Raw genomic sequence first — 62547 nt, 5'->3', positions numbered from 1 at the left:
GTGGGTCCAGCTTGCTCCATGTGCCTGCCCCTCCTCCCAGCCGCTATGTGGCCGCTTCTTTAACCCCTAGTTGTGGGACTGCTACTCAGCTAGACTTTGGGTGGCTCTGAGTGATGGCTGCTCTGTGGTTTAGCTGTCATTTGATGTGGCTGTGGGAGGAGGCGAGCCCCGTTTACCTGTGCCATCACCTCACTGGGTATTTGAGTGGGTTTATAGCCGCTGGAGTCCACCTGTCCGGCATTAGAATGGATATCAGCTGTGGGTTTACGATGACCTACTCTACAGCCAAGAATATGAACAGTGTGCAGGTCCACACACTGCACGGGCCTTGCACACGTGACACAGAGGGATGGCTTCCTCGGGTGGAGCTCCTGCCTCAGGATGGAGGGTGTAGTGACGGGGTAGGGGGCTCTCTTCCCTGGAGCTCCTCGCTGTCACCCATGTGCCCTCGGCTTCCAGCACAGTCACCTGTCAGTCACCCATCAGTGGCTTCTGTTCCCAAAAGCGACCTTGGCTGGGACTGTCACTGTCCCTCCAGATTTCAGGGGGGCTGCCCTGTGACCTTGGTTCTGTGATGGGCCCAAGAAAAGTTGCCGATTTTTCAGTTATTCAGCTTGTTGTAAGGAAGGGAGTGACGATCTCTGAGCTCTCACAGGTCAGAGCTGAAACCACACTTTATGGTTTAATTTCTTCGTCTAATTCCCACCACAGAAGTGCAAGCTCTGGGCAGGCAGTGTTCTGCGTCTCTGCCGATGGCCCCTGGGCCATGTTTGCTGAACAAGGGAGGGAGGGACAAGTGAACTGGCACTAAACAGACCGACCTTCTGTGCCCTCCCACTGTCTCCTTTGTTGTGTGGGCATACAGAGTGACCCCGTGCCGGGTCCAGAGTGAAGGCACCTGGCACCTACCACCTGGCAGCAAGCTGGATGAATGATGTGGGAATCAGCAAGGACACTAAACCATCGGAACAGCCGCAAATCTGTGCTTTATGATAAAATGCACATTCTCTCTGATTAACGTGGAGGTTCATTGCAATCCCAGTCATAATTCCAACTATCTTACCCCCAAACTTATATGGATAACAAAGGTCTGTGAATTTGGGGTTGTGAGACGTTAGGGCCCATTAAAAAGCAGACATAGCAACAGAATAACAAGAGACAGGTGGGGGCTCAACAGAAGAGAGAACCCAGAGAAGGCTGGTTGGATGCATGTGCTTGCATGTGTGCTCGTGTCTGTCCGTGTGCACACACACGTGCACGTACACGAGACGTGATCCAGGGGCCACAAGTCAGTGGAGAAGGGCACATCGTTAGCAGGTGAATCGGGAGCTCACTGGGCAGAGGGCAGCCCCTCGTGGGCAGAGGGTGGGCCGAGATGGCCGAGGGCCTGGGCACACCCTACTCGTGGCCCTGCACCCCCAAGAACCAAATGTGAACCCCGCTGCTGGAGTGAAGAGGCGGTTCCCTGGGCCTGGTGCAGAGCCAAGGGGGGTGGGTGGGCAGGGGCAGTGGTGCCGACAGGGAGACAGCAGATGGCAAGCCTAGTCTCAGGCCCAGGTGCCTGGCCACCCTGCCTCCATCAGGCTGACCCCTTTGGTCACTCGGGAACTCAGTATCCACTGCCCTCAGCCCTCTCTCCTCTATCTGGGGGCTGTTCTGGGGGCTCAGGGCCATGGGGACACTGAGTGAGTACCAGCTGGGGCCTGTGCAGGAGGTTGGGGGACAGTCCTGAGCAGGGTACTGGGCAGAGAGACAGCTGTCTCCCTGCGACCTCAGTGCCCACCCAGGCTGGGCCCCCTTCACCCCCGCCTCCCTGCCTTCAGGCCCAGAAGAGGCTCAGAGGAGGCAGGAAGGGGGTAGGTCCCAATCCGCCCAGGCGCCCGCTGCTCTCGGCCAGGGCCCAGGGGGTTTGCAGAATTATGTTCCAGAAAAAACAACATCAGGGAGAAGAGCTGAGACAGGGCCAGCTGCAAGGCTCCTCAGGGCTTTCCGCCCTGGCGGCCAGCGCTCCTGTGTGAAAAGAACCATCTGGAGTGCTGGGCGGGCGCCCGGCGCCTGGAGGAGGACCTTGGACCCTGTGACCAGCACTGCTCCCGGCTGCCCCGCAGCCTCTCCCCTTGGCACCCGGCCTTCAGGCCAGCCTGGGTCACAGGCACAGAGCCTGGTCCCCTCACCTAGTGGCCCTGGCAGGAATGCATTGGCCCAGTCAGTGTCCCTCACCCTCAGACCTGGTGCACTGAGGCCCAAACAGTTGTCCATCTCTGTTGCCGGAGTCTGATCTGATCCCTCACCTGGACAGCCTGGCCACCTGCTGCCCCCTACAGCCCTCCGCAGACCAGACAGTGTCCCTACCCGCATTGCTAGAAGGCCTGGACCTGCACCAGGAGGAGCAAAAGGCCAGGGCGGCACCTCACAGCCCCACCCACAGCAGCTGCACCCCAGGCAGCCAGTGCGTCTCCTGTTTATGAGCAGGATGCATAAATCACCCTCTTCTCTCCTACAAGGGCAGCAGACTCAGGGTTTTTTTTGTTGTTTTGGTTAATCTTCACCCGAGGATATTTTTTCCATTGATTTTCAGAGAGAGTGGAAGGGGGGGGGAGAGAAACACCGATGTGAAAGAGACACATCCATTGGTTACCTCCTGCACACGCCCCGATGGGAGCCAGGGACTGAACCTGCAACCCAGCTACATGCCCTTGACTGGGGATTGAACCTGAGACCCTCTGGTGCGTGGGCTGACACTCTAACCACTGAGCCACATGGGCCAGGGCTTGGTTCTCTTTTTTAAAATGTGTCTTTATTGATTTTAGAGAGAGGAAGGGGGAGGGGGAGGGGGAAGGAGAGGGGGAGAGAAGAGGGGAGGGGGAGGGGACAGGAGGGGGAGGGGAGGGGGAGGGGGAGGGGGGAGACAGAAACATCCATGATGAGAGTCATTGATCCGCTGCCTGCTGCCGGCCCCCGACAGAATCGAGCCCGCAACCTAGGATGTGCCCTGACCAGGAATTGAACCCGGATCGCCTGGATCCTAGGTCGATGCTCAACCACTGGGCCACGCCGGCTGGGCTCATTTCCTTTTTTAAACTCACCACTGCTCTTGGTGGTATCTGCACCTGGGAGTGTATGCAGGACTGCTGTGGCCGCAAATCACTCCTTACCTACCCGTCCCTGCTCATGTCTCCCCACCCTGGCTTTTACAAAGAGTGGTCCAGCCTGGGCTAGTCCTGGGGCCAACCTGGGGACAAAGTTCCACACTGTGAGCTGTAGGGGTTTACACCCAGCACCTATGAGAGTGCTGCGACCCAAAGCACCCAGACCCTGAGCCATCAGGCTTCGGGATTTACGTCACGTCGGTGCAGCGGCCTCCTCTGGGCCAGCTTATTCGCTCTCTCCCAGTACTAGTGACACTGCACACTGCCATGTCCCCGTATCCCAGGAGTTACCTGTTTAAACTCTATTTTCTATTTGGCACATTGTGGCTGTTTTTTCTCTTACTGAATTTCTAAAAAAATGTTTTTATTGATTTCAGAGAGAGAGTAAGGGAGAGGGAGAGAAACACTGATGAGGGTGGAACATCATCGATGGGCTGCCTCCTGCACACCCACTACTGGGGATTGAGGAGCCCGCCGCAACCCCGGTGTGCACCCTGACCGGGAATTGAACTGTGACCTCCTGGTTTCTGGGTCGGCGCTTAACCACTGAGATACGCGGGCCGGGCTCTTGCTGGCGTTTAATGTCTGCATGTGGAAGACATTGTATCTGGAACATGAGTTGTAAATACCACATCTTCCTACTGTTTACTTCATTGTTTATACCATACTTACCACCCCCCTCTGCCCCTGGTCGGCCAGGGTAACCCCCCAACCCACACACACAGCTCCCACCCCCACATGGACGGGGAAGGCCCCCCCTGCTGTGTCTCTGGGGATCCCTGCTCCAGGAAGCAGCTCTTCCCAGTTCCTCCCCCTCGCCTGCCCCCTGACCTGTACATCTGGTGTGAGCTGGGCCTTTGTCCCCTGGGTGCTGCAGCTTGGTGGGGGCCAGAACAGAGCTGGCCCTGCCCCCGCTGCCCAGGCACAGGGCAGAGGCCGGGGGCTAGAAGGGCAGGGAGAGCAAAGGTGGTCCTCCGGATGGGGGCCAGGCTGACACTCGGGGGAAAGGCCTGGGCAGGCCGAGGTGAGGCCAGGGGAAGAGGCCACCTCCATCTTGTGGGTGGGAATCAGGGGACCTCCAGCATCGGTCCCCCTCGGAGCAGTGGGGGACACAGCCTCCCATGGCCTCGCTGTCTGCCTAGGGCATAGTCCCCTGCGGGCCTGGTAACCAGGACGGGGAAACCCATGGGGCAGCCCAGCTCAGGGCTGGAGGCCAGCTTGCCAAAGAAATGGTGAGTGTTTGAGCAAATGGAAGATCCTGCAAACTGTTGGGGGGAAAAACCAGTCCTGGGGCGCAGCCAGGCGCGGCGGAGAACATGACGAGGAGCAGAGGCTCTCGGCTCCCTGGGTCACAGGAGAAGAGAGTACAGGGTGACGTGGGCTCAGGTCGCCTTGGCGGGACCAGTCGGGCCAGCCCCTGCACCATCACCCTCCCGCCTCACCTGTTCCCCTCACATGCCCCCTCCTCACTTGTCTCCTCACCTGCCTCCCCCTTACTGTCCACCAGTGGCCGCAGATACTTGCTCTCACCACCCCCATCCAGTGGACGGGGTGCTTAAACCACAGCCTCTTGGAGGGGGGCACCCCGGCTCTTCTGAGGCCCCCAGGACAAGCCCTGCTCTCCCTCAGGGAGCCTCTGCAACACTCTCCCAGAGGTGGGTCAGTGCTGAGCCTGAGGGAGCCTCCTCCCACTAGGGGGTGCCCTGAGTGCCTGCTGGGCCTATCGCTGTGTTTGGGCATCCGGTGCCTCTCCCCCAGCAGGCGGCCCGTGCCCACGTCCCACAGCCAGCTGCCCTCCACTGAGCAGACCAGCCCTCCAGTGCATCTGCTGTGGGTCCCTGCCCCTACGGCCCTGTCACCCTGCCCATTTCTTTCCACAGTGGCCATTGTCCTCCCAGCTCTCATCAGCTGGTCTCTGCTCCCAGGATGTAGTCCCTATGGGGGGTAGGGACTTGGTCACCACTGTGGTCACTCTTGTGGCAACAGTGAATGGACGAATGGAGGTGCCCAGCAGTCAGGGAGGGAGTGGCGATGTGACCCAATGGTCTGGTGGCATTGGCTGCTACTGCCCTGCCCTGGCAGAGCCATGGTAGCTCCTGTGGGCCCTGTGTTCAGCTCAGGGGAGCTGGGGCCTGGTTGGGGTAGGTGCACCAGGGGGGTCTGCAGCCCAGGGGATGGGGCAGGAAGAATCCTGCGGGAGGAGCCCTCACACCCACAATGAGAGCCACATGCCGGGCCGGATGTTCCCCAGGCCCAAGCTGGTCAGTAGGGCCTGGCTGGGGGCTCCCACTCCCCACTCTTGCTCTCAGCCCCTTCTCAGTGGGGGTGGGGGGGCTGAGGGACACAGAGGTCAGTGCAGGTCTCCATGTCCACCTGGTGTCTCCGGGAGAGCTCAAGGTTGGGGGACAGGGAAGAGGTCGCTTCTTGCTGCCCTACCCCTGGGGCCTCAAGAACCCCGATCCCTGTTGGCCACTGAGCCCAGAGCCTACCCACCCAGTTAAAGTCTGCCCAGCTGCCGAGGGGGGCTGCCCAGGCACGGCCACTGGGTGGGAGCCTCGCGTGGGGCCTGGGGGGTGGCAGGCAGCCCAGGCATTTATGGGTGGGGCATCTGGGTGAGCGAGGACAGGCGTGCGGGGAGGGGCCTGTTGCATCTTGCCTGATCAGCACCAGATGGGGTCTGGCCCCCTGGGGCCACCCACCCTCTCTGAGGCTGTTGTCCCTGAAGGGGCCGCTGGTAAACACATTGGGAGGCTTGGCCTGGTGAGATGAGCCCAGCAGGCTCCCATGGGGCCCTGGGCATGGTGGGTGCTGGGCGGAGGCTCTGCCCCATGGAGGGACATTCAGGCCCCCATTCATGGCCCTACATTCTCATGCCCATTGAGCTCCAGCACCCCCACCCCATGCCAGGCACTGCACCCTCTTGGTAAAGCCCACAGCTCCACAGACGCAAACCAGTTCCATGGAGACACAGACATGAGAAGCAGGGTCACAGGTGCTCGACTCCGTGTCATTGCTAAGAAGGGGCCTTGGCTTGGAGGACCTCCCAGGGTGATGCCAGCGTGGCCTTCTGTGCCCCAGGCCTCACTCTGGACTCCACGTGTGCCCCAAGCCAGGCAGGACGGGGCACAGGGCGGGGCTGGGCGGGCTGCTGCCTCAGCCAGTGCTGGGCCAGGTCTTAGCTGGAAGGAGCCAGAAAGAACCCAGGGCATACCCTCCCCTGCCTGTAACCTTCTGAAGCTCCAGGAAGGACCAGAAACAGCTGGAAGCCACAGGTGAACTCAGGAGGTAGCTGCACACAGTGTGTGTTCACAGGGATGAGATGAGGAAGAAAAGGGGTGTCCAAAGCGGCTGGATGCACACACGTGTGCCAGGTGTGGGGGAGCCCTGAACACTGCTGGGGATGGCTCACCCCAGGAAGGGCACGTTCCATCTCTCGAAGACATCATCTTGTCCTGGCTCATCTAAGTGTCCCTGACAACAAGCGCCAAAGAATCTATCCCTCGGTAAGTCTATTAGAAGGTTGATATTGAAAAACAAACAGTAAGAGCAGCTAAGAAAATACTGGAGCAGAAAAGCAGCAAGGGGACCACGGGGACCAGACGTTCACGGACATTCTCAGGACACAGCTCAGCACTGCGGGGTGCTGGTGTGAATGGACAGGTCACTGTCCCAGACAGAGCAAAGTAGAGCTACGTGCACAAGAAGCCAGCGTCAGGGAGAGGGGAGAGGGGCCCCTGCAATGGGTGGAGGCAGGTGAAAGCTACACGGCGCTAGGCCAGCCTCTCGGGTCGCCCCCCCAGACAGCACGTGTCCTCAAGCTGGGTGGAGGTCACAGGACCATTTCTGGTCAAGGATCGAAGTAGAACAACAGACATATGACAAGATGCTCCATCACCCGTCACCAGGGAGATGATACTCAAACGAGCCAGCGCTTCACCCCCCACCCCCGGGAGGGCCAGAACTGAGAGCCAGCTGATGACAGGAGACAGCGAGGGTGTGGATGGGTGGACCCCTCTCGCTCGCTGCCCTGGGGTGCAATGCGCAGACTTCAGAATGGTACACACGGGGTTCCCATACCACCCAGCAGCTCCACTCCTGTGCACACACCCCGAGAATCAAGAACATGTCCACACAAACACACAGGTTCACAGCAGCGTCACCCACCTCATCTGAGAGGCGGGCACAGCCCAGACGTCTTCAGTGGACTCCCAATGTGCTCTATCCACACGACAGAACACCATTCAGCCCCAGGAAGGAATTAAGTGCCAACCTGTGAATGGGCAGGATGAACCCTGAGAACATGACGTGAAGTAAAATGGACCAGATACAGAGCCCGTACATTGCGTGGTTCCTGTGGGACGTCCCTCTGCCCTTCCCCAGGAGGGCGCCGCCTCTGTCCCTGAAGCATCTGGCCATGCACACTGCCTGGATGGCCGGGCACAGGCCTGGCCCCTGGAGGACCCCACGCTGCCCAGAGGGGTGGGCTCTGGGAGCTTGGCCAGGCTCATGCAGGGGGCGCTCTGGCCCCAAGCTGTGGGCAGGAGGAGAGGTCAGTGGGGCAGAGAGCAAGTCCCCATCCCACAGAGCGTGTTCTAGCCCAGGATGTCCAGTGGGGGAGCCAGGGAAACCCACTCATCCCAGCTTGAGTTGGTACTGCCCCTTACCCTGGGTCCCCCCTGCAATTCGTCCACAGCCCAAGTGGGGTAGGACTGAGGGAGCAGGGACTTGGCCCAGCCAGATGTGCAAGGGTGAGGGCACCTGGGAAAGCTGCACCCACATGGCCCCCTGGGCAGACCTCACAGAGCTGGGGGCACAGGACTTAAGCACCAAGGGCTCAGCCCTGGGCTTGTGTAGAAGGAAATAAAGACAAGGGAGGTAGGCAGGGACCAGGCCCTGAGCGGACGGGAAGTCCCCATGGGGTGGGTCAGGCCACGCAGAGGGTCTAAACCATCCAGAATGTTCTGGCCTGTAGACCATGACGGGGGGGACCCACAGGGAGCTGGAATGCTCTTGGCCAGTGTTCTAAACGGGGGCCCATCCACCTGGATTTGAGTGCCCAAGACTACTCAGCAGGGGCGCAGGCCCCTTGCCCTGGGGGCTGAGGGTTCTCAATCCTGTCACCCCACCCCTCCCTCTCCCCCAGCCAGTGATGTGCGCAGGAGAGGGTGTGGTGCGTGCAGCCTCCACCGGCTCCCTCCTGTCTCTCCTCCACAGGTCTGCCCTCTGCAGCTGGTCCGGGGCAGGGGTGACGACCAGAGGAGGGGCGTCCACACCTGGCCTGCAATTGAGCAGCCTCGGCTTCCTGCTGGAAAACAAGGGTCAGCCAGACCCCAGCCGGGCAGCGCAGCCCTGATGGGGAACAGCTGTGAACGGCGGGCTGCCAGCGGAAACCACCTTCCCCAAGAGTGAGCTCACGGTGACACATTCTCGGCAGACTGAGTATGTCATGGGGCTGGACGCCTCTTGGGTGCCCAGACAGCGCCCGCCCAGGACCTCCTCTCCAGGCGCACCCCCGCCCCATGGTGGCCGTGGCCCTCATCCTGGGCAGGGTCCCCAACTCCTTGCCCAGCCCTCCCAGCACCCCTGCCTCTGCCCCAGGCCCCCAGCCAGTTCCTGAAGGACCTCCTCTCTCCATTCCTCTAAGTGTTATCTTTTTTTTTTAATATGTTTTTATTGATTTATTTTTTCTATTTTTTATTTTTTTGGATAATCTTCATCTGAGGATATTTTTTCCATTGATTTTCAGAGAGTGGAAGGGGGAGAGAGAGAACATCATGGGGGAGAGACATTGGTTGCGTCCTGACTGGGGGTGGGGAGCAAACAGTAGCCCAGGAACATGCCTTGACCAGGAATCGAACCTGAGACCCTTCAGTGTGCAGGCCGATCCTCTAACCACTGAGCATACCAGCCAGGGGGATTTTTAGAGACAGAGAGATAGAAACATCAATGATGAGAGTCATCAACCAGCTGCCTCCTGCATGCCCCTGACTGGGGATCGAGCCCGAAACCTGGGCATGTGCCCTGACCGGGAATCGGACTCTATCTCCTGGATCCTAGGTCAACACTCAACCACTGAGCCACACCGACCAGGCTAAGTGTTATCTTTATGTCTGAGTCAAACCACCATCTCCCCGGTTTCTCACTCAGGGGCCTCTCCCACATCCCAGAGTCTAGTTCCATCTGGACTCTATTCTGGGTTCTGGACAATTTACCATCCATGCCAAGAGCGCACAGGCTGGACTTGCAGACAGTACCACTAACGCAGGTGATACTCAGAGTCGTCAGGCACCAGCTGCTGCCACAGGCACTTCTCACACGGTCACTCGTTCATCTGCACAACCACCCACCCCCATTGGACAGATGTGGAAACTGAGGCACAGGGAAGCTCAGTCAAAGCCAAGGTCACCCAGCTGGTCACTGGCAGTTGGGATTTGGACAGACCCCTTCCCCTCCTCTTTTAAAATTTTATTTTAAAAAAATGTATTGATTTTAGAGAGCAAGAAAGAGAAACAATGATTTGTTGTCCAGCCTACAGATGAATTCACTGGTTGATTCTTGTACGTGCCCTGACCAGGATCAAACCTGCAACCTTGGTGTATGGGGACGACACTAACTGACTGGGCCACCCGCCGGGGCTCCCCTCTTCTTCCTGTGCACGTGTCAGGCACTGTTCCCCACAGCAGCTGACGGTTGCTGCATCCAGTTGGAAAAGCTGGGATTCTCACCAGCAGTGCAGGCACTGTGACGACCCCCGGAGCGGGAGGAGCCTCCCCGGGGCAGGACTTCCTGTTTGCGGCTCCTCTTGTCCATTCTGCACCTTCCTTGTCCCGGATTTTACGGGTTTTGTCACCAAGAAGACACAGTGGGTCCTTTCTGAGACTTAGGGCCAGGTCGCAGCAGGGGAGCAGCAGGGCCGGGCGCTCGGGCAGGCCACATGTCCCAGGTAGCAGTCACATCCTGGGTAACACTCATATGCCAGGCAGCTCTGGGCCAGGGCCTTCGGCTGGGCCTGAGGAAGGCCTCACTCAGCCGGCTTTGAGGCTGCCCTTCACTCCACAAAAGCCAGTCAATACACCCCGAGTTGAGACACATGACCGCAGGGGAAATGGAGAGGTAGCCAGAGGGTGTCCACAGCGCGCATCTGCAGCCTCTCTGGGACCCTACCCCACAGAGCCTGGTTCTTGGTTCTTGAACCAGCTCTAATTCCACAGGGACGGCCTAGGGGGCAGGGGGTGCCCCTATCAGGGCACAGCGCAGGACACACAGAGGGGACACCGAAACCGGGGTGTGCACAGGCCTCCCCAGCACACATTTCCGACAGTGTTGGGATCAGGTGGGTAGAGGGTGCAGGGGCTCCAGGCACAGCCAGCCCCCTTCCAACAGGTGTTCAGGGGCTGCGTGTCCCCCTCACCTCCTCCTCCCTGGCCAGGCTGGGCTGAGGGTTCTATACAGGCCCTTCCCTGGCTCCCATTCCCTGACCCTGCGTGTCCACGCCCTCCTGAGGCTTCACTTTCTCCCTCTGCAGTGTGGGGTGGGACGGGCCCACCAGATGGCCTTAGGCTCTGGCGTCCCCCACATGCCTCAGTGGAGAGATAATCCCTTCCCGCATGACCCACAGGCAGCCAAGAGGCTTTGCTGCGAGGGCCGCCCCATCCAAGCTCTGAGTCAGCCCGGCAGCCTTGGCAGCCCTCACCAGCCAGCAGGGCTGATGGTGGATCCTGGGAAGGGACCTGGAATTGGGGGACTTAGGCTTGAACCTTCAGATTCTCTTCTGCCCAGTGAACTTCCTTTCTCCGGTCCCAGCACTACCGTGTTCTCATGAGCACTATGGCAGGCCCTGGGTCTCCACAGGAAAAGCACCTTTCGAAGGACACATGGCAGCTGAAAGGCTAGCTCTGGTGGGAGTGAGCAGAGGGGCACACGGAAGACGGCAGTCAGGCTCCCAGACAGAGCCAGGGTGAACCAACAGCCCCCATCCCAGCTACTCCCCAGCAGGGCTGTCTGCCCTGAGCCCAGCAAGGCCAGCACCCCCAGGAGAACCAGGGAAAGGCCTTCCTTGTCCCCCAGGACCCATGTCTGAGCCTGGAAAGTCTGAGCATGTGCTGGCGGCCTCACAGCCTTGTGGCCGGACGGCATGGCTCCAGCCTCACTGTGGCCTACTTCACGCCAGCACAGTGGAAATGTGGGTCAGCATTTGCTCACCCGGCCCGAGGCCAGAGCCAGTGGAAGGAAGCACGTCCCGCCCAGTTGGGGCTGCCTGGGGGCCCAGCCCCACCCCAGGGGCAATCCTGCCTCCACTTCCTCAAGGTTCAGCCAGAGGGAGGGGCCCTGGCACAGGAGCTCACAAGATCTGCAAGGCACCCACCAGGGGGCCTTCATTCACCCCTCCCTGCTGTGACTCCATCGGACACTGGGTCGGGCTGGCTCTTCACCTAAGGCCAGTACCCCACTGTCCCAGGTCCACTTCGCCCCCATATGCCACACCCAGCTGGGCTGACCTGGAAGGCCCCTCACCCACAGCACCCGAGCTGCCTGGGCACCCAGATGCTCCAGAGCTCCAGGGCTCCATGCTCAAAGTGCCATGTGCCCAAGTCAGGAGAGTGCCCTGGAGTCGCACCTGCTGCAGATCCTGGTGAGCAGAGCCAGGGGGAGGGGAGCCCGGTCGCTCTTGTAAAGTGCCCGCTCCCTTCCTTCTAGGAATTCCCAAAGGATGTCCTAAAGCAAAGAACGTAGGTCTTGTTCAGAAAGGTTTAAGGAAAAGATCAGCTCTGCCCCCACCACCTAAAGGTTCTGAGAGGGAGCCCAGCACTGTCTCATCTGGGTAGTAAAGCCAGCAGGGCAGGGCTGTGGGGCCCACCTCAGGGTCCTGGGGACTGTGTTGGGACTAAAGGGGTGGGAGTGCAGGGCGGCCACCCTCTGGTGACCAGGTGAACTCGGTGTCTTCTGGACAGAACCAGGGGCTGGCCTAGGGGGACAGGGGATAGGGCTCGCTCAGGCAACTCACAAACACCTTGCCCCCCACCAATTCTACTGCCAAGACACTTGAAAAAAATTTTTTTATTGATTTCAGAGAGAGGAAGGGAGAGAGAGAAACATCAGTGGTGGCAGAGTCATTGACTGGCTGCCTCCTGCACACCCCCAACTGGGGATCAAGCCCATAACCTGGGCATATGCCCTGACCGGGAATCAAACCGCAATCTCCTGGATCCTAGGCCAATGCTTATCCTCTGAGCCACGCTGGCCGGGCAAGACACTTTTTAATTAAAAAAAGGCTGTTTCTGAAATAATTTTATATGTACAGAAAAGTTGCAAAAATGGTCGCGTTGTCCTGTACCCTCCACCCAGCTTCCACAAACGCCAATGCTTTATCCCCACACAACGCCCGCACCTGATGCTCCCAGTTGCACACCTGGCCCAAACTTCAGCAGTCTTCCCACTTGTGTCCAGGAGCCCCCAACTGCATTGCGGCCACGTCTCCTTAGACCTGCAGTCGGTGGTTTGAAGCATGCTGGTCAGCTCCGCATGTGGGTCTATCTGCCAATCCTCGTGCCTGGAGTAAGGCTGGTTAGGGCAGGAATCCCAAGGGAGGAAGGGACGTCCCTCCTCCTCAGGGGTCAGGTGAGGGGCCATGCCCCCTGCCGATGACACGTTAATCACTATATGGAGGCCTGATGAGGAGTCCTTGAGGCTGGCCACCTGGGCCTGGAGCTGGCTGAGGCAACACACTCCACCCCATCAGGTGGGCACAGACCCTGCAGATACAGATCTGATATGTGGGTGGATGGATGGCTCTGGCCACCATGTGTAATGAGCGAGGCCCAGCTCCCTGGGCCCTCCACAGGGTGACACTGCCTGGCTCCCCTCTCCTGGTTCCGCCCCACTCTGGAAGTCCTGGCCTTGAGGGGGAGGGCTTGGCAATCAGAACCACCATTGGCTGGGCCCCCGCGGCTCTGGCAGTGACAAGGAGTGAGGGTTGTGTCTCAGCCCTAGGGGCTATCTGAGAGTGTAGCCCACCCAGGGAAGCAGTACTGGACAGGAGATACCCCTGGGTCCAGCAGGGCCTTGCAGGGCTGCCCTCCACTCCTGTCACTCAAGACAGCATGTTCCACCTATGCGAATGCCTCCCACTTAGGAGGCTCATGAGGCTGAGGCTGCCCACCCTCCAGCTTACCCACCACCCTCCGCCCCAACATGCCCTCTGCCTTTGACTCTAGACCGTGAAGCCACACCTAGAAGGGAACCCGGTACCCAGCAAGGGCTTGGCTAGGGCCATCCAGGGAAGGAGTAGCCTTCTCCTATGGGCCTCCACGGGAGGCCATGTGCTCTGGGGGCCAGAGAAGCCAGGGGATTTCAGCTCCTGACTCACCAGCTGTGTGACCTCAGGAGGCTACTTGGCTTCTCTGGGCCTCGGCTCCTCCCCATCTGATAGTACAGGGTCTGACAGAAAGTCTCTGAGGGCCGTGTGCGCTCTGTTACAACTTCTCATGCCTGCTGTGATACCGTGGAAGTGGCCAAGGGCTAACGTACATGAATGTCGTGGCTGCGTTCCCACACTGCGCTACTGACCTCATGCGCCCAGGAGAGCCCCAGGGAGGGTGAAGGAGGTGATACCATGAGTGCTGGCAGAGGAGAGGGCTCATGGGTCCTGCTGTGATCACAGCCACTGTGACCCACACCCTCCACGTGGGCCTCCGCTCTCTCTTTACCTCACACTCACAAACCCACGAGCCCTCTGGGGTGCAAGGTGCAACAGGCCAGGGAAAAACTATGCACCTGCTGACAAAGAGCGTGTGGCTTCGAGAGAGAAAGTGTTACTGAGGCCTGGAGTTCTCATCTGTAACCCGGGGCATAGGACAGCACAGTCGCATCGTGGGTCACCGAGGGAGAAGGGCTCTGCCCCAGGCATCCCAGCCCAGCCCAGGAGTCCCTGTGAGCATGGAAGACGTAGTGCATAGTCACCGACGTACCCTGTGCAAGGGGGACACCAGGAAAGACCAGCGAACGGGCCATGAGTCAGGCAGAGGCTGCACGATGGATGCCAAGACAAGACTACGTGGAGAGGAAGCGGATGGTGAGGGGCCTGTGTAGGCACCACGCTCATCTGTGCATTGAGTGAGTGACCAGGATGTAAGCCGTGAACATCGATGTGCCAGACAACTGAAGAGATGCTGAGCGCATGGTCGAGTGAGAGGTAAACCAGGACAGACCAACAGACGGAGGCACGCTCATGCGTCTCCTCACAGCCCGGCTCCTGGCCACCAAGACACTAACGGACGTGGTGCAGAGACCAATCTTCACATCCTCAGAGAGAAAACAGCATTTGCTACAAAGGCCACAGTGTTACATACTTGCCCGAGAAAAGTACATTAATGAAAATGATCTTATTATAATCCACTAAAATTTAAAACAAATAAAAAAATGTCACACACACACCCTCCGTAGTAACATTTGGAAACTAGGAAACACATTCCTAGGTAACCCTTGGATAAAACAGGACGTGGAATCTGAGCCTGTGAGCTATCAGGGAAGCCACAAAAGTACACACGTCTCGGCAGAGCCAGGGGCTCAACTGGCATAGCGAGGGACTGTGCGCCCATCTCAGGAAATGAGAGTGAGGACAGTAAAACACATTTTAAAAAGTAGAAAGGAAATAATGAAGATAAAACCAGAAATTAAGTGGAAAACAAATACGTAAAAGGGAGAAATGATTATGTTTTGCTAAAAAGCAAATGAAACACACCCCTTCCCGCTGAAGGCTGATTGAGGAATGAGGGTCTCTACTTAGAACGTGGGACTTAGAGCCCCACTTGTGCTTAGGAACCACCGACACAGGAGCTGTGAGGAGGGGAAGCACCGGGAGGATGCTTCAATGCCACCAGCTGCAAATCTGGGCAGCTGTTTAAAAATCTGGGGCAAACAGGTAATTTTCTAGTGAATGTAAATTACCAAAATGACTTAGAATAGGGGAAGGCGTGAATAGCAGAATACAGGAGCTGGGAAGGTGATTAAAGGAAGCTCTGGGGACAGATGCTCACCACCAAGGATGAGCTAATCTTAACATGGGAGAGAAGTTATTCCAGTGTTATTTTAACTTTTCCAAGACAAATAAAAAAAGATGAAAGACTCTGCAATTCATCTCATGAAACCAGTATAAACACCTGGTGTGGTACAAAGAAAACTATAGACAAGTATCAGTTATAAATAAAGATGAGAAAGAATTTCAATAAGAGATGAGCAAAGAGAACCCAGGAGGAAACCTGCAGGCCTGCCCATCAGGACTGGGCAGGTCCATCCATCAGGACGGGGCAGGTCTGCACAGACTCAGGCAGCTCAGCGATGGGCTGACGTAACTTCATTAGCAATTAGCACAGAAAATTCAGAGAACCAAACCAGTAAGTACTGGCAAGAAACGGGGCACAACCCAGCAACCATTATTAATAACCCTAATTAAAATAGAGGAAGAAACCAAAGACTCTGCACACAACAGAGGCCATGCTCATTCTACACAGAAACACAAAACCACTCCAAGACCTGCAGGTGCAGGGTGGTGCTGGCCGTTGCCATGGTTACTCAGCATTCTCTTGGCACGCCTAGCAAATGCAGTAAGATAAGAAAATCAAATAAATGTCATAAACATTAAGAAAAATAGACAAAGTTATTTGTGCTAATGACATGATTGTAAACCTAGAGATTCCCTTTACCCTGGTCTAAAAAATTAAAAGACCAATAAAAAAAATTTGACACAAGATGAACATATAAAAGTGAGTAACCTTCACTCCTCTAGCAATGAGGGCCCCAAAGTAAAAGCAGTGAAGACACCTGCCCACAGCAGGGACTGCAGTGACGGTGGGTGCGGGGACCAGTGGCCCCGATGGCAGGTGAGGACTGACCAAAGGCACCCACTGTTCCTGCACCTTACGGCCCTCTGCTCCCACAGCTCAGGGACAGAGCCCTCCACCTCCAGGGGTTCGGACACCCTGTCTAGCCCGCAGGAGCGGCCCGTGCCCGGGTTGTGTTCTCTTGGGGAGAAGTGTTCACACTGGGTGAGTGCGGCATTGAGTAAATACAGGCAGCTGTGCAGTGGGGTCCTCCCAGAAACCACCAGACAGTCCAGAGACAACTTCCTTTGAAAGAGTTCCAGCCCAGTCCTGTTCCATCCTGGGACTGACGGGCTATTGATTGGTTTTTACCATGAATGTGGCCTGTTAATTTTCAAGGCTACACAGAACTGAGCAGTGGGACGAGCCTGGGGTGAATTCAGACACCTCACAGCTGCCAAGGATGTGGAGGAATCGGAACCCTGTATGCCAGTGGTGGGAATGTAAAATGGTACAATCACTAAGGTTCCTCAGAAAATTAAAAGTACGGCTACACTAGGACCCAGCAATCCCATTTCTGGGTATTTAACCCAGAACTGAAAGGAGGGCCTTGAAGAGATATTTGCACACCCATGTCACAGCAGCATCACTCACAACAGACAAAATGCAGAAGGACCCAAGTGTCGGTGGACGGATGAGCAGATGAGCGAAGCGATCCATGCACACGATGGAATATTACTCAGCCTCAGAAAGGATGGACAAACACTGCTTTGATTCCACTTTCACAAGGCCTCTACAGAGGTCACAGCCAAAAGAAGTGGAGCGGGGGTGCGGGGGAAGAGAAGGGGGCTGCGTTTAATGGGACAGTTCCAGTTTTACAAGATGGAGCGAGTTCTGGGGATGGTGGTGGTGATGGCCCCACACCAGCAAGTGTATCTGATACCACTGAGCGGGACGCTGAAGATGGAAAAGACAAATACCTCATAACTGTTGTTCTTCAGTCCTTAGCAAGACTCAGCCACTTTTCTTGATAAAACCCAAAAATGGCTGCCAGCCTCTGGCTACCCTCCATAAACAGCTGGTCCTGGGTCAGGTCATTTGTTGAAGGTGTTTTGTTCTAACCTTGGTGAGCTGCTCAGGAAGTTGTTTGGGTTTTTTTTAATATGTGTTTATTAATTTCAGAGAGGAAGGGAGAGGGAGATAGAAACATCACTGATGATGAGAGTCATTGATCAGCTGCCTCCCGCACGCCCCTGACTGGGGATGGAGCCCACAACCCGGGTATGTGCCCTGACCGGGAATCGAACCCTGATCTCCTGGATCCTAGGTCGATGCTCAACCGCTGAGCCACGCCGGCCGGGCTGCTCAGGGACTTCATCCAAGTTCACATCCCTTAGCCTGGGGTACAACTGGTTTCTTTTATGTTGTTTTGCTTAAAGTCACAGAACCTATCCAGGACACAGAGGACTCACTATGCTGAAAAAGTTTGTTCTGCCCATTTTTGCCTGTTTTCTCTTTTACCAAGGGCAGCATTTTCAAAAATTCCCACTTTGCCATGTTTGCCAAAGTCCTGGCTTCTAAACTGGGATGAAGACACCGGGTAAATGCAGCCCAGCACAGGCAGACCTGTGTCCCTGGGAGGCAGACACACCTGTGCTCACAGCCAGAATGGCACACCACCCAGACCTGGGTCCGCAGTGTGGCCCGGCCTCCTCGGAGCAGAGCTGGAGGTCATGGCCACGCTTGGCCAGAGTCCTGGGTTCCCTGTCCCCCTGCATGGCTGGTGGGGGGCATGGTTACAAAGCAATCCTGCAGGCAAGGCCGCCATGGGGATTAGCTCTGCAGCAAGGAGAGGGTGTGGGGAGCCCTTGCTCAACACCTCCCTGAACCTGAACTGCAGAGGCTGCAAAACTGAGCCCAGGACCTGGGATTCCAGATGGGTCAAGGGTGTGCAGAGAAATCTGAGTCAGGAGTGGGGCTGAGCTGGAGGAAGGTGGGCAGATTCTGGGGCAGATGGGGCCAGCAGCCACTGGCGGCTTTGGAAGCTCAGCCCACTCTGTCCAGCCCTAACAACTCTGTAAGCGGCTTACACCTGAGGCAAGTCTCTCTGCTTACACTAGTGGGGCTCCTGGCAGTGACCAGGTACTCCCCTGGCCGCTGCACAGGAGGTGCTCCCTGAGACCCTGGAGGGAGGACACAGTGGGAGACTCCTGGGAGGACCCCAGCCCAGGCCGGTGCAGGAAGAGATGCTGAGCAGAGGGACCCAGGGGCTGGGGTGGAGGCTGGAGGCTCAGCCTGCAGGACTGGGGCCGCCCTGGGAAAGCTGTGTGCGGCCTGTGGTGTCTGACAGGAGCGGCCCTTGGTAAATGTCTGCTGAGTGGGTGAGTGAGCAGACAAATGTGTGCCTGTGCGGCTGGCAGCGTCCCCCCAGAAAGCCAGACACAGGCCTGAGTCTATGTGCTGAGTCTGTGTCCCCCACCCTCACCCCGCCCAAGTCAGGCCTGTGCCACGCCCAGGGAGGGGCCTGAATGAGCCTTGTCACTCCAGACCTAGAGGGCCCCTGGGCCAGAAGCCACATGGAGGGGTGACCAAGGTCATCCTGGTCCAGCTGGAGGTGGAGCGCCCCTGGAGCACTGTGGGTTCTGGGCTCCAGGGCAGGGCCACAACCGGGGACAGAGGTGACACAGAGTACCCAGCGCTCCCTGTGCCAGGCCTGTCCTTAGCAACTCACACACTCGGGCTCCTGGAAACCCCACAGCCTCCAAGGCCAGTTTGAGCTGCACAAACCCCTCCTCCCCAGTCTGGAAGGACTTCACCGCTGCCCAAAGCCCACCATTAGCAACACCCTTGGGTTAGACACCTTTAAAAATGGCAAACACCCTTGAGGTGGGCCCACAGTGCTCATCCTGTACCTACTCTAATCTGAGCCACAGCAGGCACTGAGGTCGGGGGTCAGGGCATAAGGGATGCCCACAGCAGCCATTAGAGTCACGGGGGAGGAGGGCAGGCAGGGAGCATGGGGTGCAGACAGGAGTGTGGGGGTGCAGTCCTGGCCTGCAGCCACACCCCTGGGCCTCATTCCCCTAAAACCAACACAGGGGGGACTGAGCACAGTGACTTAGTGGAAGGGACCCTGGAATCAGTGTCGACCAGTTAACCATTCATTAAATAACAGAATCCCATCTAAAAAAAGTATTCTCCCTAACCCCCAGCCCCTCCTCCCGAAGCCTTGGGGAGCAGGGCTGTTGTCTACTAAGGTCAGTTCTATGTCCCCACTGCTGACGCCCAGAAGGTGCTCAACACTTTATCCTCAGCAGGAGATAGGATGTAGCAACCTAGTTTGCAGAAGAGGACTCTGAGGGTCAGAGTGGTCTGCAGCAGAGTCCAGGACTCACGGAGTAAGCCTACTCCCTACCAGCTGGGCTCCCCACCTGAGGCCTAGACCAAGGGGCCACAGGTCACCTCTCTTGGTCTCTCCTATGTCCCTCTCTGAGCATGGCAAGTAACAGCCCCTACCCCGTCCCACTGTGTCCCAAGATCCCCTCAGGCATGGTCATGAGGAGGAACACCCCACCACCAAAGGAAGTGCCTCCTGGCCACCTTCCTCCCAGGCCCCCACCTCCATCCTGGACCAGGATGGGCCCTGTCTCCTGGCCTTTGGTCCCCACTGGCAGCACATCCCAGGTGGGGCTCCACAGAGTTGCAGAGCCCTCCCGTGGGGGGTGGGGGGCTGGGGAAGCAGCCTCCTGATGACGCTAGGCTACTTTTCAGTCATCCTGGGCCTACTGCAGAGTGGAGCGGGCCCTGAGGCCATCAGTGGCTGCTGAACAGCAGGTGAGAACTGGACTGTGCCCAAGCGAACCGTGGGAGAGCAGACGTGACACCCCAAGCATGTCCTCTCCTCCTGTCCTCAGACCCCAGATCACCGCTTCTCCAAGGGGAACAAGGCATCGGGTGTGGGGCTTTCCCAGAGCTGGTGGTACATCCAAGGGTCCACTGAGGCCACGAGAGCACTGCCCCCCTCCAGCAAGGGCCCCACCAATGGCAACCACGACACACCTGTAGGACAGGCACAGGGGCCAGACAGGAAAGAAGCAGGGAGGCAGAGCCCAGCCACTTTCTCACGAAGGCTTTCTTTTTGAAAGATAGAGTTGTTTTTATAAAACACTATGCTATTTCTGTGAATGTGTGAGAGGTACGCTTTTGTTATTTCTAAGTGAGCTAAGAGTTCTGAGAGGCTCTGCATCACCCAAACACAGCAGCTCTCTGGTGTGAGGGTCCCGAGTCCACGTCAGCCACTGAGCCAGGCTGTCTTCAGGGAGGACCTGAAGTCCCAGCACGGTGCTCACAGCTACTTCTTTGCTGTATTTATCCGAGATGCAGGAGACATCACTTGTGCATCTATTCTTGATGATGCCTTTCTCCCCTCTTTTGGATATGTGGAGCATTAGCAGAAGTCAGAATGCTTTCTGCTCAAGCACAACCCCTCCTGGGTTCTGAGGGGCAGGACCATCCTGTCCTCTCTCTCAGCTCCCAGGCCTCGTAACTCGGGGTCCAGAAGCACCCTCCCGACAGGAGCAGTGACAACCTTCAGAATCTGTCAGCCACGCCCTGCGTGCCAGGCACCCTTCACACTCTGCCCCTCGCAGGAAAGTGGTCTGGGTGGGTGCCTTCTGCCCCAGGGGAGCTGCAGGGCAGCCTTTCGGGAGGGCTCTGAGTGGCATTTCTCATCCCTGAGCACTGGTCTCCATGGTTCTGACTCCCTGGAGGGACCACATCCACCCAGCTCTGTGTAGCCCTGTGATGTGAGCAGGCGGCTGTGTTCAGGGCAGCCGGAGTCCAAGGCCCCACTTCCCAGCAGCTCCAGCATGCGCACCACCAGGCTGTGGTGGTGGCTGCAACACGCTGGCTTTGGCACCACCTCCAGGGAGACACTAGGAAGGCCTGATGGGAAAGCAGAGAGCAGCAGGGAGAGGAGAGGGAGGGGAGGGAGGGAGGGAGGAAGGGAGGGGAGGGAGGAGAAGACAAAGAAAGGGGTGCGGCAACTGGCAGGCACCCGACCAGAGCAGAGTGACCTCAGCGCTGGAGAAGCCTCCCTCAGCCTCAGAGCCAGGAGACCAGGGCAGCTGCAGGGCACCGAGCCTCTTCCTCTCACCCGTGTCCTATCGCCCGCTCCCTGACGGCCTCAGTGGGGGACCTGGGGCCTTGCTGGCCAGCGGTGCCAACCTCAGCATAAATTGGAGCTCTGGGCTCTTGCTGGGACTATCCCAGGCCACAGCCCAGCTGTCTGCCTTCCTGCTGCTCCCGCTGGGTGAGTACTGCGTGTGCGCCTCTGCCCCCAACTCCCAAGTCACCCGGGCCTCCTGGTGCTCCCCCATCCCCCACCCAGAAAACTGCAGCACCCCAGAAGGAGGCACGAGTTGGCCATGCAGTCCTGGGCACAGTGAGTCCAAAAGTTGACCCTTCAGGTTCTGGGCTCCCTCGGACCGCAGAGCCTGAGGTGTGTAACTGGGGGTGCCACACCCAGCACCAGGGCTCTAAACTTGCGGGGCACCCTGGGTTCCTAGACACACACCGCCCATCCAGCTGTAACTCAACCAGCTTTACTTTCCAGAATGGGGGTCAGGCCAAACCTGAGACGGATGCAGCACATGCCAAGGCCTTGACTTTCCCTGGTCTTTTCTGGTGACCTCTTAGGCACTGGACAAAATGGGTTCTTGTTCAGGAGCTGGGAAGGGATGTTTAGGGCTGTCACCTAGGTCCTGTTGAGGCAGGCACGTTGCAGGGTGTTTGGGGACCTGTGGCATCAGCATGTGGTGCTCTCCCTCCTCTCCCAGGTGATGGAAACTCTGACCCCAGCCGCCCAGGGCAGGGCCCTCTGGGCTCTTCTCCTGGCTGCGCTTGGCTCCGTGGCCAGCCAGCCCCTGGGGGGAGACTCCGTGTGTACGGCCCGGCCCCTGGCCAAGTACAGCATCACCTTCATGGGCAAGTGGAGCCAGACAGCCTTTCCCAAGCAGTATCCACTGTTCCGGCCGCCCGCGCAGTGGTCTTCCCTGCTGGGTAAGTGCGGCCCCGTCCCTGCACTTGGCATGTCCACCAGGAGGGGAAAGCCACCTGGCAGCTGCAACACATCTCACAGTGTGGAGGGCACTCTAATCCAATTCACTGCAGTGCAATAAGTATTTGCTGGGTGCCTACTGCCTGCTGGCCAGTGAAGGCCTGGGCTCTGGGGATGGGGGGAGCAGGATGGACAGAGTCATGGGGAGGGCCACTGGATGCCAGTCACAGCAGCAAGGTGCTGGGGCAGCCTGAGGCCGCAGGACGTCCATATGCAATGGATGGGAAGAGGGGTAAGCTCATGAGGGGCGGCTGCTCACAGGGTGACGGGCCCACAGGGGCAGCACACAGCTCCGACTACAGCATGTGGCGGGAGAACCAGTATGCCAGCAATGGGTTGAGGGATTTCGTGGAGCGGGGCGAGGCCTGGGCACTGATGAAGGAGATCGAGGCGGCCGGAGAGAAGATGCAGAGCGTGCACGAGGTGTTCTCAGCACCCGCCGTGCCCAGTGGCACCGGGCAGACCTCCGCAGAGTTCGAGGTCCACGCCAGGCACTCATTGGTGAGTGGCAGACGGTGGGAGGAAGGGCAGAGGCTCAGGCTGTGGTGGCCACCCTGCTGAGCACCTGGCCCCCCAGGTGTCCTTTGTGGTCCGAATTGTCCCCAGCCCGGACTGGTTTGTGGGCGTCGACAGTCTGGACCTGTGTGACGGGAGCCGCTGGCGGGAGCGTGTCGCAGTGGACCTTTACCCGCATGACGCAGGGACAGACAGCGGCTTCACCTTCTCCTCCCCCAACTTCGCCACCATCCCACAGGACACAGTGACCGAGGTGAGGGACAACCGGAGGCTGTGCCAGCACTGGCCACTCGGGGGCGGCTCCTGTTGCCCAGCTTTGCCCTATTTGGATGGCATGCCTGTCCGGAGGGTCCCATTGAGCAGGGTATGGCCCTGCCCAGGAGGGAGCTGGCTATGCTATAGGATGGGGGGTGTGAGGTGGGTGCCTGGAGGAGGGAGGCCTTCCTGGTCTCTTCCCCAGGCCGTGGGCCAGGCACCCCAATGAGCCGCGAAGGCCCAGGTGGGGTGTTCCCACACTGCCCTGCTGCACTCCACTGGCTCCGGCCTGGCCGAGCACACAGCAGGTGCAGGTGGGCTCCTGGGCTCTGGGCCCGTGCAGACACCCCTCCTCCCGCCCTCCCCAGATAACATCCTCCTCCCCCAGCCACCCGGCAAACTCCTTCTACTACCCACGGCTGAAGGCCCTGCCCCCCATCGCCAGGGTGACCCTGGTGCGGCTCCGGCAGAGCCCCAGGGCCTTTGTGCCCCCCGCCATGGACCTGGCAGGCAGGGGCAATGAGATCGTGGACAGCCTCTCAGGTAAGCCCAGGTTCCACCCCCACTGCAGCATTCCTTGCCCTCAACAGCTGGGTTCCTGGGCCAAGGGCTCAGGCCCATGGGGGTTGCCACGTCCACACTGGCACATGGGGGGCAGAGACCACTCAGGCTAGTGTGTCACATGGGGATGCACTCGGCCTTCACTGCAACAGGCAGCTGCTGGTCCCCAGACCCTGCACTCGGCTCTCACCTCCCACCCTTAGAACAGTCCTGAAAGTGAGTGTCCTGAGAGGGACCATCTGTGAAGTGGCAGTAATGACACCTGACATCCGCCACACTTCCAGAGGCCAAGCCAATTGCCAAATGTCATCCCACAAGAGGAGATGGTCCAGGGCCCTGGTCATGTCATCCACCCCACAGTGCTTCCCTGCAGCAGCCCCAACTTGCACCTGAGGTCACCTAATTCTAAGCCAGGCTCTTGGGGGTGATGTGCCCACCACAAGGCTGGGCTAGGATGCCAGCGACACCAGGGTGTCAGGAAGGGAGTCAAACCAGGGAGAGGCCACAGGTGCTCAGACAGGCCAGGCACCATGCTCACAGGGCCACGAGAAGCCGTGTCTCTGGGCGACTTCAAAACTAGTTCGGTACAAGACCTCTGGGGTCTGGGGGTTCCCAGTGTGTGGTACAAGACAATGGGGTTATGGGGGTTCAGAGGATTCTGTGAGGGCAACTAGAGTTCTGGGAGATTTGGTGGCTGGTTGATTCAAATTCTACACTGAAGACTAGACTCTTGCCCAACACTGGTAAGTGAAAGATTTCACTCGTTTGCAGCCTGGAAGGAGGTATAGAGGAGGCCCCGTCATTAGTGTGCCACGTGGGCTATCATGGCAGACAGGAAGGACTTCACTAGTGGACCTCTGTGCCCTCCACGGCACAGGGGACAGTGGGGGTTAGCGGAGGCCTGTGTCAGTGTGGGGCTGTGCTCCTGCGTGGTCAGCCCTGGAGCAGGTCAGTGCTGGATTCCCAGCAGGAGGTAGAGGCCACAGCGTGTGTCTCACAACAGGAGTGTCCCCCTCTCCAGGGAATGTGGACATGGCTAAGAGTCCCTAGGGTTCTCGCCACCACGATGCCAGAGCCGGTCCCCACAGTCCCAGACTGTGGAGATGAGCACGGCATCCGCTCTGCGTATAGAAACAAATTGTTCCCGTCGTTTCTTAGGAGGGAGTTTGGCGGCCTTTTCTTGTGCCTGACTGAACCGTGCTGAGAACAGCAAGTGTTTCCTCTCCACTTTGGTCTAGAGCTGATCTTGTAGGAGGGACATGCGCTGGGGGTGCCCTTCTGCCCCCAGCTCCTCCTCCATGGGGCTCATGGGTCTCTTCTGTGCTTGGTTCAGTTCCAGAAACGCCACTAGACTGTGAGGTCTCCCTCTGGTCATCCTGGGGGCTGTGTGAAGGTTCGTGCGGGAAGCTGGGAGCCAAGATCAGGACTCGCTACGTCCGGGTGCAGCCTGCCAACCACGGGGCGCCCTGTCCAGAGCTTGAAGAGGAGGCGGAGTGCATCCCTGACAACTGTGTGTGAGCCCTGAGCCTGCAGCCCCTCGACTGACCGTGGCTGGTGGGCCCAGTCGTTGGGTTGGGGCCACACAGTGAGCGGCCAAGCCGGCAGCCCTGTCACCTCTGAGCAGCACTGCCGACTGACCCCTCTGCATGGGCATGCCTGCGGGCCGGAGGGGACATCAGGAACAGGAGTATCCTTTCTGCAAGTTCTCCCTTGTAGCCCCACATCCTAAGGTCCGCTCTCATGGAGACTCAAGTCTGCTCTAAACCACGTTCAGTGTGTTTACCACCATGCGCCATGGTCCTCCGAGCAGAGGATGCACACACAGTGCCTGGTTGGGTGCCCTGCCGGACAGCCACCCGCCCCGGGCCCAGGAGCCCCAAGCCCCACACGCTGGCTGTGAAATACCTCGGTCCTGGTGCCCAGGTGGCCTCTGGCACAGGAGCCTTGAACCCATGCCTGCTCCTCAGAGCAAGGCTGCCTTGGGCGCTCGCTGCTCCTGGCATCCAAGCAGGCAACGCCCCGGGAGATAAAAAAGGGAGGCAGGCTGGGACACCTCACCTGGCATTGTCACGTTACTGATCTGTGCACTTGAATAAAGACTATGTTTTCTGACATTGGTGGCCCTCGTCTCGCGTTTCCTGGACAGAGTGAACAGACAAGGCCCCCCCCAGAGTACAGTCTCCTGTAGACTTCACAGAAGAGCACACATCAAGCATCAGAATAGTGTAAAATGGTGTTTGGACCCACTGCTCACATGCAGTCCCCTCACCAGGCTGCTGAGCACCAAGGCCTGGCATCAGAGATGGCAGGGGTAGGGCATTGAGAAGTCATTGGGAGGGAGTCCTGGCAGAGATGGTGGACTGAACACTCACATCTACCCCACTTCTGCCCATACTCCACTGAAACTACAGGAAGGATGTTTAGATGCATAACCCAGATGACTGCCATGGGCGGTTTGGGCTGCCCAGGCGCTCTGAGGGGACATCCTTCCCCCCACACAGCCAGACCCTGAAGTCTGGGTGGCAACACCATCTGAGACACTGCCCTCTCCACAAGAGGTAGGGGAGAACTCTCACGCCCTCCTCCCACTTTCCAAAATAAGCAAACAAGAAGACTGAACTGAGAATGGAGCAAAGAGGAGCTGGGGTTGGGCCAAACTATGTGAGCAGCTGGGAAAGGAAGGCTCCCTGGGGGCTGCTGCCGAGCATGGGCCAGCAGCAGAGTCCAGAAGGCAGCCTGCGCTCCCATGCTGAACGGGCCCTCAGGGATAGTGATGTCCCCCGATTCAGGGAAGAGCAGGTGTAGTTCTCTCTGGAGGAAGCTTTCCCTATCCCAGTGTGGGTCTCAGGTCTCCCACCCGAAAAAATCAAGCAATGAGTGCAACCTGAAAGTCACCAGTTAAACAAAAAACAAGCCACTATAATCGACTGAAAGTCAGCAGGAAAAACAAACCAATAGATTCAGAGACCCAAGGTAATGAACTTGTCAGAAACAGAACACAGAACAGGTACGACAAAAATGACCAAGCAACAAGGGGTGATCAGGAACAAACAGATACATTTGGAAACAAAAGTTTGTGTGGACTGCCAGGCCTCAGTCAGTAGGTTACTAGCTGATCCAGGCACAGCTGGAGGAACAGTTAGTGAACTGGAAGATGTCACCAAGGACGTTACCTAGAATGCGGCACAGAGACAGAGAGGCGGAAAACTTCAAGAAGATAAAATGAGAAGTGTTAAAATGTTATAAATTCGACACTCTGAAGATGTACTAGGGACAATGGAGAAAGCTAAAGTAGAAAGGTATGTTCAGAACCAGAAAGCATAATCTGTCCCAAATGGGAGAGATAACAGCCACCCATGCCCATGCCCATGACATGAAACTGCTGAGCACCAACATGAGAGAGGACCTTCAAAGGGGGCAGAGGAAGAGGGCAGATCACCCAGAAAGGAGCATCTGTTGGAATGACAGCCATTTTCAACAGCAGCAAGGAGTCGGAAGGCAGTCAAATGATACCTTTAACATGCTGAGAGAAACTGTCAGCCCAGAGTTGTGAACACAACACCATCTTTCAGCGATGAAACCTTTTACACATTTTCAGATGAACAAACAATGCATTTAATACCAATACGACTTCCTGGGCGGTGTTGCTCAGTGGTTGAGTGTCAACCCATGAACCAAGAGGTAACTGGATCAATTCCCAGTCAGGGCACATGCCTGGGTTGCAGGCTCGATCCCCAGTGGGGGGCATGCAGGAGGCGGCCGATCAATGTTTCTATCTCTCTCTCCCTCTCCCTTCCTCTCTAAAATCAGTAAAAACATATTTTAAAAAAAACACCAAGACGACGGCACTGGAGGAACTTCTAGATGTGTCAGCACATAAGTACCTCCTCTCTGTCGTCTGGAAAAGCTTAAAGGCAGAGACACCCCAGCGGAAACAAACACCCTTTCCACAGTGTTCTTACATGGAGGGAGCCCAGCAGCAAGGGGCAGATGGTGGGGCAGGAAGCACGTGTCCCCCTGGACAACTACCAGAATCTGTCTGATGCAAGGCCTGTGGAGCTCTGGAGTCTGGAAGGCCTGCAACTTCCAGGGGAAGACTTGGACAGTAAAATTGTGGTTGATTTTGCTCAACTTCAGTCCTTAGCACAGTAGCAGCTACCCATCCCTCACTCGTCAGGGGTCAGGTGGCTGTGCAGCCTACATGCAGCCTGCAGGAACCGAGGTGGGCAAACAGGACCCTGTCTTCCAAATGTCAGGGATCTGTGAGTTGGTTGGTGATTGGTGCTTCTGATCAGAGATGCAGACAAAGGGGTCGCAAGACCCGCCCACTCCAGCTGAAGTGACTTCCAGGGGATTTAAAGAGCTGGCACCCTTTTCTCTACCCTCCCCCAGTTTTTCACCTTTCCCTCCTTTCAGAGCTAAACATGTAGGACAAGGCACTTAAACAACTGTGCATATGGGAACTAGAAAGTGACTGCATGCCCAGGGAGCGTCTCAGCAGAGGCCTGAGAAGACCATAGGCTTATACCTCAGGTGGTCCTCAACACAGACGATCTACAACAATCAAACAATAGCGACGAAGAACAGCATACCCGGGAAGGGGGGTAATGTGATCTCCAGCGCTACCACACTGTTAGGCCCAAATGTCCGGTGTCCAACAAAGGCTACAAAGAAATGGGAAAGTATGGCCATTCGAAGGAAAAGTCAACGAGACTCCCTGGGAAAGGTCTAATGGCAGGTACAGTAGACACACACTGTTTTTTTTAAAGATACTGAAGGAATCTGTGCCACATCCAGTTCTGGCCCCATGATGCACTTGTGTGGTCTCTCAGTCATGTGGAACGTCGTCACTGGGTGGAGCTTGGTGACTTGCACATGGACCTCCCAGTACTGTTTCTGCAACTTTTTGTGGGACTATAAATATGTAAGATTAAAAACTTCGCCCCGGCCGGTGTGCCCAGTGGTTGGAGCGCAGGCCCACGGACCAAAGGGTCACGGGTTTGATTCCTGGTCAAGGGCACGTACCTGGGTTTCAGGTTTGTTCCCTGGCCCCAGGTGGGGTGCATGCGAGAGGCAACCCAATGATGTGTCTCTCACACTGATGCTTCTCCCCACTCCCCCCACTCCTCCCTCCCTTCCCCTCTCTCTAAAAAATCAATGGAAAAAACATCCTCAGGTAAGAATTTAAAAAAAAAAAAGAAGAAAAGCTAAAAAAAAATGCACCGGATACCAGAACTGAAACAACCTAATGGACCACGCTGGGTGCTTCTGATTTTTTTTTTTTTTTTTTTTTAATGAGGAAACAGGCTCAGAGAGTCTCATTCAGGGCAAGGCCTCAGTTAAGCTCAGGCTGTCACCCCTCCGAGTCCAGCATGTCCCATCTCAGCAAGCTGCTTGCTCCTCTGGTCAGACTTCCACACCATGTCCCTCCTCTGGACTCCCCTCCTCGTTCCTCAACCCCCAGGACAGTCTTCATGTCCCCCATCTCCTGCCAAGCGGCAGGGACCATCAGAAATGGCCACATGGGTTTGGTCACCGGGCAGCTGCTGGGCTCGCACGCTGCGGTTTCCTCCAGGCCCGCACTGTCTTTCATTCTTTAGAACACTTCTAAACCCTTAAAACAACAGATCAGAAGGCACTCTGATGTCATCCTGCCTGGAACGGCCCCAGGGTTCAGATGTCTTGTTCCCTGGGACTTGCCGCAATCGCCTGCCCAAGGGGTAGCCACCACATGTCACTTCTCACAAAAATCAATTTACAAATGTGTCCAAGGAAACACAAACACTCCATGAGCAGCAGCACTTGCAACGGATCCATTTCAAAGCAAGTCCTGCCGGGAGCAGCTAAAGCAACAGAAATGAGAGTGCTGACAATTCTTTCAAGTTTCTGGTTCTCACTCTCGACTGCTTTCTATTTCCACGTAGGGGAGCAAGAGGAGAAGTGCCTCATAGAAGACATCCCCAGTGACACACTGATCACAGGTAGGTGCCAGGGGCTCTGTCAGATGCTGAACTCAGGACACCACACGGTGGTCTCACGCTAGCCACTGGTGGATACACTGCTGGGCCGTGAGAGTCACGCTGTGTGGTATCCTCGTGAGATAGTTTATCAAGCAATGCAAACCCAACATGAAATAGTTTGAGAGTGAATTGTGTAATTCATAAACAGGAAACCCAGACGCGACACCACAGAACGCAAGCTTGGTGTTTTTTTCTGGTTGTCAGGTTTCCTTCAGTAAGAGGTTCTGATGCTATTAATTCTGCTCAGTGTGGCTGAATCTCCGAAGACACGTGAGGGTTCGAAACAGGTCCAGCAAAACAGACAAAACAGCAGATGTTAATGTGTCTTCTGAACGTCCATGTCCCTCAGGGCGGGGTGGTGAGGGGCTGTGCCTATGCTAGCCTGACACTGCCACCCACGCCGGCTGCCCGTGAAGCCTGCCACTTCCACAGTGACTTCTGCACACTCCCACTCTCCACCCAGCATGCCCCACACAGGCTTCACTGGCCTGCTGAGAAAGAACAAGTGGCAGGGCCTCCGAAATGCATAGAAAACCCAGTATGTTCAACATTCAAGTCAGAATCAACATCAATTGCCCTGATTTTCATGCAAAAAAAGAAAAAAAAGGAGCAGGATGCAAACCTAGCCGTTCTCTTCAGTGCCGATCATTACCCATGTGTCCAGCTCCATCTTATGTCAACTGTGGCAAATTCTCCTACTTTCTTGGCCTTCACATTGGCACGTTCTATTGCAAAGACTAACACCCATCCTGCAAAAGTCAGATAACGCACCTAGCCTGGAGGCACAGGGAGAGACTGTGAGGCAGACTTTGAGGATGAGTCAATGGCAAGGAGGGCACACAGGGAAGCCCTGGACGTGTCAGAGCCTTGCTGCTGTCATGGTCACGGAGGGAAGAGGCTGTTTGGGACTGCGGAGTGTGAACGAGACCACCCAGGTTCCGGTCCCAGTCCTGCCACCTAACAGCTGTGTGAGCTTGGGCAAGCAACTTAACCTCTCTGCTTCATTTGTAAAACAGATAAAATAACAATGACACCTATTCCTTATGGGCGTGATGATGACTGAATTAATATTTGTGAAAATTGTGGGACCAGCCACACACTTCCCTGACCCCAACTTCATCTCAGGGATGCTCCAACCCCTGCGTGAAGGGCTCTGCAGCAGATGACCATTTTCCTAGTAGCCTGTGACTTTTTCAGCCTATAACTGAAGGGGTGGCGGAGGAGTAAGAGAAATAGGAGTAGCCTACCCACCCCCCTCCGCCTGCTGCCTTGAGGCCCACCGGCTGGATGGACTTTGTCCAGGACACACTCGTTGGCAGCGAGTCTGAGAATCACCTGAACCACTAGAGGTTCTGAGGCAGGAGGCTGATCCAGCCATACGGTGTCCTGCAGCTGCAGGAGCACAGGTCTCAGTCTGGCCAGCCCCTCCTCCCACATCAGGAGCCTCTCAGTCCTTGTCCCCCAAGGACATTGGGTCTACCCCCTTCCTTGTCCTGCTCAGGTCCTCCCCTTCCTCCAACTGCCCCTTCCTCCCTGCCTCCTCAAGTCTCCATCTCTGCTGTCCCCACGCTGCGGTCTCTGGAGCCACCCCCCCCATGCAAATGCTTAGGTTCAGAGTTCAGCTACTAAAGTCAACTGTACCTACAGGGACAATGTGGAAACATGTCAGGCCAATGCTTAAATTTTTCTTTAACAGATGACGTACGTGGTCCTAAAGTCCCAGAATGTATAACATGCTAAGAAAGAAGGGTGGACAGGAAAATAGAAAACTAAGCAAGACAGGAGGCTTAAACCCAACTATTTTCATATTGCACCAAGCGAAACGAACACAGCTCTAATGGAAAAACAAAAACCGACTGGGCTTAAAGACAAAACGATATGCTGCTTCCAAATAAAACTCTTTTAATATAAGGACAGGTCAAGAGTAAAAGAATGGAAATGGGAAGGGAACGGAGGTGAGTGTCAAGTGGACGTCCAGAAAATCAGCATCATAAGAGTTAAAGGGACACACGAGTCCCCGACGCCGGAATCTGAGCACGTAGCCCATCAACTAAGTCTCTACTCTTATCGTTATTTTAACCATACTCCTGTCTCTAATCATCAGCCGTTCCTTAAAGGGGCCAATAACATAACAGCATGCCGCAAGATACGGGTCTTAAACATTTCCTTAAAATCCCTCTTATGAAAAGGTTTCGCTTCATGTTTACTGTGTATTGTGTTCACTGTATGCTGCAAACCCGTGTATCTGAAGTGAGGACCTTGGCCTGGTTCACCTACTGGCAGTGTGAACGCCATCCTGACTGCTGCGGGCCAGGAACTCGGCCACCTGTGCCACCTGTGCCAGATAACAGCTCCACGTTCCCCGTCTCACTAAACCATCGCAAAACCTCCGCCGCCTGTGAAATCCCCAAATTCCACCTGATCATGAACGCAGGTATTGTAAACTCATCTGGTTAGGAGTGCTGATTTGGAACATGCTCATATTTAATTTTTAGATCTCTGCTAAGATGGAACACACTTTACGTTTTTCTGGGTATCTTGGGGACCTGAGACCATGTCTGATTTCCCTCATTCAGGAAAAGCACACTCCAGCTACTCGTTTCTCTCTTCACAGCTCTGAGGTACCATGGCGTCCAATGAAATACACCTATGTAGAAAGTTCCAGAGAGACCTCGGAGCCAAGCATCAAATCTACCTGAAAATGTGATCTTCCCCATTGAGACTAAAAACAGACTGCAAGGAATTCAAGGGCTGGGCCTCTGCCTCCCCCAATGGAGACACTCGGAGCACCACAGGGGAACAGAGGCCCGATTTTGGAGTCAACCAGGCATGTTTTGCAGCTGCCTTTGTTGCCCAAGAGCTGGTGGCTCTGAGCTGTTTCCTTATCTGTAAACTGAAGCTACACCTGGCACACAGGTGACCAGCTGCAGGTGTTCGTCAATGCTGGTTCCCACCCTCTTGGACTCTCTTTCCAACCTTGTCACTTGGCCTAAGCTACCAGAGAAGCAGTGTGGCTTCAGCTCTGGCTCATGCCCCTCCCCCAGTGGAAGGACATCTCCTGAGAAGCAAAGAAGAGGCCGGCATTCCCGTTCTGGGGGCTGAGAGGGAGTCAAGGAAACAGGACCCATGCACCTGAGAACCGCGCCAGCTCAGGAACTTGCTTAGAAGCTTCAGGGTCAAGCATATTCTGCACTTTTATAGTGTTTCTCTTAGCTGTTAGTAATGCTCCCTAACAGAAATCCCAGATGGTCTTGAATGAAAAACAGGAGACACTGGTTTGGGGAAGTGTCTGTACTTCTGACCATCATCCTTGGTGAAATGTGACAAGTACCTGAGAATGAATGTAAAGAGCCAACAGCACGGAGGGCTGTGGATGTGGCTGGGACAAAACAAAGGACAAAGATGAACAGATACCTCACTAGAGGAGTCCCAAGCAGCCGGGAAACAGACAGAAAGGAGCTCAGTTTTGTTTGTCCTCAGGGGACACAGAGCAAAGCCCAGCAAGATGCACACGCCAGTGAATGCAGATGAAAGACAGAGAATAGCAAGTGTGCAGGGACATGGGTGCCCTCGCAGGCTCAGGCCCTGGACTTCCACTGCATGGCACCTACAGGAGCTGAACATAGGCACACCAGTGACCCCGGCAAACAGCAAATTCCCAACGGAAATGCAAAAATGTGCTCAAATGCACAAGAATCTTCGTGGTGGCACTATTTGTAATGGCAGAAAACCAGACCCAGCACAATGCCCATCAACAGACAAACATAAAACAAAACAGTTACCTACGCAGAGTGAAACAGTGGGCAGCAGACAGGCCCCACAAACACAGGCTGACTAGACGGTGACACAAGCTTATATAAGGTTCAGATAGAAATCACCTGTCTTTAGAAGTCGAGCAGTGGTTGCCTTTGGGGGCTGGGGAGTGAGTGGCAGGGTATTTGGGATGCAGACCATGTTTTGACCAGGATGATCCAGGTGTGATAACTGGTGAGCTATACACTGATGGTGCGTGTGTGATGTGTGCGTATGCACTGCCTCTCACCACGCAGCACCTCCCTGCCCTCCCCTACATGGCATCTCAGAAAGGTTCACAGGCTGTAGGAAAACATAGGATCCCTGGGGAACCCGGAGCATTCTAAAAGGGGTAACTTTGCATTCATAGCTACTCGAAAGCAATTGCTTCCCACGTCCAGGTTGCACCAGGGTCAACCAGACTGGGCCTTTGACCCCCACACTGCAGGGCCCCCCCCCTTCATTTCTTTCACTCATTTGTCAAACACCAGACGCCCAATTCGTGTCTGCAGAGCTCTGCACTCAGCTCTCGAGCTTTCTTCAGCTCTGGACAGACCTCCATTTAGGTTCTAGAGGAATGTTTAAGGACATAGGAGGATGGTCACAAAAAACTGGGTGGAAAAACCAAGTTACAGACTGTGAGTGGGTGCAGTATGAGCTCATTTTTTATAAACTATATGTTATGTACTTAGAGGAAAAAGGTCTGAAAGGATCGTGCTGAATACGGAAAACTCCTAGAGGGGATTTTTACTCCCTAAAATTCCTACAATGAATGCATTTTTTTTTCTAATACCAACTCAAGTGGCCATGGCTCCAGCCTCAAGAATCAGGGTCAGGAGGGGAAGGGACAAGCACATCAGGGTCACAGGACGGGGCCGATGCCTGAACAGCACGCACACCATATACAGGGAGACCAGAAGAGGCATGTCCAAGCAGCTGGGAAAGGCGTCTGTGTGCTTGGGGTAACTGGTCTGCATGCGCACAGCTCTCAGCCAGTGTCCACTGAATGGACACCCCAGAGGAAGGGCGCCTGGGCAGCAAGGCTGGCCCACTAGCTGCGTACAGTCCCCAGCTGTGGGGTGAGCGTATTTTGTGGTGAGGGCGCAAGGCCCTCAATTCGGGAACCAAGCTAAGTTTTCATCCTGCTCAGCCTTTTGTTGTCCAGATGGTTTCAGAGAAGTCATCCAGCCCCTGGGGCCTCAGGCTCCTGCTCTGTGGCAGTGGGGACTGTTGTACCAGCTTTACGGGGAACATAGAAAACACTGCACATTGAGAGCCCATAATAATGTCTGGAATCACCTGTCAAGGGCTTGCATGGTGCTTACAGTATGCCAAGTTCTGTGTTAAGCAGCTTACAAATATTAAGCCACTCTTTTTAAAAAAAGTATTGATTTTAGAGAGAGGGAGAGAGAGAAACAGAGAAGAGAGAAACAGATTTGTTGTTCCACTTACTGATGCATCACTAGTTGATTCTTGTATGTTCCCTGATCAGTGATCGAACCCACAACCTCGACACACAGGGATGTGGCCCTAAACTACTCAGCTACCAGGCCAGGGCTTAACTCACCCTTCAGACCCTAAGACATACACCTTTACTATCCTGGTTTTACCAATGGGGAAACTGAGGCATGCAGTTCAATGTCTTGCCCGAGTGTCCATTTCTAGCCAGAAGCCCCTGCCGCTGTCTCACCATGTGGTGAGAGGCTCAAGGAGGCAATCTGTCCCTGCTGTACTTTCACTGAGCCACCTGGGCTGCTCTGTTCCATCCACCCCACAAGGCTGGCTCTCCCAGCAGTGCCCCAGCAGTGCTTCTCTTCTACCATCTGGTGGTAGCCGAGGGGCATGACACCTCTCCTCATGCTCCCCTCCCACGGAAGAGGGGTGGCTCCAGGCTGGGGGTGGTGGTGAAAGCAAACAGAGACTACCTCTCTGCGGTCTGATTCCTCAGGCAGTGTGCCAAGCACACTGGGGTTTTAACAATGGGCCATTGACACACATTCAAAACCCTGTATTGAACGTGTACTGGGGGGCATTTCCACTCACCCCACAAATCCTTATGGAGCTTCTACCACAGAGCCAAATGTGCCTTCAGCTTATTGCCAGGCCCCAGCGGCCCACAGGAGGACACAGCATGTCACTTGTCCTCCAGAACCTTGCAGAGTGTTGACATGGGATAGGGACCAGACAGGGCTGGCAGCCTGGTGTGGGCAAGGGTGCAAGAGTGACAGGGGCCAAGTCCCAGAGGAGTGGAGGGTAGCCCTTGGTAGAGCAGGGACATCCCAACCACTCCAACCAGAGGCAGGCAGAAAGGGAGTGAGTCGCAAGGGGTTAGCACACTCAGTGGTAGAAACGTGCTGTCTCTGTAGGAGGCCAGGTGACAATCTCAGGGGGTGGGCTGCTGGGGGGCACAGAGTAAAGCTTGGGAAGTCTCCAGCCCGTCCCCAGGACGCCCAGCTGCTTCCGCACAGGTGCCATGCAGGGTGAGCTGTGAGCGCTCCTGTCCTTGGGGGATGTTCTACAAAGGGCAGGTGGGTCCTGCTGGTCTCTATTTCCCTGCTGCCCTGTCTGGTTCCTGCCCACGACGGGCGTGTTGGAATCCCCACTGTACTTGTCCATTCCTCCTCTCCATTGTTTTGCTTCATGTGGTTCAAGTCTGCTTGACTCATTTAGGATGGTAACGTCTTCTGAGTGGACTGACACTGAATCATCATGTAATTATGATCATCATCTTTGCCATGGGTCATTTCCTTGCTCCTTTATCTGTAAAGCCTCTCAAGCTTTCTTTGACTCAGGTCAGAATGGTGGATCTTTTCATAATTTTACTTTTAACCTGCCTGTAGCATTATATCCAAAGTGACTTTCGTGTAGACTGCATAGTTTTGGGTCATTAAAAACATTCATTCTGCTCAGCCAGCGTGGCTCAGAGGTTGAGCATCAACCTAGGATCCAGGAGATTGCAATTAGATTCCTGGTCAGGACACAGGCCCGGGTTGCGGGCTCCTCAATCCCCAGTAGAGGGCGTGCAGGAGGCAGCTGATCAATGACTCTCATCATGGATGTTTCTGTCGCCCCCTCTCCCTTCCTCTCTCTGAGATCAATAAAGACATATTTAAAACAAACAAACAAAACAAATGAAATCCATTCTAGCAGGGGTGGCAGGGGGTGGAGGTGGAAAAGGGCATAGAGGGGATAAATGGAGATAGAAAAAATAAGTAAAATAAAATAAACATTCATTCTACCATCTTTGTCCAATCTCTGTTTAGACCAGTCACATGCAATGTCATTGCTGATGTGCCAGGATGTAGGTCTGGTTTGTGTTCCCATTTTCCATTCCCCACCTTCCCTGGGTCACTTGAATGTTTTGCAATATTGCATTTTGCATCATCTGCAGTATTTTCCACTCTCTCTCTGTATAGTGGTTACTGGTGGTTGCTCTTGGGATTACAACACACATGCCTGACTTACCACAGTCTAGGAGGATTGATATTTCACCATCTCAAGCAGAATGTACAACCTTCCCACCCTATAAGTCCCTTTGCCCTCCTGCCCTTTACAATTTAGTTGTCTTAACTTTATGTCTATATACTCTGAAAGCCACATCAGACGTTTTCTATATATATATGTTGTTTTATACATATATTTATATATATATATACATATATATATATATAAATATATATATACACACACATACACATATATACTCTTATCCCAGGATACCTTTTCCATTATTTTCCGAGAGGGAGAGAGGGAAACACTGATGTGAAAGAAACACATCGACTGGTTGTCTCCCGCACCCACCCTGACCAGGGCTGGGGACTGAGCCTGCAACTGAGATATGTGCCCATGGCTGGAATCGAACCCGGGACCCTTCAGTCTGGGAGTCAACACTCTAACCACTGAGCAACACCAGCCAGGGAAGATGTTATATTTCTTTGTTTCACCTGTCAAACAACCTTTAAAAAAGAGAATACTCTATTACTGTTTTCCAAGATACGCACTGTTTCCAATGTTCTCTCTTCACTCTGATATTCCACGTTTCCTTATAATTTTCTTCCTGTTTGATGAATGTTTTTTAACCATTATTTTAAAGCAGGTATCCTAGTAAAATTCTTAGTTTCCCTTGATCTAAAAATATTTTGCCTTTATTCTGAAAGATATGCTTGGTGGATATAAAATTCTGTTTGACAATTCTTTCAACACTTGAAAAATGTGCCACTTCCTTCTGGCCTCTGTGTTTCTGATGAGAAATCTGCTGTCATTCAAAGGGTTGTTCTACCAGCAATGCACTGTTTTGCTCTACTCTCCACATATATTTTTTCTTTAATTTTGAGAGGTTTTATCATGATGCATCTGGTGATGGATTTGGGGCAGTATTTCCCCCCACAGGTGGATTCTCAAAGCTCCTGTCACACTGATTCTGGCTAGTTACAGCATAGGCTGCTCAGAAGTGTGTGCAGGATTCAGGTCCTTTCCTCCGGCTCCTTCCTGTGATCCTCCCTCAGCTCTCTGGTTGATAAGAGATGATGCCTCTTTATTGTCCTCTCAGTGCAGGGCAGGCATCTCGACAGGCTCCACAGATCTCCACATCTGAAGCTTCCAGTGGGGAGTGGTGTAATTTCTTTCATCTGGAGCAGGGCAGGTAGACTTGGAGGGGCTTCACCCTATAGGATCACCTATTCCAGATCCTTGGACTAGAGAGAAACGTTTCCTGAGAGGGCTTTCTCACTTTCTCCTCTCTCTCTGTCACATTTGGTCTGCGGTTGCACATTGTTCTAGCTCCCAGGTGAGGATGCATAGGCATGGGGAAAACAAATGGAGTGCATTGCTGAGTTGTGCTGTGAGCTGTGAGGTCCTTCGCCAGTGAGCTTGTTTCTCCACCTTCCAGTCTTCCGACAGCTGCCCAGGGCTTTCAGTTGTAACTAGCAGGAGGAATAGGGTGGATGGATTTGCTCCATCTTTCCCAGAATCATCAATGGTACTCTTAAAAAGACCTTCTTGGGGTGGACCATTCTAAAAAGTATAGAGTGTACATTATACATCGTTACCAAACTCCGGAAGGGAAGAGGCCAGGCCTATTCGAAAGACACTTGAGGCTGCAGTCACTCAGAGCGCAGGCTGCAGCTGTTCATCCCAGGAAATATCCTCTCGGTGTCCCCTGGAGCGCCCCACTTTCCGAGGCTGCCCCCTACCTACAGCTGGCATGGGTGTGAGCCCCCATCTCAGGTCCCTGTCAGGGCTGTCCTCCTGCCTCCCAGGGAGCCAGTGTGTGCTGGAAGACGTTCCGGGCTTTGAAGTAGATGCCTTCGGTGGTCCCTCTGCCTCTGCCTTCATCCCTTATTCCTAGGTGACTCTGGCTGTGACTTTCTCTCTCTCAGACTCAGTTCCCAACTTGTAAAGTGGGGTTAATAATACAGAACCCAGCACGTTTTACAGCTGCCACCACAGGCACCTGGCCCACGCCACCTGTCATGACCAGGGCCTCCCGGCTCCCACTTCTTGACCCTCTTCATTCCTTTCTCCATACCAAAAAAGTTCAAAACGAAACCACAGCATTTCACTCCTCCAACCCACTGTTTCCCCAAATCCTCATGACAGACCTGTAGGCCCTCCCTGGCCTGACCCCTGCTACTTCTTCAGCCTCATCTGCCACGCTCCTCTGCTAACTTCCTTCCAGCCACTCTGCTCTTCTGCAAACACCGAGTGTGCTCCAGCCCCATGACCTCTGCACATGCTCCTAGAACATGCTACTGCCAAGGAAGGTGCCGTCACACTTCTCAAACGACTGGGTGAATGAACGGATGGATAAAAATACATTCCTAAGAGCATGTCACAAGAATAAACGAGATTATGAATGTTAAATGCTTTACAAAGTACCTGGTGTATATAAGGTACCGTTAGATATTTTTCAATAAATGTTAGGTGTTTTTTCATTCTTATCGTACGTCTGAAGGCTACAAGAAGAAAGTTGAGCCATATGATGCCTATCAAGTCCTACAGGGAGAAGGTTGGGGGCCCCTCCAGCAATCTAGCCTTTAGCAGGAGCCTCTGGAGATGGTGGAAGAATCTGACATGAAGACGCCTGAGCTTCAGGAAGGAATTACGCCAGGAGTGTTCAGGATAGGTCACGGGCGGGAGACACTGAAGGCAGAACTACTGAGGAGGCATGGGAAGGGGTCTGCACCTCACCCACGCTGTTATATTCTGGGTGGAAAGCTTTCGTAGGTTATCTGCTTCCACGGTCCCCATGGCTGTGAGGCTCCAGAGGACTATGAACTGTCCCCTCTTTACTGCACAGGAAACTCAGGTTCAGAGTGATGAAGTAACTGTAGACAAGAAAGAGAGACAGGACCAGGAGCTCGAATCCTCCGATATATTCCACTTTCCCAACACTGCTATGTGACCTGCTCACCCAGGTGTAAACTGTCCAAAAGCAGGGTGCTGTGCTTTGAGTGCATTGAAAAACACAAGCTCATGTATCAGTAATCATATGTTTCTTACATTTGTTTTATAACATGTCTTACCTTATACTTTTGAAACAGGGAATTTCAAGATACAGCAATGGGACATGGTCAGACAGGACTTCCTTGAATCTGCTCCTGGTTTGGGGCTGTTTGTGACTGTCACTACTTACAACGAGGAGGTAAAACATTCTTTTACATTTCGTTACTAAAATTTTTCATTTGCTAAAATTCACGTTCCTTGTACCCCCACAAACTTTCTAAATTTCTGTGTAGGCACTCATTGGCCAGCACTTAAAATTTTTAAGGCACAAACCCCTGAACAGAGGCACTGCACAAAGACACAGAAGGTGCCTGCCTCCAGTGAGCCTCATCTAGCTGATGCCTGGACACAGAAAGTTTAAAAACAATATAAACTGAGGTTTACTGGGCTTGCTGGGCAGAGGGGACCTACAGGGCCAAGGCGTCCCAGTGCTTCCACAGGGGCCAGGCTTCTAGGAGGAAGGAGAAATATTTCCATTCATTCTGCAAATATCCAATACACCCTACCATGGGCCTAATATATGCCCCACCCTCTTCTTGGCCTAGGAGAGACAAAACTCTCACCCACAGGCCTCATTTTCAGAAAGGCCCTCTCCATTCAGAAGATGACATGAAATGGCTCCAGTTCCAGCATTTCTTACAAGCTAAGATCCCTGTTTAAGGTCCTTATCAGCACCCCCAAAGGGACTCTGGGGGTGTGGGGTCCTTTAAGTCGCCCCCGATCATGTGCCCCATTCCTATGCATGTGACTGACAGCCTAGGAGAACAGCATGCTGGCAGGATGAGCAGGGCAGGCCATGCCAACGACGCACGTGTCCCCCACACACATGCATTCTGTGCCCCATTTTCCATTATTCCATGTCTGATGTTCCTGTTCCATTTTGTAGAAGAAAAACTGTGGTTCTGAGAGGTTGAATGACGTACAAGATCTCACCGTCAGCAAATGGCAACAATGAGATTTAAACTCACATAGTAGGTATTCAGAGCAGGTGAGCTGACTTAACATCCACTGGAAGCAGACTGTGCAGAGCCCTGACATGAAGCTAAAGCCCAGACACTGAATGTGACAGATAACTAGCAAGCAGTCATGTGTTTTCAGAGAAGAGTTCTTTGTTATTCATTGAAAATTAGAAATCAGTGGTAAAGTCCAACCCTTGAATGCAGTCTTATTTAATAAGATTTCCCAAACAACAGTCTGTTAAAGGGAATTAAGTACACGGCAAGATCCTTTAGTTTTCTGCAAATCGAAACTGACTCAGAAAAAGACTTGCTGAATTTTCCCATGTGTAATATATACATGAGCTTCAATGATATTAATAGACTATTTTTAGAGCAGTTTTAGGTTCACAGCAAAATTCGGCGGGAAGTACAGAGTTCCCATGTGCCCTTTGCCCCCACAAACAGCCGCCCCACTGTCAGCACTGACGCTGCAGGTGTTACAGTCAGTGAACCTGCACTAGCACATCATCACCCGAAGCCCACGGTTTACGTCAAAGCTCACTCGCACTGTATGTCCTATGGGTTTCCATTATAGTATCTTACAGATTCGTCCCCCTAAAAGTCGTCTGTGCTCCACCTATTCATCCCTCTCTCCTCCCTAACCCTGGCAGCCACTGCTTTTTACTGTCTCCACAGTTTCTCCTGTTCCAGGATGTCATATAGCTGGAATCTGCACAGTGACAGCACTTGCTGTTGGCCAGGACATTTTATTGGTTTATTTCATTCTCCAACCAACAGAGGGTTGGGGACACCAACCTTACGAAGGTTTTCCTGTGGGTGATGGAAACGTTCTGGAACTAGATAGAGGTGGTGCTTGCCCAGCGTTGTGAATGTGCTGCACAGCACTGAATTACTTTGAAATGGCTGATTTTGTGTTATGGGAGTTTCACCTCCATAAACTGTAAAACACTAACATCAAGAAAACAAAGAGGTTACATCAGGTCAAATCAAGATCAAGAAAGAGCATGAGCGTATGGCTTTGGGTGATCTGAAACACTTTTTTTTTCCTTGTTAATCTTCACCCGAGGACATTTTTTCCATTGATTTTTAGAGAGAGTGGAAGGGGGGGGTGGAAGAGAAACAGCGACGTGAGAGAGACGTGCCAGCTGGTGGCCTCCTGCACAGGTCCTGACCAGGGCCTGGAATCAAACCTGCAACCCCAGTGCCCTTGACCGGGAATCGAACCCTCGACCTTCCGGTGCTCAGGCCGTTGCTCTAACCACTGAGAATCACCGGCCAGGGCTGTACAGTATTTTTTATTACTAGTAAATCTGAATATTTTTCATGTTTATTGCCCATTTCGTTTCTTCGTTAGGAATTGCACAATTTTTACTAGATATCTAGGGGAGATTTATTTTTAAGAATGGCAACTAGAGGATAATAAACTTAACTATAGAAACCCTCAATCCTAGGTACTACTGTCAAAGCTATATGGCCCGCAGGGAACATTCTACTTTACTTCTCATTCACCTGGCGAACACATCATTTGCTTAGAGTCTAATTCTACGAGGCTTGTGTCATTCGGAGGGAGTAAGCTGGTAAGTACTGGCCCCCACGTCCCTGCTGATGAACACAACCTCAGCACTATTCAGGCATGACATCGGTATGCGGAGCCATGACACCCAGACTGGCTAGGAACCTATTAGAGGCCTGCGCCCAGATTTCAGCGCAGCAACCAAGGAGGGAGCTGGAGAGCTTGGACGGGGTTCAAAGGAGCGCCACAAAGTTGATTAAAGGGCTTGAAAAATAAGAACTGTGAGGGAGGTTAAAAGAACTGTGATTATTCAGGCTTGAAAACAAGTGAGGGCTGAGGGTGAATTAATAATGGAATTCCAATAAATAAAACTCTTCACGGCAGATGGTGATTGGCTATTTCCTAAATGTGCTGAGAACAAACGAGGAGGATTTGTACTTTAGCATCAGAAACTCAATTGTGTGTAAAGAGACTCAATAAATTTAACAATAATAATTTTAAAAAGAGAGACTTTGCTGAGAGCAATCAGATTCTCGGGACCAAATGCATTTGCCTGATAGTAAATCTGATGCTCCGGGGGCTGTAAGTATCCTGAGGTCAGTAGGTGACCATCTAGTACATTATTATTACACTGAAGACTGCTGGGTAAAACAGGGACCGGAGTGGCAGTGAGGGAAAGGGCAGACAGAGACTGAGGGGCTGCTTGCTCTTGAAAAGGAGGGAAAGGAAAGAGGGGAAAAGGGAGCTGTTTTAAAAACCTGCTTCTTCCTTCGCACTGTTTGCACAGCGGATCCACTTAGACATCCGTGTGGGAGAACACGACCTCGAAGCCGCCATCGCTCAGGCCAAGGACAAGGTGAATGAAGTCAGCTTCAAGCTTGAACATCTAATCGAGCAACTTGAGCAAATAGTCAAAGAGCAAAACTATCAAAGGGTCAGTTTGCCTGCTCAGCTCATTTTCTCTCTTCCTGCCAGGAACGTAATTCTGCAGACAAAGTCCCTGAACCAAGGAAAGAATAAACTGCTTGTTCCTTGGCCTTCCTCTCTGAGCCAGACTGTGTGGACACATGGGGTGTGGGAAAGGGCAACCCTGCGCTCTGCCCTCTGGACTGCAGGCTCCTCTAGGACGGGAGGCCGCCGCCCGTTCACCTCTGGGGTGCTTGCTTACAGAATGAATAGATAAGAGCTTCCAAACACAACCCACGTATTGGAAGAGGCTCCGTTTGCCCACTTTCTAAATCACAGTTTTGTTCCTGCAACATCGTGTGTTTTCTGGGTCACCGCACTCAGTGGACTCTGGTCAGATGTGGGCTCAGATATGCCCCACCACTCACTGACCTCGCATCGTCTCCAGGCTCCAGTCCCCTCATCTGGAAAACAGGATGAGGGCAGGTGTGCCTGACGGTGCCCAGCTTACAGTGCAGTAAGAATAAAACCGTGAGACTCTACCGCTACTGGGTAATGTTCACTTTGCTTAAGAGTGACAGATGTATGAAGCAATAGATCGAATACTTGCTATTTTACACCAAAATACAAAAATGTCTTACATGGTTGATTTTTGCTCCTTGCCTTTGCTAACACCACACCTGGCTTAGAAAGTCAGAGATGACCCTTTGGTGTAAGATGCTAACGGAAACGTTAAATACATACAGAACCTTGAATGCATACAGAACCTTCCTCTCAAATTCATGCATTAAGTATTTTAACTAAACCTGCCTATTTCTCTTATGTCTAGGACCGTGAAGAAAATTTTCGAATGACCAGTGAAGACACAAACAGCAATGTTTTATGGTGGGCTTTTGCACAAACATTAATCTTTATCTTAGTTGGAATTTTCCAAATGAAGTACCTTAAAGACTTCTTTATTGCCAAGAAGCTTGTCTAAAATGTCAATAAAGACAAATAACTACCTGCTAATCTGCATAATGTTTGAGTTGATAAATCAAAATACACTCATAAATACGTATTACAGCAGGTCCTCAAATAACGTCATTTTGTTCGTCATTTTATTATAACGATGAGAAAAAAAGTCACTTCCCAACTGGGACCACTGTCTGCGGTGTGTGTGTTTCCTCCCACATCCCAGTGATGTGCACAGATTACAGGTGAGGTGGATGGCGCGTCCTGCTGTCCCAGTCTGAGTGAGTGTGGGCAGGTGTGGGCGCCCCTGCGATGGAAGGGCGACCTGTCCAGGGTGGGGTCCCACCTTGTGCCCTGAGCTGTAGGGATGGACTGGCCACCCTTGACCCTGAACTGGAATAAGCGGGTTGGAAAATCATTATCTCACTTGTTTTCATTAATCTTTCTTAAATGTATAGCTTACATTTATCTCAATGTTTAATATTAGAAGTGTTTTGGGTCTTTATTTAGAAGTTTGATGATGTTTTTGTGACCAGAAACATGCTGCAGGAACTTAACTCGTGTTGGTATCAATTAGCCTACGGTGATATTAGTTTCGTTATGTCATTTTGCTTAACGTCAGTTTCCAAGAACCTGCTGACCACGCTCCGCGAGGATTACCGTTCCTCTGCGGCTTCAGACATCAGTGGCGGAAGGTGACGCTGCAGACCTGTAGCACTCAGAGGAGGCTGCTTTGACAACACAGCTCCCGAGTGGGGTAGGCAAGCCCATCCTCAGTTCTTATTCCAAACTTGGTGTGAGTCAGCACTGTCCACAGAAATAGTCTCAGCCACGTATGCAAAATTTAAGTTTTCTGGCTGCCACACAAAAAAGGTTTTAAAAGGCGGCAAAAATCAACCCCGGTGACATACATCTAACCCATTATATCAAAAATGTCACCACTTTAACATGTACCAGCACAAATTGCTGCTGCACTACTTTTTCCATGTGGGGTCTTGGGAACAGGGTCCCGTTTTACACCCAGTGCACACCTCAGCTTGGACAGAGCATCGCGGGTCACAGCCACGTCATAGGGGCCAGCCACATCTCAGGGGCCACGTCCAAGAGGCCACAGCCACGTCTCGGGGGGCACGGCCCCATCCAAGAGGCCACAGCCACGTCTCACGGGTCACAGCCACGTCCAAGAGGCCACAGCTACATCCCAGAGGTCACAGCCATGTCCAAGAGGCCACAACCATGTCCTGGGGTCACAGCCACATCTCAGGGGTCACAGCCATGTCATAGGGGCCACAGCCACGTCCCAGGGGTCACAGCCACATCCAAGAGGCCACAGGCACGTCCCAGGGCCACAGCCACGTCCCAGGGGTCACAGCCACGTCCCAGGGCCACAGCCGCGTATCAGAGGTCACAGCCACGTCGCAGGGGTCACAGCCACGTCGCAGGGCCACAGCCACGTCCGAGGCCGCAGCCAGGGCAGCAGGGCCGCACTCGGTGAGAGTCACGCGCGCCCCTGCTTCTCCCCGACGCCCGGGAGACACACTGTCCTGCGCGCAGCCCCGCCCGGAGCTCCCCTGACACAGGCTCGGCCCGCGGGCCTCGCGGGGTGGGCAGGGCCCGGCCGCGTCCCGCGCGTGCTGACGGCCGGTCGCACCGCAGGCGGGAGCGCAGCCGCCCGGCCCCGCCGCCCCCGCCGCCCCGGCCTCAGCCCAGCGCCCCCGCCCCTTCTGGCCCCCTGCGCACCCCGCGTCCCGCCTCCGCCTCCGGCAGCGCCGCCTCACCTACCCTTTGGAGCCTCCCGCGCCGTGGCTCACGCGACGCCCTCGCCGGGCCCGCAGGGTCACGGGGTGCGCGCGGCGCGTGGGCGCCAGGTCCTCCGCGCGGCCCCTCAGACGCGCGCCCCGCCCCGGCCGGGGTTTTGGCGGGAGCGCGGTGCCCTGGTGCGCAGGCGCGGGGCGCAGGCGCAGGCGCGGGGGCTGCCGGGGCAGGCGAAGGGCGCAGGCGCAGGCGCAGGCGCGGCCTCGGGCGGCACGCGGCATGGCCGGCTGGGTGCGCTGCAACCTGTGCTTCCGGCCGCCCGGCCGCGCCGCGGGCTTCGGCCTGACCAGCTGCGGCCACGTGTACTGCGGGGGCTGCCTGCGCAGAGGTGGGCGCGGGCGCGGGCGCAGCCGTGCGGGCCCCGGGGAGGCGGGCCCCCAGGAGGGCCGGGGCGGGACCCCTCAGCCGCGCGGGCGGGCGGCCTCGCGCCCGGGGCCCGGCAGTCGGGGGGCCGGGGCACCAGGGGGCCTGGGGCTGGGGGCCGCCAGCAGTCGGGGCGCCGGGGGGCCTGGGGGCCCGGCAGTCGGGGGGCCCGGGCGCCGGGGGGCCTGGGGCTGGGGGCCGCCAGCAGTCGGGGCGCCGGGGGGCCTGGGCCTGGGGGCCCGGCAGTCGGGGGGCCCGGGCGCCGGGGGGCCTGGGGCTGGGGGCCGCCAGCAGTCGGGGCGCCGGGGGGCCTGGGGCAGGGGGCCCGGCAGTCGGGGGGCCGGGACGCCGGGGGCCTGGGCCTGGGCCCTGGCTGCGAGCCGTGGGCCGGGACGCCGCGCAGCGCGCACCACGGAGCCCACGCGCGAGCCGCCGGCGTGCGGGGCGTGCTGCCTTAGTTCAGCCCTCCCGAGGGCGTTTCCCGCGGACCAGAGCACGCGGGGGCCCGGGGAGCGGCGGCCGGCACAGCGCCCTGCCCGTCTGAGGAGCTATTGTCTTCTCTTTTTCTAAAAGATGCATTTTATCGATTTCGGGGGGAGGGGGAGGAGGAGGGGAGCCCCGTGGGGAGAGCCGCCGACCGCGCGCCCCCTGCTGGACCCGCCCCCGGCCTGCGCGCCCCGGCGTTGAGCCGGGCTGGCCCCGCCGAAGGCGCTGTCTGCACGTGGAGACGCTGTGCAGAGTCCGGTCCTAAGAAATGCCCGGTGGACGGGTGACGGCGGATCTTTAGGGTCGCTGCTTGGAAGACAGGAAAAGAGATCGCTCGTTCCAGCCAGGTCCCAACTCCACCCGCACCCGGGCTCCCCCGGGCTGACGGTGAGGGGATGTGCGTGCTGTCACCCCGCGTGGTTTTCCTGGAAGAAGTGTGCTAATTTATTTTTTATTTTTATTTTAAAAATATATCTTTATTGATCTCAGAGAGAGGAAAGGAGAGGGAGAGAGAGATAGAAACATCAATGATGAGACAGTCATTGATCGAGCCCACAACCTGGGCATGTGCCCTGACCGGGAATCGAACCCCCATCGCCTGGATCCCAGGTTGAGGCTCAAATGGGCTAATTTAAAGTCTGTATTTCTATGTGTTTAAAAGCACTACCGAGGATGTGACGTTGGCTTTTCTTTTACAGGTCCAAAGGACGAATGCTTGATTTGTAAAGTTCCCTGTCGTACAGTTTTACTTTCAGAACACGTAAGTTGAGGTCTGTAGTCTCTTGAGTATTGACCAGTGCACGTTTCCTTTTAAATCTGAGATTCAGGTTTGAGCCCTTCGTGGTGTCTAAATTTTTCGTTCATTTCGTTCGGTGAACTAGAAGATCTTTCGGGATTTCTGAGTGGTGAAAGTACAATGAGGACTTGGTCTCGAATACTTCGTACAACCTCTGTAACTGTAGACAAGCCTGTTTGTACATTTATGGTGTGTGTTCCTGGGAATGAAAACGTGCTGAACAGAGATTTCTTCAGTGCGGTACAAGCTCCCTAGGAAGGTGATGGAGCCCTGGCTGGTGGGCTCAGTGGTTAGAGCGTCTGCCCACCCGCCCGAGGATCGTGGGTTCAGCTCTGGCCAAGGGTACGTACCTCACCGTGGTTGCAGGCTCTGTCCCTGGCCCCGGTTGGGGTGTATGCGGGAGGCAGCCAGTCAGCGTGTCTCTCTCACATCAACGTCTCCCGTCCTCTAAAAGTGAATGGAAAAAATATCCTTGGGTGAAGATTAACAAAAAAACCCGAAGGTGATAGAATCTGGTTTCTCACAGGAGTCGTATCTAGTTAAGAAGGAGTCGAAAGGACATGGGTTTAAAATTGATCACTGTTGCAGTAGACTTAAAACAATGCCTTTTGTTCTCTCTAAAATACATCAGTTTTAACTTGTTTGGTTTAAATTTGGTTACAAGTAATCTTTTCTTTACACTTAGGCTCCAAGATGTGTATTTGATCGGATGTGTTAATCTCTAACAATTGCTTTTTTTCTGATTACAAATATAAAACAACATTACACATTATGCAAACGATGCAGAAGATCACAGTGGAGGTTGTGGAAGTCCCCAGATCCTGTTTCCCAATGACAGAAGCCAGGAGTGGCGCCCCTGCTATGTGTGCTACTGGGATTTAGTCTTACAAAAATGGTGTTTTCTCAGTTGACATATTTTGGACACACCCACCATCTTCAAAGATGACTTCATAACCTCTTAATATTTCCGACTGGTAACCCTTTGGGTGCCGACCACGGGTGGCCCTTGCCTCTCCTGATTTCGGGGTGGACGGTGAAGTCCACCGTTTCCGTGAAGTACTGTGTGTGCCTGCCGTAGGTTCTTGGCTAAGGCTCTTTATCATGAACGGTGCTGAACTTTACCAGAGGCTTTCCTGTCGCTGTTGAGATTATCATTTGGTTACTCTGCTTTGTCTTGCTGGTGTGGTGAATTGCGTTTGCTGTTAGAACTTGAAACCCGCACCAGCTCCCAGGAATAAATCTGACCTGGTGTGAGGCAGCCTCAAGCGCCTGTTTAGATGAGCTAGTCATTGTGCACTCGTGTCCGTGTGGGACCTGCCTGTGGTCCCTGCTCTTGGGTGCCCTTTCCAAGCTTCAGTGAATCAGGTGGGCAGGCTTCGTAAAAGCAGGTGCAGGTACTTTTCCTTCTGTCTGCGAGATTGGGGTAATTCGTAAAATGTAGTAGAATGCACAGGTGACGCTGTCTGAACTGGAAAGGGATTTGGTGGGAAGGTTTTTAAGTAGGGATGTAATGTCTTTGTTAGGCGTGTGACTTTTCAGAGTTCCTAATTCTTCTCAGGCCAACTTAAGTAAGTTGTATTTTTCTGGGAATGTGTGCACGTCATCTAAAGTTTTGTGGGTTTTTGGGGGGTTTTTTTTTAGAGAGAGAGGAAGGGATAGAAAGGATAGAGAAAGAAACATCCACGAGAGAAACATGACTGATTGACTTCCTTCTGCGCGGCCCCAACTGGGCATGTGCCCTGACTGGGAATCAGACCTTGGTCTCCTGGTTCATAGGTCAACACTCAACTGCTGAGCCACGTCAGCCGGGCCGTCTAAAATTTCGAATGTCCTGTCATCAGCACGTTTGCAGTCCTCGGTATTTTTAGCATCGCTAAGATGTGTCATGATGCGCGTTTTCCATCTTAATGGTGGTTACTGTGCCTTCTCTCTTTTTTCCTGAACAGTCTTGTCAAGCGTTTATTGACTTTTATTTGTATTTCCAAAGAACTGGTTTCTGGCTCTGTTTATCTTTATTTCACACCCATGCTCTATTTTGTGAGTTCTTGTCATCTTCTCTTTCCTCTTCAGTGTAGTTTGCTCTTTAAGACGGGTGCTGAGCCTCAGCGTCCAGCCCTTCCTACTGCGGGCATCACAGGCCATGCCTGTCCCTCTCGGCTTGTCCTGACTGCGGCACGTTTTCATTAGCGTCACTTCAGAACAGTTTCAACCTTCTACTTGATTGCTCCTGCGACCCACATGTATGTTGACTAATTTATAAATGTTTGGGGATTTCAGTTACCATTTTTACTAACTTTTATTGAAGAAAAATGCAGAAAAGTGCAAAAATTAAAAGTGCATAACTCAATGAATTCTTCATGATCTGAACATGACCAGCCCTCAGCTCCAGGAACACTGGTGTGTGGAGGCCTGAAGACCACAGCCTGTGGTCTTGCCTTTAAAGTCTAATGTGACTCAGATCCCCTGGCAGTGCCAGAGCCTCCTCCGGTATCTTATTGTCTCTATAGAGAAAGAAAACCCCATAGACATCACTGCCCCAGGCAGTCAGCCTTGCCTGGGTTCCCACAGTCTGCTTCCTCCAGCTCCTCACCTGTTCCCAGCCTCACTGCCGCCCCTGAGGGTCACTTTCCACCCCAAGGGAATTCCTTTTGTCTCCTCCTTCAGTGAGGCCTGTTAGCGACAGTCCTCCAGAGGGACTCTAGCTGCCTCCATTGTGATGCATATTTTCACTGGGTTAACATTCTTTGCTGGAAATGAATGCTTGCTGTGTCTTGGATAACATCGCTCCCTGGTTATCTTTGGCTTTTCACAGTTTGGTTGTCCTGTGTAATATCCTGCCGAGCTTCAGGGAGACCCGGCAACCTGTCAGGGACTCAGTTATAGGAGTGGAGGCTCTTGGTGTCTCTACTCACTACACCCAAGCCCACTTGGGGTCCTGCCCACGTAGAGTGAAGCCACACCTGTCTGTCCACTCCGAGTCTCTCACATGTTGAGTGACTTCTACCGCCACAGAAACTGTGGATCTGAGTTCATCAGTGACAGCATATCCAGTTGCTTTTATCCTGGACGTGGCACTCTTCCTCTTGTTTTGGGTGCGCCTGTGTATGTGTGAAAATCTCCACAAAACGTTTGCTCTCCACCCCTGAGCACCAGGCCCACCACCCTCTGTCAGGGGCACCGTGCCTGGGGCTCCCGAGGCCCTCAGGGAGGTACTGTTTTTGTTTCCGCTGCCCAGGAACCAGGCTCTGAGGTGTGTGGCGATGGGCCAGGGTGGCAGGTTGAGTTAGTACAGAACAGGGGACCTGTAGCCCCTGCCCCATCCGTGTTCCACACTGCTTATGACTTAACTGTGGTTGGGCACAGGGACCCCGCTGTCTGGACACCCTGCGTGGCCTGTCCCTCCAGGGTCTAGACATGGATTTGGAGCTGCTTCCCCTGGCCTGCCACAGCTCTCAGGCTGGGCCTGCCAAGGCCCTCTGCTCCGTGCTCCAGGAGTTCCTGAGGCACTGCCTTCCAGGACATTTTCTAGTTGCTACCACTGACCGAATTTCCTCCCTGACCTCAGTTTTACTGTCATTGCTGTGGAACATGGGGAGCACAAGCAATTTAAGTGGATGGGCTCACACTCCCATTCTGATGCCTGTCACACTGACGGTTCTGAAGCAGAGGCAGGAACAGGGAGGGCAGGTTCTGAGTCTTCTGGGTCTGCTGGCCCTGGTTCTGGGTCTTGCCTGACAGATCAGGATGTGTAGCCTTGGGGGTTCCACCCACTGCGGGGCTCACTGCCCTTCTGTCCCGGGAGGCGGTGGCACTGCCATCACCCCATAGCCCCAGGCAGCCAGGAAGCAGGCAGCCCAGTGCCCCTTGGAGACACTGAGGGAAGCGCTGACCCTGGGTGTCTCCACAGGTCATTCTGGATCTTCAGTTTGCCTTTGTGCTCGTGCTGTGAGCAAGTGTCAGGCAGCAAACGGAGACAGTCTCTCTCTTTTCCAGACGGACGCAGGCATCCAGGCACTCTTCATGGGCATAGATGGTCTGTGCACCAAATACTCCAAGGAGACCTCCCAGGTGAGTGCGGACGTGGCGCCTTCCTCGGGGCACGCGTGTGCTGTCAGCCGTGGGAGCCAGTTTTGTGACAACCCAGAGTCAGTGATCTCGCCCTAGAGAGCAGACCCCAGGGACTTGGAGGCATGGAGGTGGCTGCTTTCTGCCCCTGCACTGTCCTCACTGTGCCAATACCATTTGCTCTGCTCCACTTTCCTGCCCTGCTGTGGGAACGAGATGCCCTGTGGTCTGGATGTCTGGCTGATCCTCACGAGTTGAGTAGGACCTCAGACTCTCAGGTTGGGATGGGGGCCCTGGGTCACGGGGTGCAGCATTTGACTTCCGAGCCCTTTCTGCTGCGGCACACTCCCCGCCCAGCCTCTGAAGTTGTAGATCCAAGCCCTCCTGGGTTCTGATGCACCTCTGGCCTCCTGGACGTCACTGGATGGCCTGCAGTCCACCAGGAACTGCCCAGGAGAGGAGCCCTCCCTCTGCCCACCCACCCAGCCTACCCCTTCTGTTAATGGTGCTGTCCCCTAACCCCCACTGTTGACACCTCCCACCAGCCCCTCCTTTGAAGAGGCTTAGCACCAGGCTCAGGGGCAGCATTGCTCGCCTGTCATTCTTGGCCATTGGCTTGTCCTGCTGGAGGCCGTGGTCAGCCAGCCCACCAGGACTGTCCTGTCCTCTGGAGACTGCTTCTGGCTCAGTGCCCACAATATCATGACTGCCCCTCACCCTGCAGGCTCCCCAGGGGGCACATAGATGTCCCAGGACGCAGAGTCAGCACAAGGCGAGAGCCAGGCAGGGACATGGGCCTATTTCATTGCAGCATTTGCAGTAGACTGTCTCAGGCCAGGTTCCCTGGGACCAGCATCTGCCTCTGTTGGTGAATGGGGGGAGGCCCTCACACAAGACACTCAGAACCCCAGGCAGCGCTGTGCCTGGAACAGGCTCCCCAAGGACACAGCACAGCATTTCAGTCGGTCCTGGGAACCTCTTGAGGCCTCAGAAGAAGGCAGGTGACAGTTCTCTGTTTCAGACCACGTGCCTGCACTGGTGTGGAGAGAGGACGGGGAGGTAGCTGGCTGCCCTGTGACCTCACTCCATGCCTCTGGGCACCATCCCTGTCACAGAGCCACGTGGGATTTCCAGAGGCCTCCAACATGAGGGGTCCACGGCTCCCTGTTTATGTCAACATGTTGGGCTTACTGTTATTTTAGAATAATAAACATTTTAAATTTCTCTCAGTATTAATTTCTAGTGGGGGGAACATTGACAGATAAAAGCCACATAGGCAAAGCTCTTTGGGGTCTGCAATAACTTTAAGACTGTACAGGCTGTCCGAGGCCAAAAGGTGAGCCTGGGGTCTTCCCTGTGTCGAGCAACCCTGCAAACCCCTGGGAAGATGCAGGAACCAGGAAGTTGGAGACTGTGAAGCTGCTGGGGACTCGGAGCACAGTCCCATCTTCTGGAGATGGCCACAACCATGCAGGCACTGGAGGCCCACCGGGGCTGGCCATCCCCCTTTTCACAAGGGGCCTTCCCATTTCCCTGTCTGAAAATGTCCCTGACATCAAATACGTCCCCTCCCTGGGTCAGTGCAGTTGGTAACTCAGGAGCCTAGTCAGGCCACGTGCAAGGTAGGCTCCCACGAACGGAAGATGCAGCTGGGAACCCAAACTCCGGCACTGGCTCCCGGAAGCTCTCCGTGTCTCTGCCTCAGCTCGTTCAGCCCACCCAGCCCTGGTCCACGTAGGGTGTTCCTGGTTGATGCAGTTTTATCAGGAGGCCATTGTGATCTAGTCACTGTTGCCAAAGGAATGACACCCTGTGGTCAGCCTACATGAGTCGTGTCGCCCGGCAGGGTGGGGGGGACATTGCACTTGTGTTTCCGCCACCCTCAGTGGGACATGCTCCCCTGTATGTGAATGTGCCCACTGCATTCATGCGGGCACAGACAGCGCTCACATCGGGTGTCTGGAGGGAATGCACAGTGTAGCCATGTGCCACTGTCAGCAGCTGACCTGTGTTACCTTCTCAGATTTCAGAATTTCAAGAAAAGCACAGAAAGAGACTGTTAGCCTTCTACAGAGAAAAGGTGAGTCTGTCACCTTGCTGCCTCATGGGGGCGACCTTTTCACTTCATGCAACCCTGGTGACGAACACCACGTCTCAGGTGGCAGGCCAGGGGCATCTGCCATCTGTCCTGCAGACCCTCAGCCTGCTACACGGTTCTCATCCTCCAGGTCTCTGTTTGGGGCCAGCTGTGGTCACAGCTACTTTCATCTTGGGGCCCACTTCTGACCCATGGTGTCCCCCCAAACTCTTCAGGCACTTTCTCATAAATAGCAGCTCTCATGAGTGCTGGCTGGTCCTTACACAGGAAGCTCGGAGCACCTGCTCCTTTGCCCACAAACATCCTTCCTTGATTTGTAAACTAAGTAAAGTAAAGCTTCAGGGAAATAGTCTCTCATGGCAGCCTCAGCTGACTCGGATGCGGCCTCCTGGAGGGACAGTTGACAACAGACACAGAGAGGATGCAGAAGAGCGGGAGCAGCTGGAGAGCAGCCGGTCAGGGCAAAGGGGCAAGGTCAGCCCGTAGGACATGGGTCACGCCCACAGGACACACCCAGAGCCACCTCCTCACCTGGCCCCGGGGTGCTGTCAGGGCCTCAGCAGTTCAGACGCTTCTCTATCCACTCAGACCATCGTGCTTGCTTTTCTCACCTGAGGAGTAAAGGTGTTTTTTCCCCATTGACTTTAGGGAAAGTGGAAGGAAGGGGAAGAGAGAAACATCGATGTGAGAGAATCGATTGGTTGCCTCCTGCATGCACCCTGACTAGGGCTGGGGGTTGGACCTGCATCCCAGGTGTGTGCCCTTGTGCAGGACTAGAACCCTTGGTCCTCCCGTGTGCAGGCCGGCTCTCTGACCACTAGGGTCAGGGGCCTGGCTTTGAAGCCACAGATCCTGCAGCCACCTCCTTGAGTCTGGGAGCTGCCTGGTGTCCGTCCTATGGCCCCGCCTCCTCTCTCAGTGCAACATGGCAGGTGTGAGGCTGTCACTGCCCATCCCCAGCCCCGTGGGTAGTGATCAAAGAGTTCACACCTGGCCACAGCCCCATCCGCCCCCTGAACCCTGCCCCATGGCCCAGGCCACTCCCTCATGACTCATATTCAGACTCAGGTGTAAGAATTGAGGGTCCCCGTGTCTTCTCTGCACTGTCACTTGGCACAGTCGGTTGTAACCAGGAGCCACTGCTTTGTGTTTAGATTGCCAGGCTGGAAGAGTCCCTCGGGAAGTCCATGCTCCGGGTAGAGCAGCTGCAAAGGTAGGTCCCCCTTGGAGCCCAGCGGGTGTCTGCTGGACTCATTCTAGACTGAAGTTCTAACTTCCGCGACCACAGCCCTAACTCCACCCCCCCACCCCGAGAGAGACCAGGGCTCTGACGGAGGGGTAAAAGAAAGCCCTGCCTCCCAGAAGCTTCCATCAGAGTCGAGTGCTGCGGAAAGTACAGGGCAGGAGTGGAGGCGAAGCAGCAGCAGTGATGAGCCGCGTGGCTTCCTGTAGGATCCTCGTGACCCCTGAGATGCAGAAGGGCCGGGGAGGAGGGCCAGCACCCCACATCTGGAGAGTGAGGGCCCTGAAGGGGAAGGCACCACCCACAGCCAGGCCCTGCGTTTTCCTGCAGGGAGGCCCGTGCGCCCCACTGGCCGCTGGCCGACCTTCTTGCTGTTCACCCCGCCCAAGCATTTGTCCTGAGGCATAGGCCTCTCTGCGGCTGGCTTTCTGTCCCGTTGTCTTGGGGGAGACACCCCTCCACACGCTCAGTTTCATGGTCGTTTGGACGCGGGAATTGTGCTTCAGAGGGGCTAAGCCCAGCACTGCCGCTGTGGTCAGTAGTCCCTCAGGTCCTCCCGGAGCCAGGTGCTCGTCCTCAGGGAGGAAGGTGAGCCTGTTGGGCGGGTGAATGCGGCTGGTGAGGGACGAAGGGGCACAGGGCCAGGCAGGGCACTTGGCTGTCTCAGACCTGCCCTTCCAGTTGGAATGAATGGGTTGGAAGTAAATTTTTATGGTTTAATTAATACCTTTTACCCATCTGTTTAGTATGAGATCGTCCCAACTCACAGCCTTCGGCACAATGAAAAATCCAGTTTCAAGTAAGTGAAGTCACTGCTGTGAGGGTCGAGCCGCGGATGGTGCTGAGGTGGGAGCGGACTCTCACCCCGGTGTTTTGTCACAGCTCCTGCAGCAGAGCCCAGCGGACGGCTGCTCCTGTGCCCCAGCTCCTCCGCCTCTGAGAGGTGCGCACAGGGCTGGGCGGGAGTTCGAGGTCACTGTGGGCATTCATGAGTTCACAGGTCCCTCTTGGGCATCCTGCGTCCCTCCTGCCATCCCGTCATCCCTCCAGGTCCCCAAATTCTGACGCTCAGTAACACCTTGCACAGGCCCAGGAGTCCCCCAGCTCCTGCTCATCAATCGGGTGTGGTCAGGCTGGCCAGTCACAGCTGCACCCTGTCCTGTTGGCAGCCAGGCTCTGGTGCTGAGCACATAGCCAGAGAGTGATTCGGCAATTGGTGCCCTCTTCCCTCCCTCCCTCCCTCCCTCCCTTCCTCCCTCCCTCCCTCCCTTTTCCTCTGTGGGAAAGCCCAAGCGATGCTTCTCTGTCAACCTTTGGGCCAGTAAGTTAAGGAGCTAGCGTTTATTGAGCACTAACTGTGTATAGTGGGTGGTCCAGGCAGCAAGTGCTAACGAAAGCAAATGAGATGTGGCTCTAGCAGGACTGGCAGGACTTGGACTAGCCGGAGACAGTGGCCAGAGGAGGGCCACCTGCACAAGAAGGCCGTGTGGGCCTTGGCGCCGGGGCATGGCCCCTCCAGTTGTGTGGGGCTGTGCTTGGTTTGACAGACAGCTGCAGCCAGTAAAGAGCGTGAGAGGGATTTGACAATGGCAGGGCCCAGGGCCTGAGTGGTAGCTCGTGAGCACAGGGAAGGTGGAGGCAGGTCCCAGGCATACCGTGCATGTCAGTTGCTGTGAGTCTCAGGCCCAGTAAGTGTGTCTTGCTGTCGATTTACAGAGTGGAGCCCATGGAGGTCGACCTCATGCCCTCCCCCATGAGACGGGTGAGTAGCCTGTTACCCCATGTTGTGTGTTTTCTGGACATTCAGGGCTTCGTGCTTCTCAGTGCTAACAAACATGGCCATTCATTCTCAACCATGGCTGCCATGGCTTGGGCACAGTCTGGGCAAGTGGTGGACACAGTGCTGGGTGAATCCAGGATGCCCCTGACAGCCTGTCAAGGGGGGAGTTGGGTCAGGAGTGTGGGGACAATTTCACCGTGAGAGAAATAAGACCACAGGACACGTGGCCCAAAATGCAGGGCAGCTAGGCCTGCCGTCATCACCAGCTCAGGCCACATGTGGTCCCGGGCACAGGCAGCTCACAGCAGGGCTGGAAACCAGCGTTGAGGGCGCAGGGGCCACGCCAGCAGGACACGGCGCACTGCCTCGGGCAGCACCAGGGGCTGCTGTGACCCGCGTGGTGTAGGGCTCACTACTTGCAGGTGCTTTGCAAATAAGAACACAGTCTTGTGGTAAACGTGAGGTGCTGGTTAGTGAGAGGGGGTGCTCCTTCCAAGGGGGCAGTCTGTCCCTGACTTTGGAGGAACCTGGGTCCTAGGGAGAAGGTGGGGGCACAGCGCCATGCAGAGGAGACGGCCCAGTCCTCGGCAGCGGCTGCCAGCTCACCCTCCTCTCCATGCCCAGCCTACAGCACTGCCCCCCATCTCCCCCTGTCCCCCTGCCTCCTGTCCACCAGGTCTACCAGACAGCACCCGTTTCCCGTTGGCCAGAGTGGCCAAGACTCTCTGCATCGGCACCTGTGCCCCAGCCCCACCCGCCTTCCAGCCTCATCAGCAGCTCTTCAGGGACCCCCCCCCACACACACACAGCTCCAGGCATCCCACATTGTGGGACCATGGCCTCAGCTGACACATGGCCTCGGATGGGAGATTAGAAACTGAGGGGCTGATGGATTTGCATGTCACTGGGAGGTCCCTGGGAAATTGTGGCCAAGGGACTGGAATTGAGTGAACTGTCCTCACCCCTCGGTGAGGTGCTGAGCAGCTGTTGGCATGTGTCTCTGTCGAGGGCAGACAGTAGGTGGTAGAGACTGTGGGCCAGGGTCTCCACCCCAGGACTTAGCTCTGATGGGGGACAGTGGGCGCAGCTGCATCCAGTAAAACTATTAACAAAAACAGGCTGTGGGCCGCCATCTGTGGACCCCTTGAACTCCCAAGTGCAGCCTGGACTGAGGCCCCCAAACATGCTCCTGAAAGTGGTCCTCACGTGGCCCAGTCTGGGCATACCTTGCTCCCGGTGCTCCTGCAGCATCTTACCAGGCCTGTCCCCTCCCAGTGGTGGTCTGCCACTGCCTCTGGGTCGTGTCTACCGTCCTGAGTGCTCTGGCCTTTGAGTTCTGCTCACTTCACCTGTTATTGGGTTCTCCCCAAACAGAGGACATGAGAAAGGCTCTGTAAACACAAGTCCTTTTTACTGGAAGCCAGGGTGAGAGCAGATGGTACACCGGTTCTGGTCTGACAGTAGTGACTCTGGCCCCTGCCACGTGGAGAGTTTTCTCTGCTGGAGTTCCATAGGCTGTCGCGGTTGCTCAGAGTTGGCCGGCACTGGGCACGAGGGCAGTGTGTGTAGAACAGGCTGCGGGTGGGCGTTGTGAGGGACATCCCAGGGCACACTTGGCCACAGAGGGAGCCTGGGGAAGAGAGAGAGCTCGGTCCTCCAAGGCTAGGGCTTCGATGGCGGGCAGGAGCTGGAGGCAGGACTGGGGTGGAGGTGTTTTCAGAGGGCACCCTGGAGTGAGGCTGCCTCGGAACTGGTGGAGCTCAGGGTCCTTGGGGTGGGGGTGCCGGGGCACAGGAGCTAGGAGGACAGCCACCGAGATCCTGGCAGGAGTATGGGTGGAGGTGGTGGTGGTGGTGGCTGAGTCTGGGCAGATGACAGGGTTAGTCATGTGGAGGGCCACAGGAACGAGGCTAGGATGGGCTGTGGAAATGAAGAAACAGCATCCAGAAGTGGCACCTGGCCCTGCTCTGGGCAGCATCTGTATGTCCACACCCCACCCAGGTCCCATGTGAGGTTAGTGGACAAGCTCTGGGAGCAGAGTGGCCTCCGTCACTCGATGCTCCTGTCCCAGGGGTGGGAGCACCTCATAACACTGGCATGTGCTTGGTTGGGAGCAGGGCCCAGCACATACAGCCCCTGTGAATGGCAGCACCAGGCTGGTCATAGACACCTGCATTTCCAGGTGACAGTTTTGCACCAAAAATGAGGATTTATTCCAGGTTTTAAAATTTCTAATGTCAGCCAAAAACTGTTTGCTCTTTCTCTGTTCTGAAATTCTTAGCACCTAGTGACTCCCTCTCCCACTCACTGCTGTGGGTGCCGGGGCCACGGTGGGGCCCAGTGGGGCATTCATGGGCTGCGTTCCAGGCACATCTGGCTGGAGGGGCTGTGTTCTCAGGGAGGAGGCTCCCCCTATCCTGAACGGCACTTTGCAATAATACCCACTGTTTTCTTTCTCCCTCCTTAGCCTGAGCTAGCAGCTGGCCCAGCCAGAGTCTCCCTGATTAGCCCTCCTCAGGGTGGACGCATGGGTGAGTCAGCCCCTGCTCCCGGATCCCTGAAGGAATGTCTGTTCACATCAGGATATACCCGAGGGTCACCCTCAGCTGTCACTTTCCCTGTTTAACACTGTCCTGGATGCCCTGCCCCTGGTGGGTGACACATAGCAGGTGACACACAGCAACCACCAGCTCTGGTGCTTGGAGCCTATGTACCTGGTGCTGCAGGGAGATGAGGCTACTATGTTCCATGTGACAAAACCACCTTCTTGGGTGTCAAGTGTTTTTAGCTTAAATGCTTCAGAGGGAGATCTTTCTAAAGTGTGTCAAATAGTGTTGCCTTCCTTAGCAGGAATCGCAGCCGCAGGTCGGGTGTCCTGTGGTCTGAGCTTCTCTCTGGTCTCTGTCTCTATGGGGCTGAGGCACTGGGACATCCCCTCCGTCAGGCCCTGCACTCTCGAGAGGTTCTTGGATGATTTTCTGCCTCCCCTCTGCCCGCCAGCTGACCCTGTGCACCCACTGCTCAGTCCAAACCCAGGGAGTCCCTGACAGAGAGCCCCACGACCCCTGGGCGGTTAGAGAACCTGGGGCCGCCTGGCCCTCAGAACTGCTCTCATGACCCAGACAGTTATTGACCTGCTGAGATCTCAGGTTCCTCGTCTCTGTTGACCACAGTTTTCCCACGAGTTACTGTGAAGCGTGACTAAGACACTGCTTCCTGGACCCCATGGTTTGAGCACGTGTGTATGAGCATGAAGCACCCGGGATTTGTTCATCCAGCTGGGGAGGGCAGCAGATCAGGAGATGACCACCTGGAAACAGGTGGCAGCCACACGGGGCCAGTGGGGAGACACCAGCGCCAGCAGGAGGCAGGTTCCTGTGCGACCAGTGGCCACGTTGAGCCCTGGCTGGTTTGCATGGTGCTAGTGGTGTTGGGGTGCAGGGGCTGCCCTTCAGGGTCAGCCCAGCCTCGGGGATTAAGGCAGAGAGTGACACCAGACGGAGGAGGTGGCCTAGAGCACAGGCTATGGGCAGGCAGGTCCTGACAGGCAAACCTCTGGGCTGCCCAGTGAGGGGCAGTGTGTCTGGGATTAGTGAGGCCCAAGGTGTCCAACCATCTGAAAATACAGAAAATAAAACAGGATGAGCAGAACCTATGGAGATGCTTGAGTTCCTGGTTCTCAGCTGCTCCCCTGGGTCACCTCCACGGCCACACAACCTAGGGCCACTTAGTGCTGTGCAGCTTCAGGAAAGGCAGGCACCCTCTCTGATTCAGGCTCTGCAGTTGTGAAAGGACACATGGTACCTAGCTCCTGTAGCTGCTTTCTTCCCTCCTTACTCTGCCTTTCATCTGTTAAGATTCTCCAAAATGTGGCTGCAAAGGAACTCAGGTACTAAAATCAGCAACCTTTTCAAATGTGCCCTCTGGTGTCACTAAAGCCATAGTGGAGCTTTGCATTCAAAAGAAGTTCCCTATAAACCCAGAATGCAGGGGGTGGGGGGAGATGACGCCTTAGCCCTAGTTGGCCACCCCACCCTCTCCTCAGAGCTGAGAGCTCTGGACTGAGTGACAGGAGCCAAGACTCAGGGAGTAGGGGAGAGTCCAGCCGGTCTACAGGCCACGCCTGAGCCAGCCACGCAGTGGAGGTGGAGGCAGCCTGAAGCTCGGCCCGCTGAGCAGCACTGCCTGGGGCTTTCGTCAGGCTGCTTGGTTGTCAGTGGTTTGAATATTTCTGGTGCACAGGAGTGGAGGCTGAGGTGTGAGCTCCACACGCGCCTGTCGCATGGGTGGTGTTCCTGCCATAGGGCAGAGCACCGGGTGTGCAGGGACGCAGTGGTGGGGACGTGGGCGGGACCTCACGGGTGTGTGTTGTCTCCCTGGAGCAGCGCTGTGTTCATGTTTTCACCCCTCTCCCCCTCCCCGCAGGTAGCGTCTCCCGCCCCAGCCCTCAGCCACTCAGCCTGACTCCAGGTCGCCCCAGCGTGCCCCAGGCTCTCAGGTAGGATCCCTGGGCCTCTCTGTAAGGATGTGTAAAGGGGGAGGTGTGAGAACAAGCTTCTCGTAACCTGACTCACTAGACAGTGCTCCTAGCGTCCCAGTGGGCTGCCTTTCACCCCTTTCTACGTGTTTGTGATTGTATTGTGTAGACCGCTTTATGGTTTGGTTTTTTGAAGCTGAAATGTAACTCAAGCTACAGCCCTGTGAGTGAAAACTGTGGCATCTTATCGCAGGGACAGAGCAGGGTCCACAGGCCATTCTGTGCAGGGTCACAGGCTACCGGGGAGCCAGTGGGCATGTCTGTGTCCCCCCAAAGCTAGTTAAGAAGCAGAGCTGGCTTGGCCGAGGGCTGCCACTGACCCAAGCCTGTCGTCTGAGACATGGGCCCACTTCCCTCCGCCCATGGAGACACGCCCAGGTGTCTGTAGAGGGCTCTGTCTGAGCGGCCCTCACCCCACCTAGAGCCCCTTAATGGCTCCCGATGCCAACGGCCATGTTCACACCTGGTCATCGGGTACCATCCAGCCAGAGGCCTCCTGCCTCCTCCCCCAGCTCTCCAGAGCCACACCTGTGCCCACCACTCTGATGCACAAGGCCGTCCCCACCCACTGCCTGACTACAGCCTGCCCCTGACAGGACTGATGGCCCTCCTCGCCCCACCCCACCACCCTGGACCTGGCCCGCTGCGGGTATCGGCCGATTGTAACGTGCGGCTTTTGTTAGCATGAGCCGAGAGGATGGGTCCAGTGGGAGGGTCAGCATAGAGCAGACATGGGGCCCTGGTGATGTGCATCCAGCCTCGCAGGCCCCGCGTGTGGGCATCAGAGAAGGGCCTCCTGAGAGAGGCCGCCTGGCAGGCGCTGCATGTGCTGCTGTCCCCGGGCCCCTCAGCCTGAGCACAGCACAGGACCTCACTCCTCCTGGCCACTGGGAATGCGTTTTTGACTCAACACATGGCCTTTAAAACTAAAAAATAGTTCACACTTGAATTACCGCCTTGCCAAAGTCACTGAGGCGTTGGTGACTTTGTTGCATTTGCTCCTAGGATTCCACCTCTGCAGATCCCCTGCCGGGGGTCCTCCCAAAGTCTAGGCCCCCATGCAGCAGGCAGAGTGGGAGGAGGGGGCTCGCCGGCCCTGGCACCCAGGCCACCCATCAGCATCTCAGGGCTTCTCCAGAGGCAGCAGTTAGGCAAGTGCCCGCGGCTCCCCTTGGAGAGCATGTGAGCGACATACGTGTGGCAAGCAGATGAGAGTTGCGTGTGCCTGAGGGCTGTGTTTCTGAGCTTCCGTCAGCTGCTCGTGCGCGTGTTGCTCACACCCGTTGCTGTGGCTGTGAC

At 55.2% G+C, this 62547-nt stretch overlaps 3 protein-coding genes across 3 annotated transcripts; all 3 read left to right on the top strand.

Moving 5' to 3' along the window:
• Positions 1 to 20973: 20973 nt before the first annotated feature.
• Positions 20974 to 25531, top strand: SPON2 (spondin 2). The gene is made up of 6 exons (XM_081137567.1): positions 20974 to 21278; positions 21805 to 22027; positions 22363 to 22586; positions 22663 to 22854; positions 23225 to 23399; positions 24751 to 25531. The coding sequence occupies exons 2-6, from the start codon at positions 21808 to 21810 to the stop codon at positions 24933 to 24935; spliced, it is 996 nt and encodes a 331-aa protein (XP_080993693.1). The 5' UTR covers positions 20974 to 21278; positions 21805 to 21807; the 3' UTR covers positions 24936 to 25531.
• A 3674-nt stretch (positions 25532 to 29205) lies between these two features.
• LOC308563041 (transmembrane emp24 domain-containing protein 11) lies at positions 29206 to 44120 on the top strand (the record flags this gene model as incomplete). Its single annotated transcript, XM_081149700.1, has 5 exons — positions 29206 to 29398; positions 39772 to 39872; positions 42144 to 42269; positions 42993 to 43139; positions 43941 to 44120. 5 exons carry the CDS (start codon positions 29206 to 29208, stop codon positions 44088 to 44090), a joined length of 717 nt encoding a protein of 238 aa, XP_081005826.1. The 3' UTR covers positions 44091 to 44120.
• Positions 44121 to 46099: 1979 nt separating this feature from the next.
• RNF212 (ring finger protein 212) lies at positions 46100 to 61936 on the top strand (the record flags this gene model as incomplete). The annotated part of the gene is made up of 11 exons (XM_081156644.1): positions 46100 to 46208; positions 47428 to 47489; positions 51519 to 51593; positions 53614 to 53670; positions 54843 to 54901; positions 55678 to 55730; positions 55814 to 55874; positions 56648 to 56693; positions 59179 to 59242; positions 61137 to 61209; positions 61831 to 61936. 11 exons carry the CDS (start codon positions 46100 to 46102, stop codon positions 61934 to 61936), a joined length of 765 nt encoding a protein of 254 aa, XP_081012770.1.
• Positions 61937 to 62547: the final 611 nt, after the last annotated feature.

This window comes from Miniopterus schreibersii (assembly GCF_964146895.1).
Source record: "Miniopterus schreibersii genome assembly, chromosome: 1".
Classification (NCBI taxonomy): Eukaryota; Metazoa; Chordata; class Mammalia; order Chiroptera; family Miniopteridae; genus Miniopterus; species Miniopterus schreibersii.
The sequence above is the reverse complement of the archived record's forward strand: the minus strand, read 5'-3'. Positions and strand labels throughout refer to the sequence as shown.

What these genes read in the sequence shown, in the direction of transcription:
- SPON2 (XM_081137567.1), top strand. Translation starts at nt 21,808, where the DNA reads ATGGAAACTCTGACCCCAGCCGCCCAGGGCAGGGCCCTCTGGGCTCTT. An exon ending in TCCACGCCAGGCACTCATTG is followed by an intron (nt 22,587 to 22,662) that starts GTGAGTGGCAGA and finishes CTGGCCCCCCAG; the next exon opens with GTGTCCTTTGTGGTCCGAAT. An exon ending in CACAGGACACAGTGACCGAG is followed by an intron (nt 22,855 to 23,224) that starts GTGAGGGACAAC and finishes CGCCCTCCCCAG; the next exon opens with ATAACATCCTCCTCCCCCAG.